The following is a 72,089-nucleotide window of genomic DNA, read 5'->3' as shown; positions in this document are numbered from 1 at the left end:
CAACCTAGAACTTCACCCAGCACTAGATCTTCTACAAACTCCCAAAACTCACAAGGTAGAAGAAAGATTTAGAGAAAAGATGGAGGAATCTTGTAAGAAAAAGGTAGGGAAGGATAGATCTTACCATTCCTAGCCTTGTAGTGTTGGAAAGTTGGAATCTTGGCTTGGGATTTCTTGAAGAACTTATGAAGATCAACCCTAGGATTTCCTAGAGAGAAAGAGGAGTAGGGAGCAAGAAAGAGATGTAGAGAGAAGGGGAATCCTGAACAATGATTTGGATTCCTTGGTTAGGGTAGTGTTTTAATGCTAGCATTGTGTGAAATGACCAAAAGGGCCCCTTCCTCCCAAAACTTGTTAGGAGAAAGACAAAGTCTAGGGTACAAGGGCTAAAGCACAAGGTACAACTCATTGACCAAATTAAAAGAGTAAGGGATTTGGTCAAACTAGGTCCCTCAACTAATTTCAAAGGGAAATTAGGATAAGAATTGTAAAGCCACAAGGAATTAATTAAGGAATTAATTCAGGTTTTAGGGAATGAATTTCCGGGGTGTCACATTAATGGTGGAAAGGATCTTACCCTTCCAGTGCTTTAATGGTGGAAAGGTGGAATCTTGGAGAGTTCTCTTGCAAGGATGAAGATGGATTTTACTTGGATTGGAGAGAAAGCTAGCCTTTCTAGAGAGAAGGTAGAGTGTCTAGTGTTTTCCTTACCAAGGTAGGAAATGAAGTGTGGTCATGCTAGGGTGAAGCTTGAATGCCAAGCAAGGGTGAAAAGGCTAAAATACCCTTACTTTCTCAAAAAGGCTAGGAAGACCTCAAAAGGCTAGGTACAACCTATAAAGCTCAAGGTCCTTTTTATTGACTAAACCAATTGACCAAGGAATTGGTCAATTTAAGTCCTCCGACTTTATAATTAAGAAATTGGAAGGGAAAATTCACAAGGAAGGTTTAGAATTAATTACATAATTAATTCTATTTAAGAATTGGATTTTCGGGGTGTCACATCCTCCTACTATGATACCTCCACCTATTGTGGCACTTCCTCTACCTATTATGGCACCTCCTTCTATTGGAATAGTATTTGGTTCACCAACAGACTCGGCGATTCCATCACCATCAGACTCCACTCCTCCACTCACACCCTCATCAATCACAAGATCATCTATCGGTTGTGATTTGCCTATTATACATGTAGTGGATGTGAGGTAAAAATGTGTTATTATGTTTATATTTATGTGTATAATTTTTTTTATTTTTATTCATCTCTTATATATGTATAGGTTGATACCTTCTCCCACATGTTCAAGTACAATGAAAAAAATATTCGTGCAAAGGATCTACTCTAATGGATATACTTGGAAGAATGTGTCAGATGAGTACAAGGAGTCATACGTTGAGGAGTTTAAGGTAAATTCATGATATGGTTTTGAAAATATTGTGGTTAATTTTTTTATGCTAGAATGTTGTTACATTTCTGTCAATAACTTTGTCCAATGCATCTTATGGTGTTGTTGTAATGTATCTATTTTCCTTTGCATATATTTGATGGATTTGTAATGTTACAAAAATTTTACAAGTGGGATGAGTCCATTGACAGACAAGTTCACAAAGCTTTTTTAGCACAAGCAGGCATACACTATATATATATGGTCTTCAAATTCAAGGCGAGACAGACTTCAACTACGAGACCATCTTGTCTACCTGAAGAAACATGACGCATTTGGGAGGCATATTGGGATAAGCCTGACGTGAAAGCTAAATCTGAACAACAACGCAAGAATAAGATGAGTGAGGTGGCAGGACCTGGTACGAGATGTTCTCAACATACCGGAGGATCTAGATCAGATATTAAGCACTATCACAAATTGGTAATACATTTAACTTAAAATTTATTATTTGTATATATTTTACAATGTTAAATATTATATTGTTTGTGCTTTTTTAATAGCGAGATGGACTTCAAAAGAACCAAATCTGTTTGAGTGCTTTGAGCACATGCACAAAAGGAAGAATGGCATATTCGTTGATGAGAGATCAAAGAAAATCGTTATAAGTATAACGTAGCAATTATATATTGTTAAATAGATAAAATTCTTATATGTCTTTGTATACTTCTTTTATTTTGTATATGATTTTAATTGTAGGAAGAAATACAAACACGACATGATGCTGCAACGCAAGAGGCTGAAGGGTCAACTGAGCCGCCAATTATAAACATGTCACAACTGTATATGGATGTTGTTGGTGGGATAAAGAAACAATGTATTTATGGCATAGGTAGTAAGGAATCCTCATTTATCAAAGAGAATAGTTGTAGTTTATCTGCTACTTCACAACTTCATCAAGATGCAATGAAGGAGATGGTGACCCAACAATTAGAGACCATGCGAGTTGAGATGCAGGCTCAACTACTCATATGCAAGCTCAACTAGAAGCGGAAAGAACTCAAATGCAGGCTCAAATATTTTACATATAATCTATTATTTTTTATACTTGATAATTTTTTGGGAAAAGGATCAAATAGGCCCTCGAACTTTAGCTTAAAAGTCAATTAGGCCCCTAAACTTTTTAAAGGTGCAATTACACCCATCAACAATTCATTTAGGTGCAATGAAGTCCAAAAACAAGTTAATGACCTGCTATCACAGGTCATTAGGGTTCAGGCCACCTTCCGGCGATTTTTCCGGCAAAAAAAAGTGACCAGCAACCAACCCAGATTTACCAAAAATTTCGCCGGTCACTTTTTTTGCCGGAAATTTCGCCGGTCACTTTTGTTTTTTTTTGCCGGAAAATTTGCCGGAAGGTGGCCTGAACCCTAATAACTTGTGATAGCAGGTCATTAATTTGTTTTTGGGCTTCATTGCACTTAAATGAATTGTTGATGGGTGTAATTGCACCCTAATTGACTTTTAAGCTAAAGTTGGATGGCTTATTTGACCCTTTTTCCTAATTTTTTTTAATTTATAGATTAGTCTTAATTGTAATTGAAAATAAAATATTCGAAGCAATTGACATCGAAATTTTGTATTTAAATATGAAATCGAAATTGTTGTGAACAATTTTGTATTTAAATAATATGAACAAAAAATGGCACTTTTAAATTAACTTTTGAATTGTATTATTTCTTTGTTAATTTTTTTATTCAATATATTTGGACAAAAAAATTTAGTTGCATTTTTATTTTGTTATAGAATACAATAACTTGGAGTCGAAATGGATTTGAACTCAATTACCTCAATTATAGAGATTTTTAGATCTTCTAGACTTCTATCTTTATCTTTTAAAGGTCTTTTGTTATCATGTTTCTCACCTTTATAAATAGAAATCTCTATCACTATAGCGAAATTTAAATATTTAAAAATTCTCCCTATCTTCTTGTCTCTCTATTATTATCTTTGTCTTTGCAGTTTACTCTATTATATTTAAATTGCATCTCGAAACAAAAAGAAAATAAATAAATAAATAAAAATGAAGGTCCATATTAAACTATTAGACATGTCCCCTATTTTAAATGGAACGGCCCTGGTGGCTAGGAGGATTGTTGGGTGGAAGCCAGTGAAGGGCCAAGTCTAGCACCCTGCCTCTCGAAAATGTGATGGCGGTATATAAGAAAATAAAGTTTCATTTTCATAGTGAACTATATCTTTTAGCGTAGTAGTAAGCGCTTGATTCTTAAAACATGGTATCTAAGCTAGATCACGGATTTGAATCTCAAAAAGAGCATAAACTATACAATTCCCTAACAATATGAGTTCCTTTAGATAAAAGTAAGACTATGAAATTCTTTTGCCTTTAATAATATAATTAATTTTATTTGTTGTCTTTGGGGTTTACATTTATGGGTTTTTTGGTAATATATAAATGTTATTAATGTTTATACTATTATCATTTAAAACATATAAATGGTTCATTAGAAACAGAATTTCAAGCATGTCCATAGCTAGTCAAATATAATACACCACAGATTTTTTATCCATTGGCACACACACCAAGTTTGCTTCAGAGTTTAGGGTTATTCCCCAATCCCCATCAAACAGGTACCCACAACAATTCCATTATTCCAACCACATCAATCACTCACAGACTTTCTGCCTCCTTTCCCCTTTCAAATTTAATATATATCCAATTCGGGTCTTCGTCAAGCAAGAAAATTCATTTCCCCTTGGCTTTTCGTAAGATGGAATACTGGGTTTGTAAAAAAAAAAAAAATTTACTGCTTTTGTTTTTAACAGATCTTTACATAAGATTCTCAGATCAACAACGTAGTAACGATGCTGTCGAGAATAAATTATTACAGATTGTTCATCTCTCCCTTGTCGTCTTTGTTGTCTCGGGAGGCCTGCAGAATTCAAGAATCAACCAACACCACCCTTCACCCTTCGTATGTAAGACATCTGATTCTATTCCATGCCTTCCCTCTTTGAAGTAGTAGGTATGTTTCCACTTTTTTTTTCCTTTATATCTTTGAATTTGATTCACAGACATGCATTATATTGTATATAATAATATTTGTTGGGGGTAAAACGAGTTACTGTTAATTGTGGGTTGGAGTCAAAATTCTAATCTTGAAAAAGTGGGCATGGTCAAAATTTCCGGCTTATATGGAGCTCAGGTTTTGATTGAAGTCTCTTGTCTAGTTGTCTAGGTCAGTATGGATAAGGCCCTACTATGTGTATACATGTTGGATATTTATTTGTTACATAAAATTACTCATCATCTCCTTATTTAATTATATTGGTCGTTCATAGAATTAAGATAACTTTTTAATCATACAACACATGTATGTAGTAGAAGTTAAGTAAACTATAAATATAATCAAAGTTTTTCACGGACCAGAAAGCTAATTGTTCCGTCAATTGATTAGCTATAAGCCATCACTAAAAAGAATGAGATTTTGCATCATTTAATTACAACTTTCTTGCCAAGCACCTTGTGTTCAGATGATATGTACTGACTTTTCCCATATAAGAGATCATGAGATCGAGCCTCAGTGGATGTGTTAAATTCTTTTAGCTAGTCTTATTATTTCTCGTTCTTTTTCTTTTATTTTATTTTCTTTTGATATGTAGAAAAACATTTTCCACTACAAATAACACTAGAAATTAATAACTATGATTGTCAAGTCAAATAAGAGGATTTTTTTTTTTTTTTAAAAATTGAGATAATTACTTTTTTATAAGTGGGACAAGTAATAATCCCCACCATCATCCACAATTGTGGGACCTATCTCACACTTGTGCAACATGGATATGTCACCACGTTGGATTCATATCCTAGCAAATGAATTTTATATATATAGGAAAATAATAAGTAGATTCCAAAGTGAGTAAAATTCCCACTATATATTTTGATTTTATTAGAGTAAGAAAAAGAAAGAAATAAAATTGTGGCCCACATTCTTGTGAATAAATTAAAATGTGACATATAAACCGGAAGTAGAAAATGAAGTAGAATGTGAGAATATGTGTAATATTACTCTTTTTATATAGTAGGTGTGAAGAAAAAATTTTGAAATTAAAAAAAAGCAATATCTTGAAGCTAAGCATAAGCTTATTAATTGTCACTCATTTGCCAAAAAGTAGCATATCTAAGTGTGTGTATGTGTGTGAACACATACACACACTCACTAAGAAGCAATAATATTAATATTTTCATTACATATATGATAGCACCCAATAATTATATTTAATTTCAAAAGAACTTCTAAATATACAAAGGCTAGGTTGACTGCCTTCCCATAAACATTGGTTTTAAGCCTATACAATTTTAATCATGTTATGAGAGTTTTAGTCTTTCGTGGTTATAGTATAGGTTTAATTAATTTCTAAGTTATTATTTTTTTTTTTTTTGAATGCAATTTCTAAGTTATTTAATTTGCAGCGTAAATGTAATCCCTAAATTTTTAATTGGCGTATTTGGTTTTTACAACTGAGGTTTCTTTAAAACCCTAATCAAATCAACTACTCCCCCAGAAGGACTAATATAGGTTCCTTAGGAATGGCCGCTATTCCTCGTGACTTCCAAGAATGTTATATGTGTCAATAAAATGTAAAAGCAAACAATCAAATAGGTAATTTATCAAGAATGTTATTCTATTTTTGGAGGTTAAATATATACCAAGATTATAATTTAAAGACTAAAAATGTCATTTTATTCTCCCTTTAAAAAATGGCATTTTTCTTAACTATGCCTAGCTAATTTTGATTATTAACCATCGCAAGAGGAGCTAAGTTAGTGGCAATCCCACAAATCTTGATTTAGAACTTACACAACTCTCATTTACAAGGAATTTGGTTGTAATAAAGAAATTAAGTGGGAAAAGAATTGCAATTTTACGGAATCACGGGAGTGGAATAATGTGGAAAAAAAAAAGTAGGAATTTGAATTCCAATGTTTGATTCGTAAGAATAGAATTACTGAAATTTCAATTTGTATCCATAGAAATTAGAAGAGAATAAGTAGTATAAAGACCAAAATGTTCATACTTATTATTATATTTATTATTATTATTCTGAAACAACAAGTAAATTTGTGTCAAAACTATAGTACAATGCAATTGTTATTTGGACACTTTGGATATAAACTTACATGGTATGAACATATTTAATAGCTCCCAAAATTTACTTAACCATACAACGTTAAGTTTTATAAGTTCAAATCCAAAAAACTGCATAAAAATAAAAGTATAAAACTTAGTTAAACATAATAAAATTTTAAACTTTTTAAATGCTTACATCCAAAAATATCATAAAAGGGTATTTTGTCTCAATAATATTTTTTTTAAGTTAGAAAGAGAAAGGTAATTTTGTCTCAACAACATCTTTTTCTTTTCCCAATCAATGCGAAATTTAAATATCAAGGAGAACATGAGATTCTAATTCCATGAAAATGAGGGAGGCAATTCCCTCTAACCAAACAAAAGAATTTGCTCGCCTTCGAAATTAAGCGGAAATTAAGTCAGAGTGGAATTCTAATTCCCTCTAATCAAAAGTAAAGTTATCTGTCTATAATTGTTAATTAGGGTGCATGTGATTTTTTTACTGTGTCAATAGTACATAACACAATAGTATCATACTTTTTTTTTTTTAAACCAATAGTATCATACTTATTATATCAAGTATTATGGTATTATTTTGGGGCAACCCAAGTTGATTGAGTTGGTTGAATAGTTAATTAACTTTATAACTATATAAGGTTTCAAGTTCAACTCATAATAGTTGGAGCTGTTTATTACCTTTTTAATTTTTATGAGCAACTTAAGTTAATTTACATCCTTATGATTCTTTGTTAATTATAATTACAATACGAGTTTCATCCAAAATGTTAATTATATATGGAATAATGATGGGGACGGAGCTAGGAACGGTTGACAGGAATATGTCAAATTTGTTCATTGATTTCAGAAAAAAGAGCCAATCATAATTGGAGTACTTGGTACTTTTTAATTTGTACTCCCTGCGCAAATTGGATTGGAGCAGTTGGACATTAAATGACTTTATATATATAGGAGCACATATATAGGTTATGCATATTTTATGATGTCGTATACCATAATTTTATTTAAAACATTTATAAAATCATCTTCAGTATAACTTTTCCAACTACAAAATACCATTTTAGGTGAAGTCCACATTATAACTTATTCTGATCTAACCGGTAAAAACCAGTCACAAGGAGGTAAATCAGTCTACGTTATTTATAGTTGATTTATTCAAACCAAAAGTTAATAGACAACTTTACGGACCATGAGAGTTGAACTTCAAACTTGTGTTACGTTACGTTGTCGTTACTAGTCAATTGTCCAACAAATTTGACTATATATATGACTATATGTATGTATGTATATAGTTAACGTTTTGTTCTAAAAAATTTTTTGCCTTTAGAGTGGAAACCACCCTATTCCACTACCAGATAATCATTAATCATCAGTACAAGATTATATTATTTGATCATTATCAGCGAAATCATTCTGCACTATGAACCCTAAATCCATTTCGACATAATTCTCATTTAATGGAAGTAGTTGAAGGCCGGTAGGCCATAATTAATTAAGGTATATTCTTAGCGAATACTGGATGTTGTTCCAATCAAAATTGAAACAAAATAAATAAATAAATACATTCTAGGCATTTAATCCTGTATGTCCATATATACTTTAATTTCATCTTTGATTTTGCATCATCATGAACTAAAATGATTTTATCACAGTGCATTTCATGTTCATGTTGTAATACATACATTAATCTCTTGTATAGTAATATAACAGACTAATGCCTAAAAATGACTTTATATAATATGATCTAAATATTATTAATAAAGTGCATTAGTTATATATACACACACATACATATATATAAATATACATATGCTTTAACACTATGCCAGTATTTGCTATCCACACCTGTATATAGAGATTATATTCAACATAGAATGAGCACACAATAGATTTGAATAGTGTAGTTTAAGGATGCATAAATATGAATTCTATTAAGGTTATTCATGAAAACAACATAGTATTACATCTTTCAGTTATTCTTTATAATCATTGAATAATATTACTATACACCATCAATTTTTTTTAATACGATCTCCTCATAGCATAGATTTCATGACATCTGTATTCATATTTAAAAATTTGTCACTTCTAATGATTACACAGATGACATATATAATATTATAATAACAATCAAGAAAGACTTGTAAAGTATCCCTGGCCAGTATTTAATTTGAATAAAATATTTTTCTAATAAAGATATTTTTTTTTTTGGGTACACTTTTCCAATAAAGAGATAATACAGAATTGAAATAATTGAAACTGGAAGGGTTTTAACTACTATATATATATGTATGATAGCTGTTGACAATGGATACAAAGAGTTGCTGAGAATAGTGTCTTATGATGCTGAAACTAATTAACATTCTTAGTTGTTTTATTTGCCTAATGTTTTGTTTGCTTATTAATTTAGTTACAAGTGTTGCTATACATGAAATCAAAGATAAAGGTATAAACAAGTCTTGTTGCTTTTTTTTTTTTTTTTTTTTTTTTCCAGGAATATGTTCTTCACAAACTTCTCCAAAAATCATAATAATTCCCAAAATTTCTCCATATATAATCAATTCAATTCATTTCTAGGAGACATCACACATTAACAATATATACAAAAAACTAACACATATTTCAATTCTTTAAAAGAATATATATATACCTTGAGATTGAAATGTAGTTCATCAATCGCCCCAATTCAAGGAGGTTGTCAACATATCGGTCCCAAGTGTAACACTTCATGTCCTGTAAATCTTAGTCATAAATTAAATTAGATAGTTTTTCGAACACCCTAAGACATTTAAATCTGAATATATAATTCTTGAAAATAAATATCTTTCTTTATTAGTACATTTGAAACGAATGAATCGGAGGTTGAACAGAGAACTCTTACCTTTAGATCTTCTTCCAAATACTGTCTACTAAATCAGTGAGGTAAACCCGTGTGGGCACCTTTAGATCATGACACTACAGCTTGCTAAGAATGATCCATAATCATATCTGTAGGTAGTAATTCTGTCATATTTAGTGTGACTTTTCAAACTCAAATCTTCCTTTAATTTGCCCAAGAAATTAAAACCTGCAATATTGTTAAAAGGTACTGGAAAAAACAGTAACTAGCACTGCAGAGAGGTTCAACCACTCCTTTCCATTTGTGGAAATACCCAAAACAGAAAGGAAATCTCAAAATCCCCAAAGAAAAACCGGCTAAAAATATATTAAAATGTGGCAGATAGAACGAAAATCAAGAGATAAGACACTGACACAAAGGGAAATTAAGAAACCCAAGAATATATAACTATATATATTTATAAAAAAAATAGTTTTAATTTCCAAGAAAAGAAGTGATGAAAGATAAGAGAGGAGGGTGTGAAGGTGATGACAGAAGCATAGAGAGCACAAATGGAGTGAGATGCTTTTCAATTTTGGCAGCGATATTTTCAGTTTAGCATATCATCATCTGTGCTCTCTATCTTCTGTCAACAATACCACAATTGCCCCTCTCTCTCTCCTGATTTCTGCTAGATCTATACTCCTTACCCTATATACTGTACCAAATCTTGCTGCAACCACCTCTTCTTTCCAGGCCAAAATTAAAGAAAAACCAGTTTAGTTTGCAGATGGGTGTATAGAGTTTAGAGAGAGAGAGAGAGAGATCTTGGGGGATGGGGTATCAGTGTAGATATGGCCTCTATTTATAGGATGAAAAGTTAAGAGTCATAGTCTTAAAATTGGTAGAAGACATTCATATTCCTAGTAAATAAAATAAAATAAAATAAAATAAGCTAAACACTACTGCAACTACCTTTTCCAATTCAATTAATGTTACTATATTCACCATGCATGCTGCATATTCAATTCACTCTGCTTTCTTTATGCTCTAAGTTTTAATCTCAATTTAAAATGTATTATTATGCAAGTTGGGCTCAGGGCAATTCGTCACATGTATTTTTAGATTTTTGTGATCCTGTTCTTATAAAAATAAATGAAACCCTACAAAAAGTATAAGCGCAATCTTTAAAATCAAACCATAAGAAATCAAACCATAAGAATCCTACTAATCTACTATCTCCAAAGTCCAAACAAACAGAAAAATAAAAAAATAAAAAAAAAATAAAAAACATCTTGAAACTACCTGGCTAGTGGCTACCTATTGGGTAACTGCTATCGTTTGGAATGCAAGTACAACGATTTGTTAGGGGAAGAATCAATTTCTCAGGCGGTATTGGTGGTGGACTGGTGAATGGTACAGGTTTCAAGTTATCTCGGTAGATTCAAGGCTTGAGACCTTATTGGGGAAACAGAACGATTTTGCCATGTGGCATGCTCAATTAATTAGGTCCTAATTATTAAGAGAAAGAAGTGATTTGAGAAAAAAAAAAACATATGATTTCAAGATTAATTGAATTTTTTTATTATTTTCTAAGTAGCTATGTCAAATATAAATATTGAGCCATTTAAAATGGAAGCTCTGTGCTCTTGGGTAATTTGCATTGCACAAAATCCGGCCCTGATTGCAGTTTACGTGCTTCTCATGAATATATATTTTATTAAGATAATATCAAATGTAAAGGGTCGGACCAATAATATACAGTGAATAGGTCACGTCATGACTTGACTTTTGGCATAGGAATTGAAATAATAATTGCTATTATTATTATATTCATTCATGTTGTGACCAGCTAAGGTAGAAACGGAATTACCGTGGAGTGCAGTCTGGAAAAATGAAATGAAGAAGATGAAAGTGACTGGTAACTGCACAGACTTACCATTATTAGAAGGGATTTCCCTTTTGGGGTTAAAGAGTCTTCACCCTGTGAGCCATATTTAACTCTTTAAGAAACTAAAGTATATATGATGACATGAGGGGAAATGCAGAGGGGATATTTTATCATGTCATTCTGGATACGATCTTGGGTGGTTGCGATTCTGATTGTGATCTGATCTTCAAGGCCGGAAAAACACAGTGCTTTAATTTCATGTAGAATATAATTAGATTTCACCGCCCATTGCATATATAGTACGACGTTGTTTTAATAATTTATTTTCTCCTCAGCTCCTCCCAAAGATCCTATTATTGTTTGTTGCAGCTTTATTTGATTTGTACTTCTCAGACTTCATCATCGTATCCTCTTCATACCCCTCATACCTCCTAAATTAATCTTCGTTTTTGGTGTACCCAAGGGGTGTTTATGTTAGTTTAAATCTAACGATAATCAATAATAGTGTACGAGAAACCTAACCTCGTATAAGCGGAAGCCATAGTTGTATTGATCTCCACCCACAGTTAATGTTCTTGTTGTGATGCTTCTGAACAGTAGACGGTTAGTCATTATTTGCCTCATACTTGACTCAAAATCCTAGATAGTGTATTGGTGTCTACTGAGCAGTATGAGTACCATAACTGAATATGCTATACAATGAATATCTTGTATCCCATCAATCCAGGTTTATATTAGGCAGAGTATTATTGTTATTCAGTCCAACTAGACCAATCGTTATACCCTACACCACCGCGCACCTCCCAAAACGACGTCGTTTTGGGAGCTGCGGTAGGAAGTTGCTGTGATTATGTATATTTGTTCATATAATTATGTATATTTGTTCATACAATTATGTATATTTGCTCATACAATTATGTACATTTTTTATACAATTATGTACATTCTTTTTATACAATTATGTACATCCGGATCAGGAAATTTTTGTGTATTATGTTAAGAGTTTATGTGTATTAAGTTAAAAGTTTATGTTTATTATGTATTATGTTAGATTATGTGTATTATCTTTTAAAAAACAGTATGTATATTTTGTTATACAATTATGTACATTCATGTATAACATTATGTACATTTTTGAACATGGGTTTTTTTTTAAAGAAAAATTAACTGCCAAACACTGGGGCGGGAAATTTCAAAAAAAAAAAAAAAAATTGAAACGACATCGTTTTGCATCTGGGCACACAATGCAACGCGCGCCGTGGTATAGGATATAAATTGCCAACCAGACCACTTTAAGCCTAGTCAACTTGCACCACTTAATTAAGGCCCTAATATATAATAATTAAGACCCTAATAGATAATATATAATAAATATACTATTAGGAAAAATCTTATAGTTTAGTGTTGAACATATAAATATAATATATAAAAATAATTATGCAACCTAACTATCAGCTTAGACTAGATGCAAAACATGTTTCAATTTGGTATCAAAGTCAACCCTATGTCAAAGGTTATGGGTTTGAATCACATGGAGCCCAATAAAAAGTAATTGGCTCATTATTCCAAAAGGCTGAACCCCAACCGTGACTCAACTGAACATGAACCATAGAGGCTAGACCGATGCTCACTGCGCACAAGGAGCCCCCCTCACTTTGAGAGGTTGCTCCCACACTGCCGCTGGTAAGACTCGATCCTGGTCATTATTCCAAAATTTCACCTCTATGACCATTTGAGCTACCCATGCGGGCAAAAGTAAAAAAAAAAAAAAAAGTAAAGCTAAATATAACTATCAGCTTAGCCTAAAGCTAAATATCGAACCCTTGACGTTTGTTTAAGGATAAATTAATCATTTCCACTCAACCACACCTAGACCAGGTTCTCCTAAATTAATCTTCAATCCTTCACAACATTAATTATATTGTCTTAAATTCAAGCCTTATGAGCAGAGTAATAGGTATCATATCGAGAGAGTTTTTCATATTGAGCTTGATTTTTATTTATTGAATCTTGAGTATTCACTTTAGAAAATTAAATCTTTAATTAAACAAGTATAAAGAAATAAAAGTTAGATATGAAAACTTGGCCTCCAAAGACCATTTCCAAGGGTAGTTGAGGCATATATGAAGCTGAAATTATATCTGGAACATGTGGACTCAGTCATCCATAATGCCAACATAATGTGGTCTGAGTGAGTCTAACCTATTAATCTTTTGTGTTGCTCATCTTAAGTTAAGAAAAAGAATACTAAAAAAGAAACTAAAGCTCAAATATCAACTACTATATCTAGGGTTTAAATATAAAATATTATTATTTGTATTATATTTTGCACGTTCTTTCACATGACTTTATTTGTTAACTCTATATATTGAAGTCATTCAACTATAACCTAGTATAGATAGCAATCCTTTTTATTTATTTTTTATTTTTATTTATTTATTTTTTTTATGCAATGAATAGAGACGTCAAGAAAAAAAAAAAGTTTAATTTACCAACAAACAGCCCTCAAGAACACTATACTTTGCGTTTTTCAATTCGGAATTTTACAGCAATGCACTATTAGTTGTTACAAAATGCACGTTGAGTATTAACAAAGTGCAAGTTGAGTACTAAAAACTACACTTGTAAAAATGCGAAAGTACATTACATTTAGAGTTTGAATTTAAGAGTTTATGACTAAGTGTTTTTGTTTTATTTTATTTAGGAGTTCATTTTTTACTACTTAGTGTTTAACATTTACGTTTAAATTTAAAATTTATTTTTTCATTGCTTTTGTAAAAGTTATCCAGGAATGTACATTTTAATTTTTATAAAGTGCATATTACAAAGTGAGGTTGACTAAAATTACAAAAATGCTACCAATTTTTTTTCTTTTTTTGATGTAATCCGTCAGACTTTTATAGATATAAGGTTGAGATTATTTCTTAAGTTTTTTGTCTGAAAGTGTATTTTTATGAGATTCTATTTTTACTATTCATTTAAGGTGATATAAGGTATAAAGAATTATCGTATTAAAATATTTCCCACACATATATAACATTTTAAAAAAATATTTCAACCACACTATATTCTTATTAATTGCCTTTAATCCTTTAATATAAAACTGTTTCAACTAAACAAGAATCCAGATTCCAGGCAGGCTAAGAAGATAATGAAATTGAGCAAATCAAGAAATTAAAGTTTCAAGGAAAAGCATTATCTTATTCTATAAATAAATTAAATAGAGTGAAAAATAAAAAAAAAGAATTTAAATTTCGATAACCAAATAAAAGAAGGTAAAGTGAGTAGTATTATCCCATTGGGCTGTATTCTGACAATTTGTGCAATTTTTATTCTTATCTGAGAGATGATTGGCTGGCATTCAGCCACAAAGTTAAATACTGCAATCTATAAAGCTACAGACCTGATAAGGTAGTAGTCTATGCATGTGGAAATTAATAAAAAGCATATCTTCTTGGTAATGTTACGTTATACCAACTTTATTAACATTTCTGACAAAATGTCCTCTCTTCGAACTCGCGAGCTCTTCAAATTCTTACATTACTTCTTAAATGATTTCAACCCTTGTTAATAAAATAAAGAGTTAATACTCAAAATGGTTATCAATTATAATGATTTTTGTTAATTTTCATCTTAAACAATTTTGATAACCTAATGTATTCTTAAATTTTAGTATTTTTGCTCAATTTAGTCATCCATTTGTTATTCTGTCAATTTGGTGTTAAATAGCGGGACAATTCAGTAATTTCAATATTAGCATCTTTTTACTCTTAGACATGTGAAGTGCGAAATCTCTCTTTCTTTTACGAAATACTCCCGTAATTACTTCCAAACCTCCAAATATAAAATTTGATTCGCAAGTCTGAAAGTAATTCTATGAGTAATTCGTAAAAGAAATAGGGATTCACACTTCATAGGCTTAGAGTAAAGAGATGTCAATATTGAGATTATTAAATTGTCCATTTATTTAACATCAATTTAACGGAATAACAAACAGGGAAATAAATTGAACAAAAGTATAAAAGTCTGAACTACATTAAGTCACCAAAGTTGTTTAAGATGAAATTGAGAAAAACCATTATAGTCGAGGACCACTTTGGGTATTAACTCATAACATAAAATATTGTAGGCGATAACTCAATAAATTTATGAGCAATAAATTATAGACAAATAATGATAAATTCTAACAATCGCAATGTGAAAATTTAACTTTCTTGTGCATATAGTCCCTTGTAAACACCAGCCATTGACCCTCTTACATAATGAATTGCTAATTCACCATATCTTACCTCTCAACAATTATGTTAGGCAGATTACAGAAGCTATTGGGGTGAGAAATTTCGTCTTTATTGTGGACAATAAAATAAAATATCTAAATAGGATTTAACTAAAATTCAATAATATAAAGATGCTTACTTTAATATAAGAAAATAAAATAATTTATAACCTAGATTTTTCAACTTCAGTGGACTATATCTTGTACCCAAGAACTCACACCCATGCCTATAAAGAGGGAAATTGCATCAAAATTGAACCATCAAACTATGCACTTATGAACATTAGAAGTCTAACCCAAATCCAAATTCTCAATGTTCGTGACAAGAATCAAACCTCCACTTTATTGTTGCCTCACCTTGCCATTAGAAGCAAATCTTACATGATACTTATCCTTCATTAAACCATAGGGTTGAGACATTTTTTTTTTCCTTTTAATTTGATACTTCTTTGATGTAAGTTTTGATTAAACTACTCATCTAGCTTTACTGCTAGTGCTTAGGAGCCTTAGAGTCTTGATCATCAAGATCTAATTAATCAGATTAGATTGGCAACTTCCGAATAAGTCTTTGTCAAGTATTTTAAAATGCTATTCATATTTTACATGATAAATGTTATTTTTATTTTACTTTATAAAATAAAATGGTGTGAGAAATGGTACTCTGGATGGAAATATGAAAAATCTAAGCCTAGTGACCGACGTCTATTAATAATTAGAAAGTGAAAATTGTAACTTTTTTTTTTTTTTTCTCTGGATGACACATATCTAATCTAATAAATAAAAAATAATAAGTTTCAATTCATGTTATATCCATTATTGTTTATATTCGTTTTTTTTTAAATTTTTTTTTTTTTTTTGTTACCATATGCTATAAAAGTTGTACTACATAATTTTTTGAACAAAAATATCTCAACCGTTATAACTTTTGTTATCTTTTCATATTATTATTACCATGCACATGCATACATAATATTTTATTCTTACAATATTCAATGGTAAGTTTGATTTTATTTAGATTTTAATTAAATGTTACTATAGTAATATTTAGTAATTTATCATTTCTATAATTCTTACTTCATTAATATTAATATGAATTCTACAATTATAAAAAAATAAAAAAATAAATAAATAAACACACACACACACACACACACACACTATTATTTTATAAAAAATATTTTAATATAACTAAGATTTTAACATTGAGTATTAATATTGGACATATATTTTTGCACATCGCACATATAAAATACTAGTACAACCATACAAGTTGGTTACAACAACGAATTAGTTTTATTGATTTAAGATGATTAATTATGGACAATTTAAACTAATTTATTTTTTATAATCTTTTATTATCTATGGTCACAACTCACAAGGCGAGCTTCATAAAAAACGTATCTTCAAATAGAGTCAACGGGCTTTCTCATAAATCAAAAGATTGGGAACAATTTTCCACTAGTTATAATCTACTACCCAGTAAATGCCCTTACTTTTATACATGAGTTTTCCAACATTGTATAAACATATATGCATAAAAGTACACAAAAAACTTTTGTATATATATATATATTTTTGCATTATTAATTGTATATACATGATTAAGTTATTAAAAATCTCAAAAAAAAAAAAAAAAATTAATTAAAGTCTACATTCAACATTTTGGGAGAAGTAAGTTTCTCCCTACCTTCTCCTATCCCTTCGTCACTCGCAAAGTACTCTACTAATTATATTCCGCCTACTAAATACTCTTGTTTTTATACATGAATTTTCCAATAGTATATTAGTATATCAACATAGACATAATAGTACAATGTTTTTTTTTTTTTCATTATTAATTGTATATATGCATGTTTAATTTAATAAAAATCTCCCCAAAAAATCAAATTAATTAAAGTCTACATTAAGTGTTATACCATGATGATCAACAATATATATTGACAAGTCTCTCCCTATCCTCCCCCTCCCCTCCCCCCCTTTCCCTCCGGCCGACCGGCCCCCACCCTCCTCTCTCTCCCAAAACTTATTGGACCACAAAATATGATGCATGTGGAGAGGTTTCACTAGGATACAAATAAATACCATTTATGTTTCACCTAGCAAAGTTTGTCCCAATGATCTTGATTGATATATAAATTTCTTGATGAGATTGAAGTGATTTGTCTTGTAGATCATAAACCAACACTATCCGTAGCAAATAATAATAATAATAATAATAATAATAATAATAATAATAATAATAATCTACTTGTAAAAATTGAACTAGATAATTAAGTTACTTTAGCCATTCAAGTAGTTAGCAATCTATGCAGTATGCATCACGCAATAGTATACTAGATATATTATTAGTATCTATTTTGAAAATGATGAGTATGCATATAGCTAGGTAGCTTGCTAAGCTGGCTAGGCAGACATAGGAGTTGTGGCTATCAAACTGACAATATTCATAATCATTACATATGAATGCAATTTTCTACTTTTGTGGAAGAGGAGAAGATGGGATAGTGGGTTTGGGGTGTGGGTGTGGGGCAAAGAGAGAAGATTCATTTGTTATATATATATAAAAAAAAGGATTTAATCCGAATCTACCCTTAGACTAAAGTTTTAGTTAATAAAAAAAAAACAATTAAATGTCTCAACGATTTGCACATTTTTTTAAAAAAAATATTTGTATATTGGTGCTGCACTCTTTTTGGACGAAGAGGGAAACTATAATCATTATTTGAGGATGTGTATTAGATAAACTTCACTCATATGTAATAGATTATAAACCACACAAGAAAAGTAAATTGTAATAAGAAGATCCTGTGATACGATCGAGTTAAACAAAGAGTGTGTTGCCAAGAATTGAATTTGTGACCATCCAGATATATTAGTCCTTAGCAAGTAAATGTTTAGAAGGAAGAGAGGGAGGGGGAGGGGGGGGGGGGGTGGAGGAGGGGTTTGGATATACTTTTAAAAATTTTGAACTTGATCAAAGTTTGCACGGTAGAAATCTTAAATTTAAATTTGTCAAAAAAAAAAATTTCTAGCTTGTTTTGAGTTTGTGATTTAAAGAATGGAAATATGTGTGTGTGATTTCGATAGATTGGCAAATAAATAAAAAGAGTACGAAAGAGAGAATGAGTCAATATCTTTTAAAGCTCCCTATACCACTATTATCCTTAAACATCATACCAATGACGATTTTACTAGTATGATAACAATACAATTGAAACTACAACCGTTTACACAAGTTGAAAACTAAGTCACTAGGTTACTATCTATTTACCAGGATTATATGGTCTAATGGTACCCGGGTTGGACTTTCATTTGGAAGATTATGAGTTCGAGCCTCAGTGGAGGCGTTATTGGTTCTTCGTGTTTCAGTAGGTTGAGAAAGTATATGAACAGATACTACAATGTAATAGAACCAGTAGCTTTCAAAAAAAAAAGGTTACTATCTATTTTCTTTGATGGTCCTTTGAACAACTTTCTTTACCATGTTGCATGTTCACCATTGCTTTTGATCTTTTCACTACAAGGGTTACCAACCAAGACCCCTTGATCAAAGATCTACAACATTCTAACCACAAAGAGAGAGGTTGTCTTTAAAGATAATTGGACATAATCTAGCTAATTCTTTGAAGCTTAGAATTATTGGATTAAAGCTTGAGAGTTTGATCAAATTAATTGCTTGTATAGTAAATCATTTAGCTCAAGAACCTTGCTACTTCTTCAAAGCTTCAGGGGAGCTCTATTTGTAGATCGTGGAGTGCCAAAATTCAAAATTAGCTTTGAAAGTTTCTATTGGTGCTCTTTGATATGGTAGGTATCCAAAAATTGTTTTCTCTTCCTTCTCCACTACAGTACTTTGACTACTTGGCATTAGCCATTAACTTTTTTGAATAATACTTTACGCTATATCCAAAAGTAATTTTGCAACTTTTCAAAACTAGTCTTGAGGAATGTACCCAACAACTCCTTTTCCATAAAGAGATTCTTTATTATATTACGAGTAAATACCCAAAATGGTCCCTCGACTATAGCTAAATTCACAAATTGGTCATCGACTTTCAATTTCAACCAATTAAGTCCTTGACTTTGCAATTTTGACACGATTTGGTCCTCCATCTATTTGACCGTTTGTTGACCGCTATCTTTGAGGATATATATGTAGTTTCACGTGCAAAGCTGAAGAGAACGCTCTTGGAAGTGACATCGTTGTTTCGGAGGGGGAAGTGCTTCTCCGCTTGTTGCTTGGGGATCACGAGCCGGTTCAGCTTAGAGAACGCTCTTGGAGGTGACAGCGCCGTTTCGGAGGGGGGAAGTGCTTCTCCGCTTGCTGCTTGGGGATCCCGAGCCGGTTCAGCTTGCCTACATCGCTTGGAGTTACGGCTTTCTCGAAGAGCCACTCCAGGGACTTCGACGATCTATCTATCAAAAGCTATAATCTCTCCAGCATGGGGTGCAGCGCCGGCAGTGGATTCAAATGTAACAGTGCGGTCTAGAAATGCAACGGAACCTTAAAAAACCGACGATGGACCATGAAATTACATATATATCCTAAAAAAGTGCAGTCAACAAACGGTCAAATAGACAAAGGACCAAATTGTGTTAAAATTGCAAAGTTAAGGACTTAATTGGATGAAATTAAAAGTCAAGGACCAATATGTGAATTTAGCTATAGTCGAGGGACCATTTTGGGTATTTACTCTTATATTACTCCTACATGAACTCTTCCGTATGTATTTCAGTTTATACTAGTATATATACAATTCCTTTTAAGAGGAAGTTTGAATTGTATAACATAAATGCTCTCTCTCACGCCTAGTGTGTGTGGGGGGGGGGGGGGGGGGGAGAGGGGGAGGGGGAGGGGTGAGGGGTCGGAGGAGGGTGCAAATCAAATTTCATAATGAGTCTGAAAAGGCTTGATCCATGCGCGTTCGCAATTCTATCCTCCATCCCCATTTCGGGTGTAACCTTCTATGTTTCACCTTTTCGGGTGGACCATTATTCTGGAAAGCATTAATTTTGATCCTAAGGAATTTATTTTGAATTAATCACTTTTAATCTTAGTTTAAACATGTATGTTATGAAGGTTACAAACTGATTTTAAAATCAGTATTAAATCTTATTTAACCATCCCATAATATATATATATATATATATATATATATATATATATATATATATATATATATATATATAGAGGGATGCACTTAGGTGCGAATAAGTGTCCAGGAGAGAATATACGAAAGAATCAGTGCGTGACACGTGTCCAGATCTAATATATTAAAAAAATACGGTGGCATTTTCGTAAATAATTGAACAGCGAAGTGCAAGTAAAATCACTTACAAGTGCACCTACTTTCACCTATTAGTGCATGTAATTTTGTCTTGTTAACATTCACTTCCCGCAAACATTCATGCACCTAGGTGCACCTACTTATAACTATAGGTGCAACTACTTATAACTATATGTGCACCTACTTTTACCTATAAGAGCATGTAATTTTGCCTTGTTAACATTCACTTCCCGCAAACATTCATGCACCTAGGTGCACCTACTTATAACTATAGGTGCAACTACTTATAACTATAGGTGCACCTACTTTCACCTATAAGTGCATGTAATTTTGCCTTGTTAACATTCACTTCACGCAAACATTCATGCACCTAGGTGCACCTACTTATAACTATAGGTGCAACTACATATAACTATAGGTCCACCTACTTTCACCTATGAGTGCATGTAATTTTGCGTTGTTAACATTCACTTCCCGCAAACATTCATGCACATAGGTGCACCTACTTATAACTATAGGTGCAACTACTTATAACTATAGGTACACTAAGTATTGATGCTTAGTGTAAATTTTACTTGCACCTATAATAAATTTTACATTCACTTGTAATACATTTTACTTGTACTTCGATGTTCAATTATTTACGAAAATGCCACCGCGTTTTTTTTAATCCATTAAATCTGGACACGTATCACGCGATGATTCGTTCGCATATTCCCTCCTGGGCGCTTCATTCGCACCTGAGTGCAATTATATATATATATATATATATATATATATATATATATATATATATATATATATATATATATATAAAAGCACATAATTCCACGTTATAACAATTGATACGTGGCTATAAAATAAAGAGTTAGATCACCAACCTCCAGCCATAGCTTTAGAACTTGTTTGCCTGGGACGCGTGGTCTGACGAATGGGAGTTCCTCGGGCTGCTGTGAAATCACCGTAGACTTGATTGTATTTCTCTTACTTCTCTCAGTGACTCTAGATGGTGTATGATACGTCAACTGAGCAGTGAGAGGACTTAGGAGTCTAAATAACCTATATCCCATCAATGTAGGTAACTAATACCTAATGCTGACTAAGTTCTAATACTTAGTCAGCCTATTGATTTGCACCACTTATTTAATATTATTATTGTTATAATAATCTTAATAATAATAATAATAATAATAATAATAATAATAATAATAATAATAATAAAGGGAAAATGTTACATTCTCCCACTTGGTGCAAATACGGGACCCAAGAACAAGATTTACACCAACCATAATGATTTATCCTCCTTAGCTCAAGTAATATCCATTATGATCAAATGCAAATTGCCTTTGAGTACTTTAGGTAATCAAACTTAATGAAACAAACCATATGTTCATTTCAAGTCCACTGAAGTATATTTTCTTATTGAGATAAAACTGAATTGTGTACACACTCAAAGAAAATATCTGAAGTATCTGAAGAAAAACTGAAGTGCAAAAGAATTTCATTATTAAACTGAATGCATATACAAAATTACAAAGTGGACGAAAGTCCCATTTTTTGAATCAGATCATTGAATTTAAATGGAGGCATGCCTTTAGTCAAGGGATCTGCCAGCATCAACTCAGTATTAATGTTTTCAATAAATACAATTTTATTCTTGACACGCTCCCTAATGGCTAAGAACTTGATGTCGATGTGTTTGCTTCGACTCCCACATTTGTCGTTCTTAGCTAGGAAGACTGCAGCAAGTTGTCACAGTAAACTTTCAATGGCTTAGATATAGAATCCATAATTCTAAGCCCGGAGATGAAATTCTTGAGCCACACACCTTGCGAAGTGGCCTCGAAACAGGAAACGAACTCGGTTTCCATGGTAGAAGTAGTTATTAAGGATTGTTTAACGCTTCTCCATGAGATAGCCCCACCGGCCATTATGAAGACGTACCCGGAAGTGGATCTCCGAGAATCAACACAGCCAGCGAAGTCCGCATCAGAATAACCAACAACATCCAGGATGTCTGCCTGTCTAAAACCCAACTTGAAGTCTTTGGTACCTTTGAGATGCCTCAGAACTCTCTTCACAGCTCCCCAGTGGTCCATGCCCGGATTATGTAAGTATCGCTCCAACATGCCGACGGCAAAGGCAATGTCGGGCCTTGTACAAACTTGAATATAGTCAAGGCATCCAACCGCTTCAGCATATGGAATATCCTTCATACGCTCCTTCTCAAAATCGTTCTTGGGACATTGGCCCAGACTCAACTTATTCCCTTTTGCTATGGGAGCAACGTTCGGTGAATAATTCTGCATATGAAATCTTTCCAAAATTTTGTTAATATAGGTTTCCTGCGATAGACCCAGTGTGCCCCGGGACCTATCTCTATGAATCTTTATGCCAATGACATAAGATGCCTCACCCATATCTTTCATATCAAAATTTCGGGAAAGGAATTGTTTCACGTAGCGAAGCATCCCCACCTCATCAGTGGCGAGTAGGATATCATCCACATACAGAACAAGGTAACATATTTTACTCCCACTAACTTTGTGGTATATACAAGGATCTAAGGGACTTTCAACAAAACCAAATGAAGAAATGACCCCGTCAAACTTAATATACCACTGACGGGAGGCTTGCTTTAAACCGTATATGGACTTCCTAAGCCTACACACCAAATCCTCCCCACTTCTAGAAGAGAAACCTTCGGGTTGTTTCATATAAACTTCCTCTTTTAGATCCCCATTTAGGAACGCGGTTTTCACATCCATTTTTTGCAAATAAAGGTTAAAGTGTGCAACCAAAGCCAGAATGATTCGAAGAGAATCTTTCTTTGATACAGGAGAAAAAGTCTCCTTGTAATCAATTCCTTCTTTTTGACTGAACCCTTTAGCAATGAGTCTGGCCTTGTATCTCTCAATGTTACCCAATGAGTTTCTTTTGGTTTTAAATACCCATTTACAGCCAATCGGCTTGGCCCCATTAGGTAACTCAACAAGGTTCCAATCTCCATTACTCTTCATGGAATTCATTTCATCTTTCATGGCTTCTAACCACAAATTGGACTGTGCACAATTTGTAGCTTGTGAAAACGTTACGGGATCATTTTCGGCTCCAATGTCAGATTCTTGTAGATATGATACATAATAGCTAGGAACTGCTGAACGCCTCACCCGATTAGACCGTCTTAATGTTGGAACACCAGTACCTTGAGATGGTTGTGGCGCAACTACCTCTTCAAGAACTGGATTTAGTTCTTGAATTGGTTCAACTTCGGTTTGTGTGGGTTCAGGATCTTGTTGAAAATCCTGAATTGGTTCAACCATTGACTCGAAGTCTAGTTCAGGAGGTTGCTGTAAGTCCTGAACTTGTTCTTCCAATGGTTGAGTTTCAACAGCTTGTGGAATCTCAATGGTAGGTTGCACAATCGCATGCGGGACTGAAGGCGCATTGCGTATAAATACAACTCCAATAGATGACATAGAAGGGCAAGAGTCAACATGATCAAATAAAGGAACTAATTCCTTATATCGATCACTCCCACTGATCAAGTCATCTTCAAGAAACTTAGCATTTCTTGATTCCACTATCCTAGTAACATGTTTTGGACAATAAAACCTATAACCCTTGAAAGATTGTGCATATCCAATAAAGAAAGCACTAATAGTCCTCGAGTCAAGTTTCTTTTCATGTGGATTATAAATCCTTACCTTAGACGGACAACCCCAAACACGCATATGATGCAAACTCGGTTTCCAACCTTTGAAAAGCTCAAAAGGTGTCCTGGGGACAGCCTTGGTCGGAACCCGGTTCAATATATACGTTGCCATCTTGAGAGCGTCGGCCCACAATGATTTTGGAAGTGTGGAGTTGCTTAGCATACTCCGCACCATGTCCAAAAGAGTCCGATTCCTTCTTTCCGCAATACCATTTTGATCCGGGGAACCCGACATGGTGTATTGGGCAACAATCCCATGTTCTTGAAGGAATTTAGCAAACGGACCCAAAGCTTGTCCATTTTCTGTATATCTACCATAATATTCACCACCTCTATCTGATCTAACTATTTGTATTTTCTTCTTGCATTGGTTTTCAACTTCAGCCTTAAATGTTTTAAAGGCATCCAATGCTTCATACTTATGATGAAGTAAATACACATAGGTAAATCTAGAGAAGTCATCTATAAAGGTAATGAAATATTTCTGACCCTGCATATCCATATCTGGACAACATATGTCAGTATGAATTATTTCTAACAATGTTGAACTTCTATTGGCACCTTTCTTTGGCTTGTTAGTCTGCTTACCTTTAATGCAATCTACAGAAGTCTGAAAGTCAGTAAAGTCTAGAGTAGAAAGTACTCCATCCTTTACCAACCTTTTGATGCGCTCAAGGGAGATGTGTCCCAATCTCCGATGCCACAACATTGAAGATTTATTGTTAATGCTACACCGTTTGGTGCCAGTTTGAACATGTAAGGAATCATAACTTGCATCGTTTTGTAAGTGAAGACGATAAAGAGCATCAGACAGTGTACTATTTACAATACAAGTAGAATTATTGAATAATTTAAAATACTTGTTCGAAAAATTAAAACCGAATCCCAAAGGTACAAGTCTTGAAATGGAAATCAAATTTCATGAAAAAGTTGGTACATAAAAGTCCTCTCTAATTCCAAAACAAAACCGCTATCTAAAATCAGCTTGCAAGTCCCTACAGCTTCCACCGGTGAGCCCATCTTATTTCCGGAGAAGATGCTTCGCTCATTTGACATCGATTTTCTCAGATTTTGCATATCCTGTAAAGAATTTGCAATGTGGATTGTTGAACCAGAATCAATCCACCAAGTATTAGCATTAACGTCTGACATATTGGATTCAAAACAGTCAAAGGAAGAGATCATACCTTTCTTAGACATCCACTTCTTAAACTTCGCACAGTCCTTCTTCATATGCCCATTCTTCTTACAGAATAAGCATTTATGTGCCTTCTTAATGTCAGTTTGAGGGGATAATTTTGCTTCCCCTTTAGCTGAAGTGGGACGCTTTCCAGATTTCCTTGTAGGCGTGGGAGTTGCAAGCATGGCATACTCCCCCCTTTGTTCCTAAAGTAGTCTCCCTTCTTCTTGCACACACTTATTGATTAGAGTATCAATAGACCATTTCGTGTCATGTGTGTCATAAGCAACTTTAAAGGTGTTGTACTCAGAAGGGAGAATATTCAGTGCAAAGTGCACCACAAATGAGTTTGGAAGTTTAATCTCTAACTTGTCAAGTTGGGTTGCAAGATCTCTGAGTTGCATGATGTGACTGCGCACACCAAGGGCAGGAGAAAAGCGTATTGAGGTGAACTTCATGATTAAGGTGCTTGCCAGGGATTTGTCTAAAGTTTCAAACTGCTTATCAACAGCGGCAATGAACTCTTGGACTTTTGTAATTTTATCAACCATGCGACGAATATCACTAGGAAGACGAGACTTAATAAATAAGATACATCGACGGTTGGACTGTTCCCACCTAGCCCAAAGGTCTTTGGCTTCTTGAGTGCTTGTCGCGGTGATAGCCAGGGGCTCGGGATGGTTGATAGCATAGTCCATTTCGAGCCAACCAAAATAGATGATAAGAACATCTATCCATTCTTTATGATTATTGGGAGTAAGCATGGGTACATCAATAGTCGTGACAGTTTTGGCAGATTCTGGAAGAAGATTATGAGTTGGTTAGTTTTAATTTTTTTTTTCTTTCTAGGCACAAAGGAACTAGGTGCATATTTTACCAATGTAAATTTATGCAAAAGATAAATTCGGATGCCATAAAAATTGCCTGTGGGCTAAATTTTAGGCATAATGAATTTACCAAAACTATATGGGTTTTTCCACCCATAATGACAAAACTACCAAAACTATATGCCGATACATAATCCCTGTAGGTAAATTATGATCATAGTCTGACATTTTATCCTAATCAATCCTACAAATACAACAAAATTGCCTGTGGGCTAAATTTTGTCATATCATATAGAATTAACTACAAGGGTATTGCCAACTCTTTATGTGAGTTTATCTAAAGACAATTTAAGTAATCAAAGATGCTGTGGCTACTCTTTAAATTACAAAATTGTGATCACTTGGCAAAGGATAATTTAAAGCCTAGCAAACAAATTAAACCAAAACATGATAGACAATCCTTAGGTATACTCCCAGGAAAGTTGGTCGAGGCGAAGCTCGGTTAAATACCAACTCGTAGACAGAGTAATGCACCTAAGTCATGTGTTCTCATATTTGAAGTGAAATTGTTTGAAAGATCTATAAGATGGATATAACCTATGGATAACGCTTTAAATTTGGGTAAACTAGAATTTGATGTACTTTATTGTGCTTTATAACTTTAGAAAGGCACGAGCAGAGCAATAACCGAATGAGTTAAAAAATGTTCTTAATCTATCCTTAAAAGGCATTAAATTCACCTAAAAGGCACTATAACATGCATAATAGGCATATAACTCAGACCTAAAAGGCCTTAAATTCATTCTTAAAGAACATGCTTTTCTAACAGATGCATAAACATTATAAGCAAATAATTAATGCAATAAAAACAGTAAAAAAAACATGCTCAAATTATGCACAATATAACTCATGCTCCACAATTAAATTGTAACACTGAATACAATTTAAACTAAAATTCAATATTAAATAAAAATTCAGACAAATTAATCAGAATAATTTGTTCAAAGGAATTTGAATTTAATATCAACTTTAGGCAAAAAAAAAAAAACAATTTAATAACTCCCATACAAAGAAACCAAAAATGATGAATTAAAATAATTAAAAAAAACCAGGAAGCCCAATCTCAAAATAACAGGCCCAGAACTGATTTTTTTTTTTTTTAATACAGCCCAGGTCTGGCCCAATTCAGCCAAACCTGGCCCATTTAAAAACATCATCTTCATTAGAAGGCCACTGCTCTAGGCAGCAGTGGATGTTGCGCAGCAGCATTCCAGCGCCGGACGAATAGGGCCGCCGGCCGCCACCAGTCAGGGACGGCGTTGCATCGTCGCCGGCGACGGACGACCGCCGGTCGGCTCCAGGGGGAGGCAGCGCAGCAGCGCAGTTACGGGAGGAAAAAATTGCAGAATTTTTTTTTTTTTTTTTATGATTCTAAATGCGGAAAAAAAAAAATTTTACACAAATATTTTTCAGTAGCCTAACAAATATGATTGCACATTACATACAAATCCTAAATTATACAAGAATGTATATCATATGTAAACAAACTGTATTATACAATCAATCAAAAGGCTAGGCAGAGATAAAATATGGCTCTGATACCAAATGTAAGCACATAATTCCACGTTATAACAATTGATACGTGGCTATAAAATAAAGAGTTAGATCACCAACCTCCAGCCATAGCTTTAGAATTTGTTTGCCTGGGACGCGTGGTCTGACGAACGGGACTTCCTCGGGTTGCTGTGAAATCACCGTAGACTTGATTGTATTTCTCTCACTTCTCTTAGTGACTCTAGATGGTGTATGATACGTCAACTGAGCAGTGAGAGGACTTGGGAGTCTAAATAATTTACATCCCATCAATTTAGGTAACTAATTACCTAATGCTGACTAAGTTCTAATACTTAGTCAGCCTATTGATTTGCACCACTTATTTAATATTATTATTGTTATAATAATCTTAATAATAATAATAATAATATTAAAGGGAAAACGTTATAATATATATATATATATATATATATATATATATATATATATATATATATATATGGTTGCATTCAAATACAAACACCATTAAAATACAAATCCCCCTTGAGCTTCGGCACACATTAACATACTTACATGCACACAGGGCGCACAGCCAACAATTTCTGAGATTAGCACGTGTACACATTAACATACTTACATGCACACAGTGCGTAGAAAGAAAAAAGCACAATCATCCATCAAGGCTCGTGCATACGTTAGCATACTTACATGCACACTGTGCACACTGTCAACAATATCCGAGATTAACTCGTGCACACATTAACATACTTACATGCACACAGTTTGTATTTTTAAGGGAGATTTGTATTTTAAGGGGTTTGTAATTTAAAATAATCCTATATATATATATATATATATATATATATATATATATATATATATATATATATATACATATATATCGTGGTTGAACAAAAGATTTTACAACATATACATGTATGAGCTTTTTCTCTCCATAAAATTTTGATATTCCTCCTCCAAAATTTTGTGTTCTTCCTTGTTTCTATTTGCCGAATTTATTGATTGAGTGCTCAAATTTAAAATAAAAAATTCTTTTTATCCTGTGAAACTTAGGCTACAATGTTCCTAGCTAGCATCTAAGGGAGGTAGCAAATAAGGTTTAAAGGAAAGTGTGAGTGTCACACAACTCTAATTTGAACTATAACCCTTTTGTTTTTGTGCTTGTTTTCTGGAATTTTGTTGTAATATTCCAACACTAAATTGTTAGATCTTTTGTTGAGTAGAGACTATTTAGATTTGCAGGAAGGTTCTTCCTTTGGAAGGTTATAATGGACAATCTATCAATTTCTAGTTGAAAAAATTTTACTATTGTTTGTTGTAGGATCTATTGAATGACTCCTATTGAAGTATATATAGATCTACTACATCAAGATCTCCTGCTCATGGGATATTTTGGTCAAGATTCACTAGATAGAATTTTGAATGAGGATTTTAAGTTTTATTTTGCCTTTTTACAAATTATCATATCAATGTAGTAATTATAACATAATTTTGAGGGTTCTAAAATCTTTTGTAATAACATATTCCAACACCAAATAGATAGATCTTTTGTTGAGTAGAGACTACATAGATTTGCAGGAAGGTTCTTCCTTTGGAAGGTTATGATAGATGATCTATCCATTTCTACTGAAAATAATTTTACTATTGTTTGTTGTAGGATTTATTGAATGAATCCTATCGAAGTATATATAGATCTACTAAAACTACACGAACTAAAATATGCTAAATAAGAGACTAAAATAAGACAAAAATAATAGAAAGAAATGAACTAAAATTCAATATGAAAGATAACATGGGGTGCCTCCCATGAAACGTTAAGTTTAACGTCGCTAGCTCGACGTAACCTCTTTTGGAGTGCTTATCCCGGTTGATTCACGAGATTATCATCATCACTGGCCTCAACGAACTGCTCCACACAAGTATTAAATGCTAAAAGGTACTCTTTCCTCAAAGTCTCCTAATCTTTGACAATGGATTGAATACGGCAAATTATGCTGTGCATCCGTATGCACCATGGTGCATACGGATGCAAAAACGACGTCGTTTTAATAAAACGCGCGTCTCCCCTTAAAAAAAAAATCAGGTTCGATTCCTAGCAACAACATATGAACTAAAATTCCATAATCGATGAACTATAATTCCATAATCAATGAGCTATAATTCCATAATCGATGAACTATAATTCCATAATCTAATCTATGAACTAAAAATTCCAGAATGAATGAACTAAAATTCCATAATCTATAAACTAAAATTTCAGAATCGATGAACTACAATTCCATAATCGATGAACTATAATTCCATAATCAATGAACTATAATTCCATAATCTATGAACTAAAATTCCAGAATGAATGAACAATATAATGTTGTTGCTGGGAATCGAACCTGAATTTTTTTTTAAAGGGGAGACGCGCGTTTTTTAATAAAACGACGTCGTTTTGGCATCCGTATGCACCATGCATGGTGCATACGGATGCACAGCATAACGATTGATTGAATACTATGAGCTTTATCCCCAAATAGAAAGTCAGATTTGTAATTAAAGCTCTCCACCATAAGGCTCTTTTCTAAGTGTGTATCTCCATCACCAAAGAAATTTTTCCACTTTTCGTGCCCATCACTTGTCATCTCAAAGCGAGGAGCAAGATGCCCTTCTCCATCAACGGACTTGCTATCCACCATACAACACTTTCCAACCACGTGAGAATTTGGCTCATCAAGAACATTGAATGCAACTTTCTCTTCTCCAAAATAAAAAATCATAGATCTCTTCCTTGCATCAATTACAGCTCCGGTTGTGGCCAAGAAAGGTCTCCCCAAGATAATTGGAAACTCGGGATTTTCTTGAACATCTATCACAATAAAGTTACAAGGCACAAAGTACTTATCCACATGAACTGGGACATCTTTAAGAACTCCAATGGGGCTCCTAGTAGACTGATCAGCAAATTGCAATGTGAGTTGGACTAGTTGTGACTCCCCAAAATTTAACTTTTTGCAAAGAGATAGGGGCATGATATTAACACTGGCTCCTAGATCACAAAGTGATCTCTTGATGGTATGGCTACTAATGACACAAGGAATTGTGAATTTGCCTGGATCTCTATGCTTAGTAAGACTCTTTCCTTTTTCTCGTGTCAAGGCCCGGTGCTCTTGTGTCATAGCGAAAATCTCATGATCCCCAAATTTTCTCTTCTTAGCAAGAATATCCCTCAAAAATTTTCCTTAAGAAGGAACTTGAGAAAGCAAACCAAGCAAATTAAAGGAATTGGAACTTTCAAATTTTCTACCACATCCAAAAACTTTTTCCATCTACTATCCTTTACTTGTTTTTGAAAATTTTGAGGGAATGGCAATGGTGGTTCATACCTTCTCACGGGCTTCTCTACCTCATCATGTTCATCGTAGCTTCCAAATTTGGTGGAGGTGGAGCTTCAAAAGCGGGTAAAGGAGGTCTTGGTTGAGAAAGCATACCTTGGAATTCTTGTGGTGGGGCTCCTGTATAATTTTGTTGCCCTTGATAACTCGGTGGTGGTCCTCTATTGACAAAATGTTAGGGATTTGCAGCCCCCATTGGATTGCTCCACGAAAAACCGGGATGATTTCTTGAGGAATTAGGATTATAGTCCCCTTGAGGTTGAAAGGATTGTTGTGGCGGCCTATTATATCCTACCAAATTAATAATGGGAGATTGAGAATTCACATCATTAAGGCATTCCCCCAAATTGTGTCCTCCACCACAAAGATCCCACATCAAAACTTGAGTAGAAGGAGTAGAAACATAACTCACATTTTGATTTTTGAGAGTGAGTTGAGCTAGCTTTTATACCATAGAAGCCATGTTGTCCATCTTAGCTGACAAGACAAAAATTTGCTCCACCTCATGCATACCTCCTACTAGTCTTTGAAAAGATCTTTCTAAGTACCATGTTGATCCATTCATAGCAATCTTCTCCCATAGCTCTTCGGCTTGAGTTGGTTCCAAAACTGTGAATGAACCACCTGAAGAAGTATCAACTAAGACCCTTGAATTTTCAAGCAAACCTTCATAAAATCCAATCATTAAATCCCAACTCTCAATCCCATGGTGTGGACATTGTCTTCTTAGCTCCTTAAATCTCTCCTAAGACTCGGTTAGAGATTTACTGGCCAATTGCTTGAAATTATGGATTGCCCTCCTCATCTTTTGGGTTTTGGAAATTAGGTAGAACTTTTTCATGAATTCCCTATGCAATTGATCCCACATAACAAAATGGTTGGCTTGAAGTGAGATGAGCCAACCATGAGCTTTATCCCTTAATGAGAAAGGGAAAAGTCGGAACTTAATGGCTTCTTAAGGAACTCCATTGATCTTGAAAGTGCCACATATACGGAGGAACTTTGTGATATGAGCATTTGGATCCTCTGTTAGTGACCCTCCAAATTGATTAGGAGTGATCATGTGTAAGATGGCCGGTTTTGAGGCCAACGACTGTCTCATTGCTTCTTTGCCGATGACCTCATTTTGTTTGGTAAAACCAGAGTGAAAAGAAGTTTCGAAATTGTTGGCCTCCACAGCCAGAACATTAATGCTATCATGCTCCTTAACATCGGGAGTAATGTAGTCAGACATGGTTCTCCCCGCGGGTGGTGGTTGATTAATTCCATTACCATCCCCCTCATTGAGTTTCAAATTGATTTGCTTTTGTACCTAGGCCATCCTTCCCTGCTTTCTAAGAAACTTGGCTCTCTTTTCGATCTCAAGGTCCAGAGGCAATAATCTTTCTTTCCCCAAGGGTCATGTGCGCATGCAACACCAAGTTCTTATATCAAAAGATCACAACTCAACAGAAGAAACTTGTTATCGGTTAGCAAAAATAAAATAAAATAAAATAAATGGATTAGACTCATAGAATAAACTTTCACTAATGTCAATACTTAAACGCCACTTCCCCGGCAACGGCGCCAATTTGATTGCGGTATATTTCTCAAACAAATAATTACCCGGAGTATCGGGTTATCAATCCACAGGGAAGCGGGGCGCATCAAGCACTAGCTACTAATTTATTCTTGTGAAGCTAATCCTAATGAATATCATGGATGGTTGATTAAAATAATTAAAAGAAAACAAAGTAGCAGGTTTGTGAAAACAATAGAGAGAGAATGAGATTCTTGGGATTCAAGTATTTAATCACCTAGTGTAAATCTTAAGAACAATATTAAATCTGGGTTTAAATAAGTGTGAGAATGCAAACAAGGGAAAAAGTTACTCCCGTAATCTCTAACCTAAGTGAATATTCACTCCCGTGATATAAACACCCAACATTGAAAGAACAAGCATTCATAAAAAATTCCTAACTACTACCATCTCCCGATGTGCAATAATCAAGAATTAACTTCCTTAACCAATATGTCATCTCCCAATGCGCAATAGTTAAGTGCAATTGTGTGTGCTCTAAATTATGCCTAACTCCCGTTATGACACAAAGATAGCTATGAAACAAGTAACTATGACGACTAATTACAAGCATCAACAATATGAATCACAATTGCAACACAAGTTATAAACCCAAATATAAATATATTAAAGAATCTGAGAACACAGGCACATAGGTTCATAAACACTTTTACCTAAGAATCTCTAAGAAATATTAGCCACACATGGCTAATATATAATTCATAGCAAAATTATAAAGAGTTTACAAGCAATCAAAGAGGGTAAAGAATAGACCAAGTGATTCTCCCAGATCTCCCTAGCTTTCTTCTTTCTTCCCAAGGCAGCTTGTAGCTATTAATTCTCCTCTTTCTTGTCTCCAAAACACAGCATTCATCTTCTAGGGTTGAGGAAGGTGGGATTTTATAGAGGGGACCAAGCGAAGGACAAAAAAGGAAATTTCCGCGCAAAACTGGACCTGGCCCATCCCAACCGTTCTACGCATCGAATCGAGGCGTAGTTTTCTCGGTTGCTGAGGCTCGTCGCGTCGAGCCTTCGGCTGAAATCCTCGGACACCTACTAGAAATTCTCGACGCGTCAAGTCTTCGATCGCACGAACAAAATTGCTACGGGAAACTTTGGATGCGTCGAATCTTCCATGTAAGCGCCTTTTGGTCCACTTTGGCTCCAAACTTGTCCAAGATTTTCCCTTGCTTTTGCAATTGACCTACAATGGTTTCAAAACACTAACAAACACCGTAAAACATTCAGAACAAGTGTACACCATACTTAATGATAAAACAATGGAATATGAAATTAAAGTAACACTTTCAAGAACTTAAACCCCACAAATAGATTTAAACCAATACTAGAAACATGTACAATTAGGCTCACATCAATAAGATAATTTTTTTTATAAAAATAAATAAAATAACGGGTTTGAATTTTTAAAATATAAATCCAATGAACAAAAGAACGAAATAAAGGAAATGCAAGTTGTGTGTTGTTGGAAACATTCAAAGCTAGCTAACTTTTTGGGTGTTGATACACGTCTCAAATTCTTTCCCCTCGCATGCGCTTTTGCATGGCTGAAAGCTTAGCAGGTTGTTGTATAATTCACTATATAAACAACACTTTTTATTGAGGAAATACACACTCAAAGATATCTTCTTCTTCATTCCTTCCCGTGGAGACTAATATATATATATATATATATATATATATATATATATATATATATATATATATATATATATATATATATATATATATATATATATATATATATATATATATAATTTTGTGTTTGCCTATTAAAGTCTGAGCAATATTGAGGTTCGCCTACGTGATTGCTAGTGCAAGCTATCCGTAGTAGGTCTGTGTAGCCTGTCGAAAGCGTGACAGGGTTCTAAGTGCACCGTTACCGGGCAAATAACGCTTTTAAGGTAGTGTTATTGTAACACGGCACAGATTTCCTTTCAACCATACACCAATAGTGTCTGTGCTTCTTAAAAGGCTTCTAGATCGTGTGTTGATGTTGCTATTTTCCCCAACAGTTAAAAGCGTTATTCGTGCAATAGTCAACCTTTAGCATTATGGCACCTTCTGTCATACCGGATCTATTAAAAATCACCGCGCTTGATGGGAAAAATTACAGCAGGTGGGCTCAAAGAATGCTTATCCTCTTTGAACAATTAAAGTTGGTTTACGTGCTATATTCAGTTGCACCTGAACCTACTCCAACAGTGTTCTCTCCCTTTGGTGCTACAAAAGCTAACTATGAATCTGATTACACTCCGGGTGAAGAATCGAGAGAAAGCAGTCCTGAAATAGATTATATTCCGGGTCAAGAACCGGGTCTAACTCTGATGCAGTTTAGAAATGACAATGTGGCAGCCAGGGGATACCTTCTGTCACAAATGAATGACGATTTGTTCGACATCTATGTCAAACAAGACTTGGCAAAAGTCATTTGGGAATCACTGTCAGAAAAGTACGGTGCCAATGAAACTGAAAATCAAAGTGTCAGAATTGTCTACAACAAAAGGAGTAGAAAAATCAAGAAGTTTAAAGGAAGGTGTTTTACATGCAGAAAGCAAGGACACCGAGCACACCAGTGCTACCATCACAATGGCAAACGTAGCAAAAGTCAATCTGACAGAGCAAGATGAGTATTGAATCTCTTTAAATAAGTAGTTATTTTTGAGTAACTATATTTGCTCTAGTTCTAAGGGTTCGCATGGAGTATGATTGTCTTAGTATTGAATTCTAGTTGAGCTGTCTAGATTTTGATTGCTTAGTAGTACTTATTTCTTTAGTATTTTGAATACTAATGACATTGATTGAAATAATTCGTGCATAGATATTGCTCAAACTTTTTACTAAAATTATTTGTATAAAAATAAGAGCATATATCATAGGCTTCAATTGTAATTTAGTGAGAACATGGAAAAGTCATCATTCTTAAACACTCTGTCTAGGAAGATGGTTTTTAAGTAAACTTCGGTTTCACCACTCGACCTGGGAGTTTTTAAGAAGTAGGGTGTTAATCATGCAGGCTAGTTAGAGCGCCACTTGATCTTTACCTGAAATGAGGTTGACTTTCATATGTTGTTGAACAATCAAAGCCTTGCAATAGAAATTGTTGAAGTACTTCAATAGTAATATTGATCTGCATCATGTGAATGCTTTATATGAGTTTTAATTTTCTCAAGGGAATGAAAAATTGTGCAAGTGGCAACTCTGAAATCTCATTGTTGAGGGATATTTCCGAATAAATATGCTCAAACATATATTCCTATGTATGAGATTAATTTCTTATAAGAATATGATGTGAAATTTGTGATTATGCTATTCAACTTGATTTAGCATGTGGGCAACATAATTTCTATGGCTTACTAACAATGAGCATTTGTATATATATTATTTAAACTCTTGGTTGAGTCATATTGAAATACCTATAATTCCTAGTTAAAGGGTAATTGTGATCAATTGAGATAACCAAGTTTGTTGAAATACATTCAACTGTTGAGCATGTATCAAGTAGAGTGCGAAACTTCTCTAATTTTCCACAAAGCAAGTCGACAAAACTCAGTCTACAAAGGAGCTAATGATGAGCACCAAATATCAGTTTGGGTAAGAGATCAAATACATTTGACAAAAATATTTGTAAGTGTTGCATTGTGGGGTTAATAAACTCCTTATATTTTTTCATCAAAAGTTTCTCTATATATGGTATTGAGAATAATGATGAAAGAGGATGTTTCATGTTAAACATGAAAATCTCAAGGGATTATTTACGAGTAAACGAAGTACTCGTCAAAATGCATGTAAGTTTGATCAAGAGAATCAACTTACTTGAGGGCTAATTATGAGGAATAGTCGCTGACTCATTGGAAGGACTTAAAGTCCATGTGGTAATGAATTCGTGGTGGATCCCACTTCTGTGGTCAAACGAAGCCATGAAAAGAGTTAAAAAATAGTACACTAGTTGGCCATTCCGATAGTGTGTGTACTTGTGAGGTTGAGCTACAGCTCTTAATGAATTCATAACTCTTTGAGAAAGGGTGGTTTTGTTGAGACAAACCTAATGAATTCACCGCATAATGACATGAGTACAAAGTGCTCTTGCTGCCTTATACTCAATTGGGATGGTCTATGTTGAGATAGACCTAAAGAGATCCCTAACTTGAGTGGAAAAGGGCTAACTGCCTCTTATGAAAGATAATGGGGTTATCCCAAGAAGCCGAGTGTCTAAGAAAAATGGCGATAACCGTGCAATTGTGGGGGTGTCCAACACCTCCACCACACTGTGATACACAAACTGTCGTTTGCATTGCAAATAACAGTGTCTATGATAGACAGGAAAGACTTACAACTGATTTATGTCTTTAACTACTCTATAAGCTTTTAATGGTAGTCTATACTAAGTTACACTTGATAGAGTCAAAAGTCTATATTGAGATAGACTTGATAAGACATAAAAATCTGTAATGCGGTAAGACTTGTCAGAGTTAAAAGTCTATGTTGTGATAGACTTTGACAAGGTAGAAGTCTATTTTTGTGACAGACGTAACATTCTTTAATACTAAGGGTGTTCATAAAAAGTCAAAGAGTTTGACTTTTGTAGGACCTGCTTTTTGAGTTGGTGTGTGCATTCGAGTTCAAAATTTATCTAACCGGTGAGTTCAAGATTCACATCACTCCCGGGAAGAAAATTACTCAGTGTCACTACGTGTCAGTTCAAGTTCTCGAACACTGACATTAAGATCAACTCATTTCTATTGCTCAGACATTATCCTTTCAAGTCTTCTACTTTGAATGTGTGGGGGATTGTTGGAAACATTCAAAGCTAGCTAAGTTTTTGGGTGTTGATACACGTGTCAAATTCTTTCCCCTCCCATGCGCTTTTGCATGGCTGAAAGCTTAGCAGGTTGTTGTATAATTCACTATATAAACAACACTTTTTATTGAGGAAATACACAGTCAAAGATATCTTCTTCTTCATTCCTTCCCGTGGAGACTAATATATATATATATATATATATATATATATATATATATATATATATATATATATATATATATAATATGTATATATAATATATAATTTTGTGTTTGCCTATTAAAGTCTGAGCAATAGTGAGGTTCGCCTACGTGATTGCTAGTGCAAGCTATCCGTAGTAGGTCTGTGTAGCCTGTCAAAAGCATGTCAGGGTTCTAACTGCACCGTTACCGGGCAAATAACGCTTTTAAGGTAGTGTTATTGTAACACGGCACAGATTTCCTTTCAACCATACACCAATAGTGTCCGTGCTTCTTAAAAGGCTTCTAGATCGTGCGTTGACGTTGCTATTTTCCCCAACATGTGTAACACACACTTACCTTAAAACTGATTCGCTACCTCCCAATGGTGCTAGGAGCGTTGTAGCATTAATCTCCCAGGATAAGATGGATTAGAATAACATAGTTGAACACTCAAGCTATGTTACTCTTGGCGAACTTGAAGACAAGGAGAGCACTTGGTATTTTTTAGAAGTGTTAGTAGAAATTTTTTAAAGAAAAAGTTTTTCAAGAGAGAGAGGGAGGAAATTCAAAGAGTTTTTATGTTTTAAAATCAACAATAAACAATTTTCCCAAGACTAAGGTATTTATAGGAGATGAAAAAATAAATAGCAATAAATAATGACATTAAAATCTGAAATAAAATTAGACTTGTATACTTCGAAACTGAAAATTTAATTTGGAAATTAATATAGTTAATTGGCAAATTATATCGTGTACCAGGGTGCACAATGCATTGTGCGTCCTGACTCAAAACGACGTCGTTTCTATAAGTTGGGGAAGTTGACGCGACGGTCCGTCCAATCCCGTTACAGTTTTATTTTTTTTTTGTTTTTATGTGTATTATGTCAATTAAGAGTTTATGTGTATTATGTTAAGAGTTTATGTGTATTATCTTAAGAGTTCATGTGCATTATGTTAAGAGTTTATGTGTATTATGTGTAAGAGTTTATGTGTATTACGTTAAGAGTTTATGTGTATTATGTATTATGTTAGATTATGTGTATTATGTTAGGAGTTTATGTGTATTCTACTCTACAATTCTGTACATACGAAACATGGAATTTTTCATTGTGCGCCCTGGTGTACGATATAACGATTCTAGTTAGTTGTTACAAATGTTAATTCTTAAAATAAATTGAAATTAATACGAATTAATTCCTATGGATCAAAATAAACACATTTTTAGAATGGTAGACCGAAAGGTGAAACTTGAAAGGTTACTCACCGAGAAGTGCAAAATCACTTAGCTTCTCGGTATTGATTGAAAAACCACTTAATTTGGACATTTCTATGCCGAGATATGATTAAAATATCAAGACGTCACTTTATAGAGAAACACAGTAAAAATTCAGCTATTACGAGGGGTGTTACCGCGTAACGGGCCTTGTAATGCTTGATCTTCACTCTAATTAAAATTCACTTTTCTTCATTTCCTTTGCTCTTTTGGGTTCTTAGGTCGTGCAATGATACTTCTAACTCATTCTTTTTATACTTTTTTGACCTCTCACAACCCTCAAAACATACATTCGTGCAAATATGCCTTCAAACACATCAACTTGAGCTCCAAATTGCCCTTTTTACCTTCAAAACACAAAAATTGTAGAATTTAGTTCCTCTTCACACTTTATCACATATTTAGTCATTTTAAGCACACAATAAGCAATTTTAATCCAAATTTGGCGAATAAATGCACCATAAAAGTAGTACAATCTAACACCCATCAAATAACAATAAACAATGACATTAACATCTGAAATAAAATCAGATTTGTAACCTTTGAAACTGGCAATTAATCTTAAAATTAACACAACGGTTACAAACATTGATTCTTAAAATAAATTGAAATTAATAAAAAAAATAATTCCTACGAATCATAATTAACACATTTTCAGGTTACCACCGCGAAGTAGTTTGCAGTATCGACTTAGAAGGTAACTGTCAACTTCCCGGGATGTTGCCAGGAAACCATTAATTCCACCTTTAGGTGGATCACTTCTCGTCCCCAAGTGGATATCAGCACACAGGGGCGGAGTATATTGTTTGTTGCAAATTGAGTAAATTTTCGTTCGATATGATGATTGTTTGTTAGTAAAGGGACGAATTTGCACATCAATTACGGAGTATATTTTAGGGACGAAAAGTAAGCACGACTAATAATTATGAATTCTTCAATTATCCTATAACTTAGTGATTAGAAGTGTAATTTTTTCTATTTTTTACTATTGTATAATTTTTGTGTTATGTGAAAAATTCAAAAGTGATGTTTGACAATCTTAACGATCGTACTCATATAATTATATATTTCATATATTATTGCACATAATATAATTAAAAATTAAAAATAATTATCAATAATAATTGTCACAGTCATATATATGGTATATATATAATAATATTGTGTGGTTGGTACTAATATCGACTAAGATGATAAATTTTCTCTATAAATTTGCCCCCCCCAACCCCGACTTTCTGGCCCCGCCACTGTCAGCACAGTTGAAAAATTTTTCTCAAAATTAGCATGGGTACACATGAGTACAGTGAAACCTTTTTTGGACTCATTTTGAGATTTGATTTACACCACTTTGCGTGCGACAGAAAGCCTTTATGCTATTCAATTCAAACTCTTAAAAGGAAATTGTATATAGACTAGTGCAATTGTGCAAACCCACTTGCCAATTAAACATGGGACAAATGCTACTTCTAAACTTTTCCATCTTCATTTTCTAACTCAAATAGGTCTATTTTGAAAATCAATTTCTCATTTATCCATTATCCAAGATTTTGAGAGTACAATATATCGATTTCTTTGTCTCACTTCAAAAAATCCAAATTCATTTTGATTGGACCCAAATTAAAAATGGATCCACACATATCTGTAACAAAAAATAGCCACTTAAAATGTTATCTTCGCTAAAAATTTCTAACAAGTTGTAGATGCGGAAGTGGAAGGTTTATTTTTTGGCATGGCATATGATGAGTGAAGCTGGCAGGATGGTGCAAGTTCGGTTGAAGAATGCATGGAGAGAAATAAAGTGAGAAACAAGTAGAAGGGTCCAAACCATCCCTCAACACACATCCCTCATCTACTGCAATTGCCATTTGAAAAAAAAGTAGTGATGAGCAATCAAGGAAAGTGACTAGATAGCTAAAGTAATGGGGCGGCCGGTCGATATGATGATTGTTTGATACTCTCCCACCCACTCCCCACCCTTAAAGTTCCATATTATCCTTCTTAACGTGTCGAAACCCTACACCTTGAATCACTAATTTTGATCCCCAAACATTTTTGGCTTTATTTTTGATAGTGAAATTGGTCCTCCCATCGATGTCAATTTGATGCTTATTTATCGATCTTAGCTTATTAGTCAATTAATTACAAATAATAATCTTAATCCTATGAGGTATTTTAAGCTTCAATGCATAATCTCCTCCCACCATTTACCAATTTCACATGCACCATTTTTTTGACTTACTCTGGTACTAATTGTTAGCATTAAACTTTACTACTATATCAAAACTCTACTACTATTTCTTTATATCTATATAACCTCCAACAACATATCATATTTTGATAGTGTATATGTAAAAAAATTCAATTTGACCCTCCAAGCTTCTCTGCAAACAATAACAAATTAAGCTCGCATGGGCAGTTCACTTGGTCAGAGGGGTAAAGTTTGGGAAGAATGATCAGGGATCGAGTTTCACCAGTGGCAGTGTAGGAGCAACCTTTCAAAGTGAGGGGAACTTCTTGTGCGCAGTAAACAAAGATCTAGCCTCTATGGTTCAGCTGAATTACCATGATTTACATCTTCCCAGATGCTCTGTCGGGCCGAGGTTGAGGACTCAACCTTTTGAGAAGAACAATAACAAATTAAAATTAATAATTATGGAGTAAAGCTTAAAAGTGACAATGTCATTATAGTTTTCCACTAAAATGTGAATATAAATGATGCTTTATTTTCATTTATTTCAGGTATTATTATTATTATTAATGGTTAAGACATTAATTATAATATGTTTATCGATTAATTACTTTTAAATTACATTATATTGTAACATTTTTTTTTGAATGCTAGTGACTCTGGTCTATTACATTTTAGTATCTGTTCAAACATATTTTTTTATGACCTTTCATATGGAAGAAGTCACTATATGCCATCTAAGCATAAGATAATCTAATTCTTTACAAATGGCCAAGAAGAAAAGAAATATCTGTCAAACGAATCCAGCTCTATGTATGACTTTTCCTTTTTTGTTTTGTCGTTTTTGTCGTCTTGATTCTTCCTATTAAAGTCCAAGACGAAACCAGTAAACGTGTTCTCTCTAGAAATTAGTTTCTTTTATTTTCTCCTTTTAGATCGTATCCGTTACGTGTGGTGCAATTGTAACGTAACTGATGAAGTTTGGATAATTAAGTTCATAATCTTGATTAAAAGGCTGAATCCTTAACTTTAATATTGACCCTCACCTCCCGACCTGAAAGTATTTGAAGAGATATAAATTAAAAGAATAAGGGTCAAATAGGCCATCGAACTACACACAATAATACAATCAGGGCCGTATTTTAAATTTTGATGGCCCTGTTCTAGTAAATAAATGTGGCCCTACCAAAATCACAATTTTTAAAATTAATACATGTAAGTTTCGAACCTTTGACCTCCAAGTTAAAATACAACAAATACACATTCTTACCATCTCTTCATGGAACCTTTTAAGTTTAATTAAAAACTTTTAATTTTTATTTATAAACTAGCTAGGTAAAAATTAAATATTAAACCTTTAAAATTTGGGGCCCCTCTAAAGTTGGGGGTCCTGTGCGGTAGCCCAGCTTGCACAGCCTAAAATCCGGCCCTGAATACAATTAGGCCACTGAACAAAAAAAAAATAATAATAATAATAACAATTAGGCCCCTAAACTAACCAATTTCATTAATTAGGCCAATTTACAGGTTTGCAAGTTAGTAACACGTCACCTAAATTTTAAAGTATTTTTTATTATTATTTAAAAATAATTAAAAAAAAAAGCTTTAATCGTCTCCGCCGGAGACAAGTTTCTTCGTCTCCGGCCATGGAGACGAAGAGTTCTTCGTCTCCGGCAGGGAAGAGAAACGTTTTTTTTTTAATTTTAATTTATTATTTTTAAATAATAATTTTTTAAAAAAATATTTTAAATAGTTTGGGTGACCTGTTAATAACCTGTAAATTAGAATAATTGAATGAAATTGGTTAGTTTAGTGGCCCAATTGTTTTTTATTTGGATTCAGTGGCCTAATTGCATTATTGTTTGTAGTTCGATGGCCTATTTGACCCTTATTCCTAAATTAAATTACGGTAACTCAATGGCTAAGCAGGCATAACCAAATTTTCGGTGCGCACGAGGGATCTGCTCACTTCAGATCGAAGTATAATCAGAACGCATTACATCCGTCCACGTGTCCAGATCTAATAGATCAAAAACACTGATTTTTCAAAAAAAATGTAGTCACATTTTCGTAAATAATTGAAAATCAAAATGCAAGTAATTTGTGTTAAAAGTGCAAATAACAGTTTCATATAGTGCATCTAAGTGCAAGTAAAATGTACACTGAACATCAATGTTATGTGCACCTAATGTTATCATTAATTGCACCTAACGTTTTCATTAAGTGTCCCTATGTGAAAGACTTTACCATTAGGTGCAAGAATGTTAACAAGGTAAATTACTTACACTTGTAAGTGAAAATAGTTACACTTGCAAGTGATTTTACTTACACTTTTTATTTGCAAACTTGCTCCAGTTACTTGCACTTGTATCACATTTTACTTGCACCAAAGTTTGAGTTATTTAAAAAAATATCATTGCGTCATTTTTTAAAATTACATCTGATTCGTTAATCTAGATACGTGGACGACTATGAGTGGTTCTTATTTCTCTTCAGGGTGCCCGTTCTCACCTAAGCGCGCCCCTACACACACACACACACACTCACACACACAGATATATATATATATATATATATATATATATATATATATATATATATATATATATATATATATATATATATATATATATATATATATATATATATATATATATATATATATATATATACACCAAATCAGCCGCCTAGATGAGAGGTTAGACAAGGCAACCAGACCAAGAGACGGCTCATTACTTAACACAGGGATAATCGCTAGGGACCCCTCAGCCACGATGACAATGGCCGTCAAGCACTACTAGAGCGGCCAGCCCGCTAGCCGGCGCGCCCCCGGGCGGGCTCTCGGATGCATTGCGGTTGGACGACCCATCACGGCAGTCGGCGTGTCTCCGACCGGACACCTCTGGGGTTCGGGCGGGTGACTAGGCCGCGCGGGCAGTGCTTCCCTGATCATATGCCTTTCCGAGACCCGGTCGAGTGACCAAGCTCTACAGCCGGGACCATTTCCGACCGGGCACACACCCAGAAACTCGTTCAGTGGATTCTACGGAGGCGATCTTCGCTCATTAGGCAGCTTTCTTAATTAGTTCGTGCGGAAAAAACCAGTAAGTTGACAGCACGTCAGCACTTACGTCAGGCCTATCCCCCCTTAGACGTGGATTCACGTCAGCCCTACTTACCATGTACGAAACCTACATCTATGTATAAATATCCCCCTGGGATCATCGTGTAGAAGGTCGACACTTTGAAGGCCAAACCCTTGAGAAATAATATCGCATTGTTCTCTCTCTATTGTCTTATCTTTATTTTCACTATCTCGCATAAACATTCCTATTCCCTTATTCGGTAGTGTTGGCCTGCCGTGTAGCCATCGAGGTTGTGAAAACCAACATTGGCGCCGTCCGTGGGGATCGAAACTAAATAGCCCATTTCCAAGCTTTACCGATGGCACGTACTAGGCGTAGTAACCGCAACACTGGTCCCAACGCCGCCGTCCCGCCGACCAATGGGCATGTGTCCGTTGTCGCGAATCGGCCAGAGTTGCCCGCCTGCAGCCGCGCTCCCGCTGGTGATCTGAGGGACTAGCTAAGTTGTCGCGCTTCCGGGGAACAGTCTGATGCACGTACAGTCGCGCCGACACCCGCACCTTCGGGCGTGAACTCGCCAGCGCCTGCCGCTCAAGCCCAATCCAACTTCTCGGAGCTGATGGCGCAAGCCTTCGATGCGTATGTGCGCGGGCGGGGTCAGGCCCCCCTAGACGAGGTTCAACAACCCGCACGATCGGTTCCCGTGGAGAACCCTCGGGCAGGGCTCGGGCATTCAGAGCACTCGGAGAACAACCTGCCCGCTGATCAACAGGCAATCCGCTCAGCGCACTCACGACTCGGACCCACGGCCCCGCGCGGTCGGTCCTAGAACGCTTGGGCGAGCGGGCTGGGCAACACCTCCCCGCCCGATCAGCTAGAGTGCAGCCGCGGGCCATTATCCAAAGGAGGCTAGCTGGGCGACAAAGACCTGAAGCTGCAGAAAGAATGGAAGAGTTATCCGCTCTGCCCGGCCCCAGAAACCCTGAAAAGGCCGGTCTACTCGCCGCCATGCAGAAGCTGCGGCGGATGGTAGAAGGGAGAGATAGGTTGGGCACTGACCGCCTCACCCTTCTCGGCGCAGGTGCAGGCTTACAGGGCACCGGCCGGGTTCAAGTTGCCCAACCATCCTACTTATGACGGCACGGGGAATCCACGCGACCACGTCATCAGTTTACAGGCCAAGATACAGGTAATCGGGGTCGATGCCCCGATCCCCGATGATTTGTCGGGCATTCATCTTGACACTAATCGGGCTGGCTCAGAGGTGGTTCTTCAGGCTCCCCCCGGGATCCATCAACACTTTTGAGGAGTTAGCCACCCAGTTCCTGACACACTTCACTGGGAGTATGAAGCCTAAGAGATCTGTCGCGGATCTGGCTAGGATACACCAAGATGAAGGAGATAGCCTACGCAAGTATATTGCGCGCTGGTAGAAAGAAGCGTAGGCGGTGGATAGCTTGGACGAGCTGACAGCCCTGACGTTCTTCATTAAGTCCTTAAAAGCGTACGGGTACTATAGCCGGTTGCGGGACGAGAATCCCAAAACATATGCAGAGGACATCCAGCAGGCCAATCATCTGGCCGACATGGAGGAAGCAGTGAGACAGAAGCGTAGACATGAAGTTTCATCTAAACGACCCCAGATGGATAGCCCTCACGATGGACGAGTAGCGGAGGAAGGCGTTACTCGTGTGAGAACTCGTCCAATTATGGATTGACTAGGAGCTCCAGCCCCACGGCCGATGGCACAGCCTGTCCACGAGGTCCACGCCCTGTTACCTCCGCCTCCGCCCATCTGGCCGGGAGATAGGCTCCAGGTGGTCGGTAAGGACCCCCCACCATATTGCCGGTACCACCGCACGAAAAATCATTCCACGGAGGAGTGCGAGGGTTTGAAGGAAGAAATTGAGACGCTCATCAAGTGTGGCTGGCCGTTGCCCCCTAACTAGTGGCGTAGGCCAGGCTCAACCGGACAGAAGGGGGCAACCGATCAAATCGGAGCGAAGACCGTGGACAAGGGTAAGCGACCCCTGCAAGAGAAGGACAGATATTGGTATCGGAGGCACAAGCCAGTGATAAACATGATAATAAGCGGTCACGAAGGAGCTGACTCTGCGAGAACCCGGTAGGCACGCGCCCGACAGTTGTACATAGGTGCAATAGCCTTCCAGGAACAAGACCATAAGAAGATGTCCAGGGAGCCGATCGTCTTTACGGACGACGTCCTACCTAGAGGCCCTGCGCCGCATCGAGACGCCTTAGTTATCGCGATGGACATCCAAGTGTTAGTCACCCAGTGCATGTTGGTCGACAGGGGCAACAACATCAACGTACTGTATCTTGAAGCTTTCCAGAGGTTGGGACTGGTCCGGGAACAGATGCGACCAATCAGGACCCCCTTGGCTGGGTTTACCGGCAACGCAGTCGAGGCGGAAGGGTGCGTCTCTTTGACAGTCGAGCTGGGCACTTGGCCTCAGGTGAGAAGATTGGAGATAGATTTCGTCGTCGTTGCTCTGGAGTGCGTACACAACGCTATCCTCGGCCGACCAGGGATAGATGATCTGGGAGCCTTGATCTCCATCGAGCATCTGTGTATGAAGTTTCGCACACTGACCGGCGTCAGAGTAGTGCGATGCGATCAGAAGACGGCTCGTAGTTGCTACATGCAGGCCTGCCGAAAGGTTGGGCAGAGTTATGATCGGGTGAACACCATCAATCACCAAGTGTCGGGCCGACCAGCAGAGCGCCTGACACCGATAGTAGAACTGGAGGAAATCATCCTGGAGGCGGAGTATCCCCACAGAGTGGTCCGGGTCGGGATCGGCCTGCCTACCTCTGTGATGCAGGCGGTCACGACAGTCTTAAAGGAATATATGGAACTATTCGCATGGGGGCCTGAAGACATGCTTGGAGTCGATCGATCAATCATAACTCACAGGTTGGCGGTCGACCCCAGCCTCAAGCCCGTGGCTCTGAAGAGAAGGCATATGTTGAATGACGGCAGGGAATTTGTAAAGAAATAAGTGGATGCATTGCTAGCGACAGGGCACGCTCGAGAGGTTAAATACCCCGGCTGGCTGGCCAACGTGGTGTTAGTGCCCAAGCCGCCGACGTGGAGAATGTGCGTCGACTATACAGACCTTAACAGGGCATGCCCAAAGGATCCGTTCCCTCTGCCCCGGATCGACCAGCTAGTTGATGATACGGCTAGTTGCGCCCTGCTCAGCTTCATGGACGCCTTCCGTGGGTACCATTAGATATTCATGCACGAATCGGACGAGGAAAAGACCACCTTTATCACCCCCGACGGGGTGTATTGTTACAAGGTAATGTCGTTCGGTCTAAAAAATGCTGGAGCAACTTACACTTGGATGGTGGCCCGTTTGTTCAAAGGGCTGATGGGCGGATCTATGGCCGCTTACGTGGACGACATGCTTGTTAAAATCAAAGAAGAGACGGACCACGTAAAAGACTTGCCGGACTGCTTTGAGATCATGAGGAAATTTAACCTGAGGCTAAATCCAAAGAAGTGTGCGTTCGCGGTCCGCGGAGGAAAGTTTCTAGGATACATGGTCACCCGGTGAGGAATCGACCCAAATCCGGAGAAAGTGCGGACCATCTTGGATATGCAACCACCCAGTAGTCTTAAAGAAATTAAACGTAGCGATTGATAGCACGAATGGCTGCCCTTAGCCGATTCTTGTCTAAGTCCGCCGACAGGGCCCTCCCCTTCTTCGAAGTTATGAAGAGGCAGGACGGGTTCCGGTGGACTGGAGAATGCCAGGCAGCCTTCGAGGACCTGAAGAAGTACCTCCTGGCTCCGCCCCTCCTGTCAAAACCGAAGGCGGGAAAAACATTGTTGTTATACCTAACTGCCTCCCATAAGGCAGTCGGAGCTGTGCTAGTACTGGAAAAGGAGAAGGCTCAACTGCCAGTTTACTACATTGGGCGGACTCTGAAGGGCGCGGAGATCAATTATTCACCTCTCGAGAAAGTAGCTTTCGCCCTGGTCACAACTGTCAGAAAGTTGATACCTTACTTCTAAGCTCATATCGTCCGAGTTCTGACTGACCTGCCCCTGGTCAGCGTGCTGCGCAGTCCGACCTCATCTGGACGACTACTCAAGTGGGCGATGGAGCTCACCCAATACGGGATCGAATACGCCCCGCGACCATCCATCAAGGCTCAATCCTTAACTGACTTCATAGTAGAATACTCTGCCTACCCGGTCAAGGGCTCGTTGGTCGAAGGCCCAGATGCAGAAGAGTGGTGGGAATTACACACTAAAGGTGTGACCAGCTTCAAACACTGTGAGGGCGGGGTTATGATCACAACCCTTGAAGGATTCCGCCTATACTACGCATTGAGGTACAATTTCCAGGCTTCAAATAACGAGGAAGAGTACGCGGCGGTCATCGGGGGGCTGCGTTTAGTCATCGCTCTCCATGCCGCCAACATGCGCATAAAGACGAATTCCCGCCTGGTAGTCAACCTGCTGAAGAACGAATGCGTGACCAGGGAGGAGAGGCTAGTACTCTATAAGGATGTGGCTGGGGGGTTGCTAGATAAATTGGAAGCCTATGAGATTACCCACATCCCGCGAGTAGAAAACACGGAGGCCGATATCCTATCTAGGTTGGCCTCGGGAAGTACACCCTCATACCCGTCGATGGCTTGTCGCACCTAGGTCGTGGATGTGGCTGTTCCCGTACTCTGCGCCTCTCTCCGTAAGCTTTTGTGATCATCAGAAAGGGGGAAGGACCATTTAATTAAGAATGGGCCCTAGACTTGGGTTTAGAAATGGGCTGGTAAAATTTTATCAACTAAAACAAGAATTTAATATTTATTATTAAAATAATAATAACTTAACTAAGCCCAATTATTATATTTAACAAAACTAATTAATAATGAGTGAAAATACAAAATGTACTAAATATTAAATTATTAAATATAACAAACTTTATTAAAATAATATAATAAATTATGTTCATCAGACGGCTGATACTGCCTACTAATGCGGAGGCGGCTATGCCGCGAGGAAGATCACCTCCTCTCTACGAGGATGGCTGATACCGCCTGCTCAGGCGAAGGCGGCCATGGCGTGTATTGAAGTTCCTCGGGGGCTCGTAGGCCGCTAGCCTCGCCCGTTGAGAGACGTAGCGAGTTTTGAAATTCCTCGGGGGCTCGTAGGCATCCAGCCTCGCCCACTGAGAGACTTAGCGAGTTTGGAAGTTACTCGGGGGGCTCGTAGGCAGCTAGCCTCGCCCACTGAGGGACCTTTCAAATTTTGAAGTTCCTCGGGGGCTCGTAGGCGGCTGGCCTCGCCCACTAAGCGACTTAGTGAATTTTGAAGTTCTTCGGGGGCTCGTAGGCAGCCAGCCTAGCCCGCCGATGGACTTAGCGAATTTTGAAGTTCCTTGGGGGCTCGTAGGCAGCCAACCTCGCCCCTTGAGGGACTTAGCGAATTTTGAAGTTCCTCGGGTGCTTGTAGGCAGCCAGCCTCGTCCACTGAGAGACTTAGCGAGTTTTGAAGTTCCTCGGGGGCTGGTAGGTAGCCAACCTCGGCCATTGGGGGGCTTAGCGAGGTTTGAAGTTCCTCTAGGGCTCATAGGTAGCCAGCCTCACCCACTGAGGGACTTAGTGAGTTTTGAAGTTCCTCGGGGGCTCGTAGGCAGCCTGCCTCACCCATCGAAGGATGTGGCAACTCTAAAAGCCCGTCCGTGCCACGCGGGCGGACAGTTGTACTCAGAAAATAAACAGGCCAGAAGGAAAGGAAAGCAGTTGATAAACAAAAGGCCCGCCTGGCAAGTTTCACATTCTAAAGCCCCGAAGGGCAGGTTATGTTTAAATAGAAAAAATGGTCGACCTGTCTACTCTAAGTTCACCCCCTCCGTTGATCCTTTTGGTGGTTGCCTTCTTGACGCGGCAGTGGCTGTACCAAGCCCGGGGAGACTTGGCCTACGTGTGCAGGCTGGGAAAACTATTGGAACAGAAGCCTCCACCCTAAGGCGATGACGGTAGGTGAGGAAGGTGGCCGGCGAGCAGCAAGCATTGGGCGTCAGCCAACCGGGTATTATCCCGTAGTGTTGGAGAAGAGAGGGTGGAAGGACGGGATAAGGTTGAGAGGCATGAGGAGGAAGATGTAAGGAGGAAGAGGGGTATTTATAAGGTCGTATGAGCAATGAGATCGTGACGCGTGTCTCAGATCCGACAGACGGGGGGCGCTGATGTTACATTTGAGGTGATGGTTATGAAGAGACACGTTTTGAAGACGTAATCGGCGGAATTAGCGGAAAAGTCATAATTAAGCCTATCGCGACCGTACCGCCCCCGCAGAACCAGTCAGGAACAGCGGGACTAGTCAGGAACAACGGAATCAGCCGAGAACCCGCTCGGGTTGCGGACGAATCAGGGCGAATCAAGAAGCAGGCGGTCAGGGTGCTTGAGGAACTTGTGTTCTTTTCTTTTTCTTTACTTTTTCAGGTTAACGATCAGCTAAAACCTAAAAAAGTGAGGGACTGGTGATTGATACCCAAATCTGCCGCCGGGATGAGAGGTCAGATAAGGAAGCCAGACAAAGAGACGGCTCAATACTTAATAAAGGGAGGATCGCTAGAGACCCCTCAGCCACGATGCGAAGCACCTCACAATGGCCGTCAAGCACTATTAGAACGGCCAGCCCGCTAGCCGGAGCACCCCTGGGCGGGCTCTCGGATGCATTGCGGTTGGGCGACCAGTCACGGCGGTCGGCGTGTCTCCGATCAGACACCCCTGGGGTTCGGGCGGGCGACTAGGCCGTGCGAGCGGTGCTTCCTAATCATATGCCTTTCTGGGACCCGGTCGAGTGACCAAGCTCTACAGCCGGGACCATTCCCGACCGGGCACACACCCAGAAACGCGTTCAGCAGATTCTACGGAGGCGATCTTCGCTCATTATTTAGCTTCTTTAATTAGTTCGTATGGAAAATGCAATAAGTTGACAGCACGTCAGCACTTACGTCAGCCCTATCCCCCCTTGGGCGTGGCTGCACGCCAGCCTTACTTACCATGTATGAAACCTACATCTATGTATAAATATCCCACTGGGATCATCGTGTAGAAGGTTGGCACTTTGAAGGCCAAACACTAGAGAAATAATATCGCATTATTCTCTCTCTATTGTGTACTTAATTTGCGTCAGTTTAATGCGTAATGCGTGTCCATCCGCATAACCGCACGGTTAGCTATTCCTGCACCTGATTCATTCCCGATATATATATATATATATATATATATATATATATATATATATATATATATATATATATATATATATATATATATATATATATATATATATATATATATATATATACGCACTGGGGTGCGAATGCTTCGCCCATGCGCGAAATAGGAATGGATTATGTCCGTCCACGTGTCCAGATCTAATGGATGAGAAACACTGATTTTTTTAAAAAAGCGCGGTGGCATTTTCATAAATAATTGTACATCAAAGTGCAAGTAAAATGTATTACAAGTGCATGTAAAATGTATTATAGGTGCAAGTAAAAATTTACAATGAGCATCAATACTAAGTGCACCTATAGTTATAAATAGTTGCACCTATAGTTCTAAGTAGTTGCACAGATAGTTATAAGTAGTTGCACCTAGGTGCATGAATGTTTGCGGGTGGTTTTCAAGGGTATTACTACCCGCTGAACTCAGATCAATGAATGTTAACAAGGCAAAATTACATGCACTTATAGGTGAAAGTAGGTGCACCTATAGTTGTAATTAGTTGCACATATAGTTATAAATAGTTGCACCTATAGTTATAAGCTCACCCAGGTGCATGAATGTTGGCGGAAAGTGAATGCTAACAAGGCAAAATTACATGCACTAATAGGTGAAAGTAGGTGCACTTGTAACTTTGTAAGTGATTTTACTTGCACTTCGATGTTCAATTATTTACGAAAATGCCACCGTGTTTTTTTTTAAGTTATTAAATCTGGACACGTGTCGCGCGCTGATTCGTTCGCATATTCCTTCCTGGGCACTTATTCGCACCTGAGTGCATCCCTATATATATATATATATATATATATATATATATATATATATATATATATATATATATATATATATATATATATATAGAAAAACACTTATATGTGGTCATGTCATTAGGTGTGGTCGTGTGGTCGTATCTGTGTTATTGAATCAGTTTAATCTAAAGGCTGTGGTAATTCTGAGGATTTTCGCGCGTTTTAGTAAGTGGGGGTGTTATGGTAATTACAGTGACCATTTATAGCGGGCGGGTTCTAGAATACACCAACAGTGTTGACAACATACACCAATAGTGTAACAAAACAAACCATAGTGAAACACACCAATGGTGTATTCCTGTGTTATGGTAATTACAGTGGCCATTTATTGCGGTCGAGTTCCAGAATACACCAACAGTGTTGACAACATGCACCAATAGTGTAATAAAACACACAACAATGTGATTTTCCTTATTCCGGTGTTTTATGACAAGTTTACCCTTACAGTTCGCTGGGTAGGAAAATGTGCGCGAAAATACTGAAAAAATCTTGATTAATATGATTCATTAGATCTATCTAATCTAATGGTCTATAATTGACCATATGACCACACCTAACAACATGGCCACATGTGATCACTCCTCTCTCTCTCTCTTTCTCTCTCTCTCTCTCTCTCTCTATATATATATATATATATATATATATATATATATATATATATATATATAGAGTCTTATTCTAAATATAATCAAAAGAATATGAATTAAACCAAAAAAAGGAAGAAAAAAATAAATTAACCTAGATTTTTTTTTTAAAAAAAAATGCATGAAACTGATTTGAAGGTGCTTTATTTCTAATCCTTGATGCTCAACTTTGAATATTACGTATATAGTCTGGCTAAGTAATTGACGAAAGTGCATTATATATATATATTTTTTAATAAACTCTAACATATTCATAGTATATGTTTAACAATTATGTTAACTCTGATTGGGATGGATTCGAACCTAAGACGGTCTTCCTTATAGAAATCAATGAGTAAGTTAAGAATAATAAATAGTTAACGAAATATTTCGTTATTAAAATTTACAAGGACGAAATGCGGGGGTATTTAGGAAAAGTAAACTATTCTTTTCAACAATAATTGCACCAACCTTTTTTAATTTCCTTTATAAGCATAACTTTATTAGCTCTTATTATATCCAGTAGATAATAAAAAATTTTACCGAAAAAATAAATTTAGAAAAAACTTTAAAATTCCATCCCTTAATTATTACCTCTTATACAATGTATAATCATTGTAAGTTATTTAATTTACACACATGTGGTTACTAAATTGTCTTAGTAATTAAGCCAATAAACATTGTCTCAAACTTTTGTAATGTGTAGTACGTGTAATTTTGCATCTCTCTTAATGAAAAACTACGAACTAGGCAACGTAGAAAATAAATTTATATACAAGAATCATAATAGGCTGATAGGCAAATTATTGTGTGATCGTGTTGAGATATTTGATGATATTAATCATCTAATTTAATTTTCATGTGTCTCTTGGGTTTTCCATATGTCTCTTGGGTTTCCCATGTGTCTCTTGAGTTTTCCATGTGTCTCTTTGTTTTCTTTGTATTCATTCTTCATCATCTTGTTGGCACTATAAATAGAGTGCTTGTATTAAGGTTTAGACAAGAGACAATATATAATCAATTCTTCATTTTCTTCTTATTTGTATTCTACATGGTATCAGTCGCTAAGGTTTATACCTGCGTATAAACTCATCCATGGCCGACGACAACCAGCCGCTGGCGCAGCCTCCCCAACCTCAACCCAAAATTGAACCAAACTCTTCCTTTTACCTTGGTCCTCAAGATTGACCGGGTGATTTCATAACCCCGACACGTTTGACCGGAAACAACTATGATGATTGGGCTGCTGACATACAAACGGCGTTGGAGGCACGACGAAAATTTGATTTCCTTAATGGAACGATCACTGGACCGACTCCACCTTGTTCTCAGTCGGATTGGACCACAATCAACACTATGCTTATTTCTTGGCTAATGAACACTATTAGTCCTGAGGTAAAACGCTCTCTTGCTAAATACAGGGATGCCAAAAAGTTATGGGATACTCTCGCGAAAAGATTTGCAGTGACTAATGGGCCACGCATTCAACAATTAAAATCATCTATTGTTAAATGTGAGCAGTCTAAGAATATGTCTGTGTCCATATATTTTGGCCAGTTGTCAGCACTATGGGAAGAATTACATACCCATGAGCCTATTATTAAATGTTCCTGTTGTGTCTCTTGTACCGCCGGCAGTGAACATGAGGCACGACGAGAAAATAGCAAGCTACATCAATTTTTAATGGGTCTTTGTTCAGAGTATTATGCACAAGTTCACACTAATATTCTGTCCATAGATCCATTACCATCACTTGACCGTGCTTATCAAATGGTCCTTCAAGAAGAGACAATTAGCTTAACTACAATCCCCGAAGACAAGTCACCAGAAGTTATGAGTTTTGCTGTCAATACCGGTTCTGGCAAGGGTCGTGGTCGCTTTGATAAACCAGACAAATCTCATCTCTCTTGTACTCACTGCAAGAAATCTGGCCATGACGTATCTCAATGCTTCGAAATACATGGCTATCCAGATTGGTATGAGAATCGTGGCAACAACGCGCGTGGAGGACGCAGTGGACGGGGTAGAGGTGTTCCCCGTGCCAATGCCACTTTAACCAAAAAGCCCACTGACAGCTGTGGAGTTCCCTCATCTCATTTATTCTCACCGGACCAATGGAAGGCATTAACAGGGCTAATTAGTGGTACAAAGGTTTCTGATGATCAATTGACTGGTAATTTTGATGCACGATTGTGGATAATTGACACAGGGGCCTCTCGTCATGTTACTGGTGATTCCACTCGGATGACTGATGCAAAAGATATATTTCATTGCCCTGTTGGTTTACCTAACGGAAAAACAGTGGTTGCAACTCAAGAAGGCTCGGTTCGATTAACAGACAAAATTATTCTTCATCATGTTCTTTATGTTCCGTCTTTAAGTTGCAATCTTATTTCTGTATCTCAGTTAAATGATGATATGCAGAGCAGTGTTCTCTTTAACTCTCATATGTGTGCTATACAGGACCAATCGAGGGAGCTGATTGGAACGGGTGTTAGACGGGATGGACTTTACTACTTCAAGGGAACCGAATCAGTGCAACATCTTACAGTAAATGGTGTGACCACTTCAATCAATCTTTGGCATCAACGAATGGGTCATCCATCTAAAAAAGTGGTAAAGCTACTTCCCTCTGTTGGAACTGTGGGAAGTTTTAATAAAGCTTGTGAGGTTTGCTTTAGTGCTAAGCAACCTAGAGAAAAGTTTCCTTTGAGTAATAGCAGAGCTTCTCGAATATTTGAGAAAATACATTTTGATTTGTGGGGTCCTTACAAACATCAATCCTCTTGTGGTGCGCGTTATTTCTTGACTATAATAGATGATTATTCGCGAGCAGTTTGGATTTATTTGATGGTTGATAAAACTGAGGTTCTCAAAATGTTTTTGTCTTTTGTCGCTATGATTGATAGACAATTCTCCCAATCAATCAAAGTCGTTCAGAGTGACAACGGTACTGAATTCCATTGCTTGCGTGATTTTTTTTCCTGCCACTGGAATTATATTTCAAACTTCTTGTGTGGGAACTCCTCAACAAAATGGTAGGGTTGAGCGGAAACATAAACATATTCTCAATGTAGCGAGAGCTTTGCGATTTCAAGCTAGTTTGCCAATTTATTTTTGGGGAGAATGTGTTCTTGCGGCCGCACATCTGATCAATCGGACACCAACACCATTGCTTGATAACAAAAGTTCCTATGAACTTCTCTTTGGTAGTCCTCCATCTTACAACACAATTCGTGTTTTTGGATGTCTATGCTTTGCTCACAATCAAAAAGAAAAAGGCGATAAATTTGCTAGTAAGAGTCGAAAGTGCATCTTTATGGGATATCCGTTTGGGAAAAAGGGTTGGAAGCTGTATGATCTTGAAACCAAAGAATTTTTTGTTTCCCGTGATGTGAAATTTTTTGAGGATGTTTTTCCCTTTCCCCTCGCAGATACGGCTACCATTCCTCATGAAGAATTTGTTCATGAAGATTTTTCTGCAATCATCGATGAGGAGGAACCCAGCTCCACAAACGAGCCAAACCCTCAACCTGAGCCAAGATTTACACCCGAGCCAACCTCTCAACCTGAGTCAGACTCCATACCCGAGTTCAGCTCACAGCCTGAACAACACACTAGTAATCTTGTTCCGAATAACCAAGATCAGAATGTTGAGATGGGTCGGGGTATGAGAAATAAAGTTCCTTCAGTGTGGATGCGCGACTATGTTATTAATTCTACTGTTGTTAAAAGTCCATCCTCCGTCACACCGTCTCCACAGTCTCCCTCAGGTACTCCTTATCCTTTAGCACATTACATTAATTGTGACAATTTTTCTCTGCCATACAGAACTTTTATGGCAGCAATTCTTTCTGAAAAAGAACCAAAATCTTTTAAAGAGGCGATGACACATAGCGGCTGGAAAGAATCTATGACAAATGAAATTCGGGCCCTCGAAGACAATCAAACTTGGACTCTTGAACATCTCCCACCTGGGAAAAAGGCTCTTGGGAGTCATTGGGTGTATCGAATCAAATATAATTCAAATGGGTCGATTGAAAGACTCAAATCAAGATTAGTGGCTCTTGGTAATCATCAGGAAGAAGGCATCGATTACACTGAAACGTTTGCTCCTGTTGCCAAAATGACTACTGTTCGTGCACTTCTTGCCATTGCAGTCTCTAAAAATTGGGAACTACATCAGATGGATGTGCATAATGCTTTTCTGCACGGTAATCTCGATGAAGAGGTGTATATGAAGCTTCCCCCAGGCTTTGAGGCATCCGATCCTAAATTAGTGTGTCGATTGCGCAAGTCCTTGTATGGATTAAAGCAGGCACCGAGGTGCTGGTTTGCGAAACTTGTTACGGCCTTGAAAGGGTATGGTTTCTTACAATCCTATTCCGACTACTCCTTATTCACCTTTACTCGGGGTGGAATTCAGATAAATGTACTTGTTTATGTCGATGATCTCATCATTTCTGGGAATGATTCTGCTGCTCTAAAGACATTTAAGGCTTATCTCAGCGATTGTTTTCATATGAAAGATCTCGGCACTCTAAAGTACTTTCTTGGTATTGAGGTTGCTCGTAGCGCTTCTGGACTGTTTTTGTGTCAAAGGAAATATACCCTTGATATTATTTCTGAAGCAGGATTGTTGGGGGCCAAGCCGGTTAATGTTCCTATTGAGCAAAACCACAAACTCGGCTTAGCTAGTGGCCCAATTTTCTCTAATCCGGCAGCTTATCGGCGTCTAGTTGGAAGACTTATCTATTTGGCCGTAACTCGACCGGATCTCGCATACTCTATTCATGTGTTGTCTCAATTCATGCAAGAACCACATGATGAGCACTGGGAGGCAGCTTTAAGAGTTGTCCGTTATTTGAAAGGTACACCGGGTCAAGGGATTCTCCTACGAGCAGACAGTGATCTAACGCTACAGGGATGGTGTGATTCGGATTGGGCCGCATGTCCTACTACTCGGCGATCGCTTACGGGTTGGTTGGTTTTTCTTGGCCATTCTCCAGTCTCGTGGAAAACAAAGAAACAAACTACTGTTTCTCGTTCTTCCGCAGAAGCAGAATACAGATCGATGGTAGCCGTTACTTGTGAACTCAAATGGTTAAAGGGCTTGTTGTTAAGTCTTGGGGTTCATCATCCCAAAACCATAAAGTTATTTTGTGACAGTCAATCGGCTCTTCATATTGCAAAGAATCCAGTCTTTCATGAACGCACAAAACACATTGAAGTGGATTGTCATTTTGTTCGCGATGCAATTAAAGATGGTTTGATCTTCCCTTCCTACATTCCTACCAATTCGCAATTAGCTGATATCTTCACAAAGGCTCTGGGGCAAAGGCAATTTGAATTTCTTCTTCACAAGTTGGGCATTTCAGATCCGCATGCTCCAACTTGAGAGGGGGTGTTGAGATATTTGATGATATTAATCATCTAATTTAATTTTCATGTGTCTCTTGGGTTTTCCATATGTCTCTTGGGTTTTCCATGTGTCTCTTGGTTTTCTTTGTATTCATTCTTCATCATCTTGTTGGCACTATAAATAGAGTGCTTGTATTGAGGTTTAGACAAGAGACAATATATAATCAATTCTCCATTTTCTTCTTATTTGTATTCTACAGATCGTGATTCACACAGCGGTGTGGATTATGATACAAAACAATATTATTTTGATGTAAAAAAAAATTTGTTTCGTGTGCGTGTTAAAATAAAAAATATTATGGGGTAAGATATTATATTTTATGAGTTTGAATAATATATTTTATGTGTTAAAATAATGAAATTCTGAAGTAAGATAATGTATTTTATTAGTTAGAATAATATACTTTATATATTAGAATAATGTATTTTATGAGTTAGAATAATGTATTTTATATGTGTTAAAATAATTTATTTTATTAGTTATAATAATATACTTTATATGTTTTTAAGCTGTGATTCACACAAATGTGTGAACTATGGTCCACAAAATAATGATCGGTGGGCTGAGGGGGTAGATCAAGATGTGACACAGGATTAGGAAACGCCATTTTTGGTGAGTGGAAACCGTGACAGGCTTGATTTGGCTAAGTACGGCACAACACTATAGATGCATTCCTATCATTAATTCTTTTAACTTGGGCGGATAGGATCATCAAGGCATCATATGCATCCAATCCTCAGCTCAGCTCGCTCCACCAAGCTTTGGTTTTACCCTTTTTCTCGACAATCATTATTCTGTACACCATGATTCATACTATAAATAAAAAATATATTATCTCTGTACATAAATGTATATTATTTGAATACTAAAAATACATTATTGGCTAAAGTGTCATCCCGCACCATGAACCATTCCTGATTATTCATGCCGTACCATGAAATTTAATAAGTGATATTTAGAGCCATAAACCATAATTTTTTTTTCGTCTAGAACTTTTTACAGGTTTCCTACAAGTTACCGGTAATAATAATGCTGACGTGGAATTTTTTATTATTATTTTTTTAATTTTTTCTTCTTTTGCCTTCGTATTATTATTATTATTTTTTTCGTATTTTTCGTTTTCCCTAAACGTATAGGCCTGCTCTGCTTTTTTCGCTTCTCATTTCTCTGATCAGGCCTGCTTTGCGGAGTTTGGAATCGGAGAAACGAGAAGCAAAACGCAGAGCGGGCCTATATGTTTAGGAAAAAAGAAAAAAATGCAAAATAATAATAATAATAATAATAATAATAATAATAATAATAATAATAATAATAATACGAAGGCGAAAGAAGAAAAATATCAAAAAAAAACTAATAAAAAATTCCATGTCAGCAATATTATTACCGGTGACCTGTAGGAAACCTGTAAAAAGTTCTAGACGAAAAACAAAAATTGGTTTATGGCTCTAAATATCACTTATTAAAGTTCATGGTGCGGCATGAATAATCAAGAGTGGTTCATGGTGCGGGATGACACTTTAGCCTACATTATTTTATATATTAATTAAATATTGTATTTTCAGTACATAAATAATGTACTTTTGTTATATTAAAAATATACTTTATATTCATTAAAAATATATTATTTAAGTATTAAAAGTATATTATTTTGTATAATATATATTCAATAGACAAATAATATACTTTTAATATATTAAAAGTGTATTTTTTTATAATCCACGTAATACTGTGTCACCAGGCAAATTATACTGTGGACCGCGGTCAAAAAACGGCGCCGTTTCTTTAAGTAAATAACCAAAATACTAGATGTACTTTCAAAACCATACTCCCACTTGTGATCAAATTTGATTGGAGGAAAAAAAAAATGGATAAACATCATGACCTCCTACTAAATCAAGCAATCAAGACATGTTATGTTATAAGAAGTGCAAAATATGAGTATAATTTGAAAGTACATGTAGAATTATCTGAGTAAATAGAGATTCCGAGGAGCAAATCAAGCATCTTTCAATCACTTTGACCACTCGACTTTGACCGTCATTATTGCTGTTGTTATTCGATGCTCATTTGGCGACCCAAAATAGCATGAAAACTACGCTGCACCGCATGATTGGACCTCACATGTATCTTCCTCTCTTAATAGGAATGATCATCCCCCATGCTTTCTCACTTTAACGGCCCTAGCTAGATTCCATGTTTTCATCTAGCGTGATTGATAGCGGAATATTTTTTTTTTTTTTTTTTGAAAACATATACAACAAACATACATGAATTGAATATGTATGTATAAATTATAGGATCTAACCTCCGACCATGCATAGTTGTTGAAAAAGGATCGTAGATCTTAAATGTAAGACATTCCTAAATGATTTCTACTTAATTTTTAATTCAATTACATATCTTAGTTTAGGCGTGAATGACACCCAATGAAACATAGCAAGATAAAAAGTAAGTAAAGAAAAGGAATCACGGACACAACAATTGTTAACGCAGTTCGGAGTAAATTTTTCTGTGTTTGCGGGCTAACTCACATTAGTCCAATCCACTAGATAATCACCAAAGATTACAGGGGTTGATAAGACATAACCATACACAAAATGGCCTTAGGCAATTACACAAACTCAATCTTCAACATCTGCTTTGAGTGGGATCGTGCATGCTACAATAAAACTTCAATCTTCAATACACCATAATAACTTCTTGCGAGAATCACATAGAGTCCTTAGCACAAACCAAGAGTGAGATAATAAGATATAAATATTTGAGATTTAACCACCAATTTAATGTACTTGTTCGTTGTCGTTGATAAGTGCCAAAGACACACACTTTTAGGGTTCCTTTAGAGTGAATCTAGGCTTAAAGTAATCCTTTGTGTAGCAATTGTGTGCCAAATAGCCATGGTTTACATTATTTAGGAAATTATCACCGCACTTTGTGTTTTACAAGTTTTCAGGTGAGTTTCGGGCTTAAACGAGGCGAAGTGACACAACCGGGAGCAAAGCGGAATAAGGAGACAAGCCGAGACCGAGCAATGCAGCCACAACGTGTGCTGCAGTGCACGTTGTGGAGGAGTGAAACGGGGCTGAAATTCCAATAAGTTCAATGCGCCGAGCAACGCACGTTGCGGAGGACGTTGGAGAATAAAATTCTCGAGCAACGCACGTTGTTTGGACGTTGCACGACACGTTGGACGGAGCTGCGGAAGGAATTGAAAGGGGAGGCTATTTAAAATGTTTTTAGATCAAAATTTTTGGAGGAGGAGAAAAGTTTTTAGAAAGGGAAAAATAGAAAAGCTTAGCAAGTAGATTAGGAGAAGAACACTTTTGTAGAAGATTGTCTAGAGGGATTGCTTGAAGGAAGAGCTTAACAAACTCCAATTCAAGGATCTTACAAGTTTGTTTTCATTTTGTTAATCTCCTTTTGGTACAATTTCTATCCCTTTTCCATTTCTATTTTGCTTAGCTATGTTTGGATTCATGTATGCTTTTATGTTTAATTTGAGTATGGTAGGCTAGATTAGCTAGGGTTTGGACTGTGCTACTGTGTGTTGATGATGGTTTCATGACTTATTTCTTAATTAGGGATTGATTGATGTCATTGCTTGAATGCCTTGTTGTTGAGGATTGATTTGTTTGAATCCTAAGAACTTGATCACCTCCTATGGTGTGTGAGGGATTGATCTATGCTAGATCAATCCAAGCTCCTATCCTTAGCATTTCTTAGCTCGCTACGGGGCTTGGCTATGAAAGAGTTGTAGGCAAGGTGTTTGTGAAAAGGTTTAGGTGAATCCTAGACAAAGCCTTAGTAACGTATGTTGTGAAAGGGCATAGGCCACTCACTTGACTTAGCATTGGACTCCTCTCTATTATCCTAAGCACCAATAATCCAATCAACAATCAAGCAAGATAAGAAACCATTTAACCCAAAACAAATAATGTATCCAATAGTCAACCAAAGATAGTCCAACAGAGATAGAGATAATATCCAACAACCATGACCCAATAGAGATAATGTCAACACAAAATAGATGATTATTCAACATCAAAAGAGAATGAAATATCAGAAAACTAGAATTTACCAAAAATCGAAGCTCCCCCTCACCAAATTATGTCTCCCCCTTTCTGTCAAATAAATTGACAAAGGTGATCATCTTATGAAGTGCTATAGTCTGAATCAGAGGCAAGGTCCTCACGAGCAGCTAGGATTTCGACATGCAAAGCTTATAGTCTTGAAATCTCTCATAGATTAGTAAGAAGTTCATTTCCTATAACACCCCGTATTTTCAGCCAGTATTATTTTTAAATATAAATATTTTCAAAATGGGATTATCTTCCAACTACTAAATATTTTAGTAAAATGTTTCTAAATCTAATTGTTTTGCAATGGGCTTTGGTTATCCTAATTTAATAACCCATCATTTTACCTCCCAAATGTTTTTAAGCCCAAAATGATTTTTAACACCACACACACACACACACACACACACACACACACACACACACACACACACACACACACACACACACACATATATATATATATATATATATAGATTTTGGATCTAGTGAGACCACCCCAATAATTAGGTTAGATCGTGAGATTCGAACTTGTTCATCTGTTCACATTTTCAAATTTTCCTTATGACAACGCAAAATTGTCTATTTATTTCTCAAAAAAATCATTTTAAATTGTGCTTTTTTTTTTTATGTGCTTCTCGTATGTGCATCAATGTAGGTAGTTTTTTGTTTTTATGTTTTGTGAGGATTGCCCTTTATTTTTTTAGGTGTATACATATTATCACATTTGGCTATGTGCATGTCGTTTACATGACCGTGTTTTGCTGTGTGCATGGTAGTTATGGCATGAGTGCGCAATGGAATATGTTACACACTACGTTTTCATTTAATATTATTATTATTACTTGTTCTCTTGATGTGTTTGTGTTTGGACATTTTTGGTGTGTTTGTGCATTAAGCTTGGGTATTAGCAACAATGTTGAAGAGAATCAAGATGTTGTGGTAGCTATCCCATCAACCGATGACTTTGTTTCTCCCCTGTTGTCGTGTCCAATCCTGCCCAAGCAGACCCGCCTTCGATGCTTCAGATGATGGGCTTGTTGCGGATGACGTAAAACTCTTCCTGGCTTCATGTTTCCTGGGATTTCCCTTGCACTATTGCGTATTGTTCCTTTTTTTCCTGGTAAAAAATGATGTTACACCCTCGCGCACACGCCCAACTGTACTACCGCACACGCCAAAAACTCAAAAATAAATAAGATGGGTATCATAAGCACTGTAATGGGTTTTCTTCTCCCAAAATGTTGAATCCCCAACCCTAAGGGCGCCCACACCTCGGTCCGATAGAGTATTTGGGAGGATGTAAATCACGGTGACTCAATGGTTCAGTAGACATGACCAAATGCCGGTGCGCACAAGGAATCTGCCCACTTTGGACATAATTCCCACACTGCCGCCGCCGAGGTTTGAACCTTTGTCTCTTCTCCCAAATGCTGCCCACTGAACCATTGAGCTAAACCCGTGTGAGCTGTAATGGGGTTTTCTTGTTTTTGGGTTTGGGAACACAGTTTGGATTCTGGTTACGTTGTTTTTTTTTTCTTTTTTTTTTTCTTCTGTGTATTTTTATTCTTATTCTCCTCATTTTGCATTCTTGTTTATTTTTGTTTTTAGTAGTTAAGGATTACCTTTTATACCAAGATGCATATGTTGTTGTTATAATTATAATTCGTTCAATCTTTAAATTTTGAATAAATTCAAAGTGTCGAAGCAATTTTAGTTCTATTTTTGTAATTACATTTTTTTATTGTTGAGAATGTAAATGTAATCTAGAGGATACTACTGCTTACTATTATCCACTATTAACATATTCTAATGTTGATAGTACATGGCATACTTGTAGTTATGCTAGGTGGAGAACTAGCACAAGCCCAACTGCAATAACGCACACGCCAAAAACTCAAAAATGATTTGTGTGCGCTATAGTGGTTGGGTGTATGCTCGGAATTCCTAATTGTTACACATAATTCACTCTACATTTGACATCCCTACCGTGTTATGCACACGCGAATTTGCGTAAATGTAAACTCAAAATGTTGATAGTAAATGTAATATTTTTTTCTTTCGTTTACTGTTTAAAAAATGACGGTACATTATAATGCACAGGCCCAACTGTTCTAATGCACACGCATACCACATCAACGCGCACACCAATGTAAAATTCTATTTCTATAAAAAAAAAAACAACTACATGAAGTAATGCACAGAGCAAATGCTTTTACATTCTATTTGTTTTAAACAAAACGGCTAAATACAACAGGTAGTCACACACACATCTAAGCACAATTTTTTTTTAAAAAAAGGCCCACGACATTATGCAAAGTTCTCGTTCCTTTAATTCGCACACACGCCATACCACACCATTGCACATACCTCCGTAAAAATCAAAGGACAAGTGCTTTTAGAATCTTTTTTTTTTTAACATGAATTCACACACACACCAAATAACAATTTTTGTAAAAAAAAAAAAAAAAAATCAAGATGCAATGTCCTCAGCCCTATAATATGCATACGCTATACCATCACCACCCCTAAAAATCAAATGACAAGTACTTTAAGAATCTTTAAAAAAAATACAACATGAATTCACCCACACACCAAATAACAATTTTTGTAAAAAAAAAAAAAAAACCAAGATGCAATGTCCCCAGCCCTATAATATTCATACGCCATACCACAACTATGCACACACCACCGTAAAAATCAAAGGCTCATGCTTTTGCATTCTTTTAAGAAATTAAAAAAAAAAAAGGAAAAAAACCAACATGAATTGACACTCACATCAAATAACAATTTTTTTTATATAAAAATAATAATAACAACATGATGTAAAGTCCGTAGCACAATAACTTGCACATGCAATACCACAAATGCACACACCACCGTAAATAACAATTTTGGTTTAAAAAAAAAAAACAAAACAAAACAAAGGACAAGTACTTTTAGAAAAAAAAAATTATAAAAACAACATGAATTCACGCACACATCAAATAACAATTTTGGTAAAAAAACAAAAAAACCAAAAAAAAAAAAAAAAAAAGAAGAAAGAGATGCAATGTCTCCAGCCCTATGATATGCACACGTCATACCACAACTATGCACACGTCATGCCACAATTATGCACAAACCACCGTAAAAATCAAAGGCCCACTGCTTTTACAATCTTTTAAAAAATAAAAAAAAAAAACAAAAAAAAAAAAACAATATGAATTCACACTCATAGCTAATAAGAATTTTTTTTTTTTAAAAATAACAATGCCTTGCAAAGTTCGCGGCATAGTAACTTGCACATGCAATACCGCACCCATGTACACAGCATCGTAAAAATCACCTAAACAAAAATTACAGAAGCACATAACCGTGTTATTATTCGCCGGAATATACACACTCCATGTAACACAAATGCACACACCCACGGACGTATTAATCCATCTCAGAATTCAAAATATAATTAATTATTTACATTAATAGGATCACTTATATTATGGTAAATATTCTATTTTAATTATAACCAAAATTAAACAGCATAATACAATTACTCTTTCACCCTTTCTTTCAAAACTATCCTTAAATAAATGCTAGTTGACTTTTAATCCTATTCATTCATTTTAACTTTTTTAATGGTTGAGATGAGATCTCATGATCTCATCTTATTAGGTGATCTCATGGGATCGAAAGCCTATATATATATATATATATATATATATATATATATATATATATATATATATATATATATATATATATATATGTATATGTATTGCAACTAATGATAATGTCTTTCACATTGGTCCACTTAGTGATAACGTTTGGTGCAACTAATGAGAATGCTAGGTTTACTTAATATTGATGTTCAGTGTACATTATTTGTTGCACTTTTAATACATTTTACATGCACCTAGGTGCATTATATTAAACTGTTACTTGTACTTTTAACACAATTTACTTGGACCTCAATGTTCAATTATTTACGAAAATGCCACCGCATTTTTTTAAAAAAATCAATGTTTCTAATCCGTTGGATCTGAACTCGTGTACGACTGTGAGTGGTTCTTAGTTCTCTCTTGCACAATCCGTTCTCGTGATTTTGCGTATTTTGATAATCTACAATATTGACATACTTTCTTAACAAACAGTTGGTGGGCAGATTAACACAGATAGATAATCTGACAAACAAACAGATAGACAACCAGATAAGCTAAAGAGCGGAAAACTAAAGCAGAAAGTAAATCAACACACAGGTTTGTTTACCCAGTTTCATACAGTGTGTATCTACGTTTCGGGGACAATCACCGATGGTCCAATCCACTAAATCAGAATCCAATGTACAAAGGTAGAGAAACGATCTCACCCAAGTGCCCCACACTAGCTCAGTACCCAATCTACAGAAGTTTAGTGGATTGTTGAAGACGAAGAGCCACGCATCTAGAAGTCTATGAAATCCCTTCAATGGAGAGCTAACTCTGATGCAGTCCGCTTTAATGACGCAGTCCAACACTGTCTCCCATAGCTGAGTGATCTTTGCGTCCACTGTTTAAGCACAGTTGGTTCTTCTCAAGTTCATCTTCTTAAATCACCATGAACTCTTAGCTCTTGAGAATATATGATAACTAGAGAGAGACTTTTAGAACGATGAGTGCTATTCTGGATTCAAGAGAAGTATTGTATGTTTGCGTAACCTTTCTTGAATCAACAACTCACAATATATATCTCTGGTTGAAGGAGTAGGACACGTAGTCAGAAATTCAAGCAGTTCCTTAATTAGATTACGTCCATACCCTTTGAGGTTTCTAATTAAGTATGAACTTTCTTGTAAATTCACCTCATGCCATAACAGCATCTACCAGCACATACGCTACTTCAATAAATGTCTTCCAAAGGCTGTAATTATTCAGAGACGCTTCTGATGGATTACCTAAGCAATAAGGTCTTCATTCTTCAAATGCAGATCAGACTGACAGTGATCTACAGCCTATTCTAATTTGCCATAATAATAATAATGCCAATTACATGTTGAGGTTTTTAGACTAACCAAAACACTAACAAACTCTCCCTTTGGCTATTATTTGGCAAAACAACTCAATAAAACAAAATACAAGATGTTAAGACATTTTAAACCAAAAGGCCAAAAACACGCTAGCAGTTATACTTAAGTAGTCAACATGACATACCAAAATAAAATATCATCAGCACACAAGCCGTTTTGAAATAGAACAGAACCAAAAGCAAATCAACAGATCAAAGTTTAAACAGACCAATGATCCATGCCCAGACAAGGCCAGAAGGGACAGAACTTCAAACACCAACCGACACCAATTTTTTACTCCCCCATGACTACTAACTACTCTCCCTTTTTGCTAGATAATGGACAAAGTAAGTTCTAATTATCATAGGAACCTTCTTCACCAGCAGCTTGAGTAGAGTCAGGCATAAGCTCAACTTTAGATAGACTCAGTCGAAGTAGAATAGTAGCTAGCTCAGTGCGAGCAGCATGGAGCTGAGTGTTAATAATAGTGCTAGCAGTTTGGAGCTCATCAACATGAACCTTCAGGATCTTAGATAATCTTAGATCATTCACGTAGGGAGTGGGGTCAGCAAGATCACTAGAAACACCTTGTGGAAGTTCAACTGGTTTCACATCTCGAATGTTCTTGCCACCAAGAAGTCTAGAATAAACTGTGTAGTACAGGGTGGTGCGTACAACCTCATTTGTCATAGGAACAAGCCCTTGATATGTCAGCATTCCGAAGACCAAGTTTGGATAAGGCAATTTAACCTTTTGCTCCCTTGGGTGAATCAGTGTCAGCATGTGGTCGAATATCCACTTGCCTAGATCCACAACTTTCTTAGTGCCAATCCAAAAGATTAAAGCTGCAAGAGATTTACTAACAACGTAGAAATGGGCTGATGGCAACCAGTTGTGCAGAGCAATCCTGTGCAATATCACAAATTTTGAAGTAAAATCGGAACTTGACAAAGCATCTGCATCAGAAGAGGGCCATTCAGTTAGAACACCACCAGTCAAAGTCTTTGCAACCAGATCCCAGTCATCAATTTCATCTTTATCTACTATAGGCAAGCCATAATATTCATTAATAGCATCAGAACCAAAGACAAACCACTTTCCTCGGACAAAGATTTGCAGGCATCTCTCGTGAGTTAAGTCATCAATGAACTCAGACAGATTGCATAAAAACTCACAAGTGAGAAGTTTGGAGTATGGACCAACTTTTTGCACAGTACTCATCAAACCAAGTTCTTCCAAAAGAGGCACTACATCACAGACTGAGTTCAGTTGCTTGACATCAACTGACCTTTGAACAATAAGCTCTCTTTTGATCATGGAAGGCCATTTCTCTTTTGTCTCAGTGTCAACAAAGATTAGAGTATACACATATGAATCTGGACTCTCAGGTACTTTAGACGTGAGACTTCTTCCCCTAGATTTGGAGGATACTTTGGCTTTCTTTCCCTTAGGAACTGGAGGTGGAGCAGCTGGACCTTTTCCTTTTACAAAGGATCTCAACGTCTTAAAGACTTGCTGAACAGGTGGATCAGCTGATTCAGACACAGAGGTCTTTCTTTTCTTTTTAGAACTAGCGGCTATGACAGGCTCAGAGGTAAGATCAACCAGGAATTTCTCAGGAGCACCTTTTCTCTTAGACTTTCTAGAATCTCTTTTTGGAGACTCATCAATAGGGGTAGTGGAAACGGAATGACTAGTTTTAGAGATAGTGGGCTGAGAAGAAGTAAGAATGTTCTGGGTATCTCTAATTTTGAAACTGGTTAACTCAGGATGAGCAGTCTCAACAACAGATTGGTTGACTTCATGAACAACAGCCATTACAGAATCACCCATCTTCTTGGTTAGCTCAGTGAGTAACAGATCATCATCATCAGGAGCAACAGACTTAGGAGTTAAGATTTTAGATGGAATAGGAACAAATTCAGTAGGCTGGTTTGCAAAATATTCAACAGTTTCTAGACTCTCAAGAGCAGCTTTAGGAGTATAAATGGGAATATCAACATCAGATTCAGTGGGGACAGACGCAGTAGGATCAATGGATTCTTTTGAAACAGTGGGCTTGACAGAACCATCAGAGACAATAGCATCAGGCATATAAATATCAGCAAGAACAACAATTTGTTTTGAAGTAACATTATCAACCGACATGGGAACAGACTTATTAGACATATCAGATTTAGGCAAATCAGACTCAACTTTCTCAGATTCAAGCAAACTAGGCTTAGGCACATAAGATTGTCAAGCATGAATAACTGGGGAAACCAATGAAACATTTGAGACAGGGGCAATAGATACAGACTCTACAACATTATCAGGCATATCTGGAGAGATAGTAATAAAAGTGGATGGAATAGATTTAGACCTAGTTTCAAGAATCTCCTTCTGTCGTTGTACCTCGTCATGAGCCAGTTTCTGGTAATGCTCCTGAGTAGATGATCGTTGACGAATAGTATCTTCCCATTCAAAGCTTTCTTCCAAAAGTACTTTAGAAACGCTCCAGCCCTATTACCGTCTTCTGGATCATCGATAGTTGCCGGAGAGACATCACTGTCTATGTTAGATGCCATCAACATCAGTGTAGTAGTGTCATCATCTGACATTCCTTCAAGGAATTCCGGAAAGTTGGAGATTATTGTCACAATGATCTCGTCTCTAAGAACCGGGTCAAGCTTCAGTTTGTTCTTCATAGCAAGTTGAAGAAGCGATTTGACATGCTTGAGAGAATTCTCAAGAGAATGATCATTCATGTAGAACTTAATCATCATATTCCTCACTACGTCAGCCATGGATTCTGAGGTTTTTTTTTTTTTTTTTTTTTTTTTTTTTTTTTTTTAGAGAGGGAGTGGAGTTGCAATAGGAAAACCCTAAAAAGAAACTTAGAGATTTTCAGAGGGTTTGGGAGAATTCGAATGAGTTTAACCTTTGGGTTTTTTTAACTAAATGGAATCGGATAATGTTTAGAGAGAGAAGGGGGTAATTAATGCGATTGATGTGATGGATAAGCAAAAGCAGTGTTACTGACACAACGGTACAACGACATTTTAGGCATGGGACGGACTTGTTCAAATAATAGGGTTGGATTTGAAAATATAGGAAATTCGAATCCGTATATGAAATCAACGGATAAGATCAACTCGAATAGGGGAATACTGACTATAGTGGACTCAATTGGTAAAGGATAGACAAAAATAGGAAACTTTTTAAACCGAGAGCACATATCCTTCTTCTGATAAGATAGACAGACTTAGTTATCCATTCGACAGACCCCTAGAGCAGATCTGAGAATCTCAAACCGATTTGCATCAAGTGGTTTAGTTAGTATATCCGCCAGTTGTTTGTCAGTCTTAACATATTCCAATTCAATCTCCTTAGTTTCAACAAGATCTCTAATGAAATGATGTCTTATATCAATGTGTTTAGTCCTTGAATGTTGGACAGGATTCTTGGAGATATTTATGGCAGTTATGTTATCATAGTAAAGTGTCATGGATCATTGTGACGGACCATAGTCCAGCAGCATTTGTTTTATCCAAATCAATTGAGTACAGTAACCCCCAGCGGCTATATACTCTGCATCAGCAGTACTCAAGGAGATAGAGTTATACTTCTTACTTAACCAATATACAAGGTTTTTACCTACAAAGAAGCATCCCCCAAAAGTACTTTTTCGATCATCAACATTTCCTGCCCAATCAGTGTCACAGAAAGCCACTAAACAAATGTCACTCTCTTTTGAATACCATAAACCATATTGAACAGTCCCCTTGACATACTTCAAAATCCTTTTGGCAGCTATCAAATGAGATTCTTTGGGTGCTGATTGATATCTAGCACACATCCCAACACAATACATAATGTTTGGCTGACTAGCTATTAAGTAGAGAAGACTTCCAATCAGACTTCTGTACAGAGTAGAATCCACTGGTTGACCTGCATAATCTTTTGATAACTTTGTTGAAGTAGAGATAGGTGTTCTAGGTGATTTGCACGATCCCAACTCAAACTTCTTAATCAGATTCTTGGCATACTTTTCTTGAGAGATAAAGTATCCTTCCGCGCTTTGTTTCACTTGTAGACCCAGAAAATACGTCAGTTGACCAACCATAGACATTTCAAACTCTCTCTTCATAACATCTACCAAATCTTCAGTATACTTCTGTAGAGTAAATCCGAATACAATATTGATAAGCTTAATTTCTAGACATTATTTAGAGTAATTTTAGTTAGTGATTTGCATAAATAAATT

General features: G+C 36.4%; 4 protein-coding genes and 2 long non-coding RNA genes across 6 annotated transcripts; 4 read left to right on the top strand and 2 right to left on the bottom strand.

The window, feature by feature from the left end:
- Positions 1-1,669: 1,669 nt before the first annotated feature.
- On the top strand, positions 1,670-2,432 carry LOC109150213. The gene is made up of 2 exons (XM_019298131.1): positions 1,670-1,868; positions 2,145-2,432. The coding sequence occupies exons 1-2, from the start codon at positions 1,785-1,787 to the stop codon at positions 2,430-2,432; spliced, it is 372 nt and encodes a 123-aa protein (XP_019153676.1). The 5' UTR covers positions 1,670-1,784.
- Positions 2,433-3,834: 1,402 nt separating this feature from the next.
- Positions 3,835-4,538, top strand: LOC109150189. Its single transcript, XR_002049095.1, has 2 exons — positions 3,835-4,037; positions 4,233-4,538. It is a non-coding gene; the product is annotated as an uncharacterized LOC109150189 (long non-coding RNA).
- Positions 4,539-10,729: 6,191 nt separating this feature from the next.
- Positions 10,730-11,497, top strand: LOC109150190. The gene is made up of 2 exons (XR_002049096.1): positions 10,730-10,862; positions 11,227-11,497. It is a non-coding gene; the product is annotated as an uncharacterized LOC109150190 (long non-coding RNA).
- Positions 11,498-55,143: 43,646 nt separating this feature from the next.
- On the top strand, positions 55,144-55,914 carry LOC109150229. The gene is made up of 2 exons (XM_019298144.1): positions 55,144-55,495; positions 55,786-55,914. Exons 1-2 carry the CDS (start codon positions 55,156-55,158, stop codon positions 55,818-55,820), a joined length of 375 nt encoding a protein of 124 aa, XP_019153689.1. The 5' UTR covers positions 55,144-55,155; the 3' UTR covers positions 55,821-55,914.
- Positions 55,915-68,197: 12,283 nt separating this feature from the next.
- LOC109150211 lies at positions 68,198-70,629 on the bottom strand. Its single transcript, XM_019298130.1, has 2 exons — positions 70,238-70,629; positions 68,198-70,058 (listed from the first exon to the last, which is right to left on the bottom strand). The coding sequence occupies exons 1-2, from the start codon at positions 70,627-70,629 to the stop codon at positions 68,198-68,200; spliced, it is 2,253 nt and encodes a 750-aa protein (XP_019153675.1).
- Positions 70,630-71,333: 704 nt separating this feature from the next.
- LOC109150210 (uncharacterized mitochondrial protein AtMg00810-like) lies at positions 71,334-71,954 on the bottom strand. The gene has a single exon (XM_019298129.1). The coding sequence runs from the start codon at positions 71,952-71,954 to the stop codon at positions 71,334-71,336; it is 621 nt and encodes a 206-aa protein (XP_019153674.1).
- Positions 71,955-72,089: the final 135 nt, after the last annotated feature.

This window comes from Ipomoea nil, unplaced genomic scaffold, assembly GCF_001879475.1.
Source record: "Ipomoea nil cultivar Tokyo-kokei standard unplaced genomic scaffold, Asagao_1.1 scaffold2219, whole genome shotgun sequence".
Taxonomy (NCBI): domain Eukaryota; kingdom Viridiplantae; phylum Streptophyta; class Magnoliopsida; order Solanales; family Convolvulaceae; genus Ipomoea; species Ipomoea nil.
The sequence above is the reverse complement of the archived record's forward strand: the minus strand, read 5'-3'. Positions and strand labels throughout refer to the sequence as shown.

Excerpts from the sequence above, each read along its gene's own strand:
- LOC109150213 (XM_019298131.1), top strand. The coding sequence starts at position 1,785 with ATGAGTGAGGTGGCAGGACCTGGTACGAGATGTTCTCAACATACCGGA. Across the intron at positions 1,869-2,144 it reads TTAAGCACTATCACAAATTG|GAAGAAATACAAACACGACA; the intron begins GTAATACATTTA and ends TTTTAATTGTAG.
- LOC109150229 (XM_019298144.1), top strand. The coding sequence starts at position 55,156 with ATGAGTTTTGCTGTCAATACCGGTTCTGGCAAGGGTCGTGGTCGCTTT. Across the intron at positions 55,496-55,785 it reads TTCTGATGATCAATTGACTG|GACCAATCGAGGGAGCTGAT; the intron begins GTAATTTTGATG and ends TGTGCTATACAG.
- LOC109150211 (XM_019298130.1), bottom strand. The coding sequence starts at position 70,629 with ATGGCTGACGTAGTGAGGAATATGATGATTAAGTTCTACATGAATGAT. Across the intron at positions 70,059-70,237 it reads AGAAACTGGCTCATGACGAG|TTTGCTTGAATCTGAGAAAG; the intron begins GTACAACGACAG and ends GCCTAAGCCTAG.
- LOC109150210 (XM_019298129.1), bottom strand. The coding sequence starts at position 71,954 with ATGTCTATGGTTGGTCAACTGACGTATTTTCTGGGTCTACAAGTGAAA.